The 72,089-nt window shown below is 42.6% G+C and overlaps 1 protein-coding gene across 1 annotated transcript; it reads left to right on the top strand.

The window, feature by feature from the left end:
• The first annotated feature begins 42,625 nt into the window (after positions 1–42,625).
• LOC133561432 (small ribosomal subunit protein eS21) lies at positions 42,626–42,966 on the top strand. The gene has a single exon (XM_061914726.1). The coding sequence runs from the start codon at positions 42,685–42,687 to the stop codon at positions 42,928–42,930; it is 246 nt and encodes an 81-aa protein (XP_061770710.1). The 5' UTR covers positions 42,626–42,684; the 3' UTR covers positions 42,931–42,966.
• Positions 42,967–72,089: the final 29,123 nt, after the last annotated feature.

The raw sequence follows: 72,089 nt of genomic DNA, 5'->3' as shown, positions 1-72,089 counted from the left end.
AGCATGTCGTCCAAAGCCTATTGAAGGAAACCCACAGGGGTCAATATTGACATATCCATATTTCCGACTACCTGCATTATCATTCCATTTTCTACCGCTTGTCCCTTGGGCTTGCAGGGGGTGCTGAAGTCTCTCTCAGCTGCACCCTGGACAAGTTGCCACCTCTTCGCAGGGTCAACACTGATTGACGGACAACAGTCACACTCACATTCACACACTATAGAGCCAAGTTAGTGTTGCCAATCAACCTATCCCCAGGTGCATGTCTTTGGAGCTGGGAGGAACCCGGAGTACCCCGAGGGAACCCACGCAGTCACAGGGAGACCATGCGAACACCACTCAGAAAGACCGTCAGCCCAGGGATCGAACCCAGGACTTTTGGAAAATAACTTTTAAAAAATCCTAATTTAGAGTTACTTGTTACTTTGCTCCCCAAAAACTAATTGAATTACTAATTGAAAAACACATTTTTTTACATGCTTTTTTTTTATTTCTCTTTGCTGTTTGGGCTTATTGGACCCTATTTAAAATAAAAACTAAGAATCATCTTTAGATTTGATGTACTTAGTCCATAAGTACACGTGTACTTCATGTTTGGTGACATGCTAATTCTTGTTAATAGTCTTTTTTTCCAAATTCCATTGTATGTTATACTCTTCTGACACCACCACATGGCAGTATAAGTGTCCACATACACGGCCATAAGACCCCAATTCAGTAATGTACATCCATCCTTTTTCTACCGCTTATTTCCTTTGGGGTCGCGGGGTTCGCTGGTGCCTATCTCAGCTACAATCAGGCAAAAGGCAGGGTCCACCCTGGACAAGTCGCCACATCATCGCAGGGCCAACACAGATAGACAGACAACATTCACACTCACATTTACACACTAGGGCCAATTTTAGTGTTGCCAATCAACCTATCCCCAGGTGCATGTCTTTGGAGGTGGGAGGAAGCCGGAATGCCCGGAGGACTTGCAAACTCCACACAGAAAGATCCTGAGCCCGGGATTGAACCCAGGACTATTCAGGACCTTCGTATTGTGAGGCAGACGCACTAACCCCTCTTCCATCGTGAAGCCCTCAGTAGTGTACACGATTTTGTAAATAAGAGCTAAACGGTGCTGTCCACGCATGTGGCCATGACGCTTTTTGATTAATTATTCCGTTACTTAATCTGGTACAAGCTGTTGAGACCTATTATGAGACCAGGGTGTGTCTATGTCTCTTTAAAAGGCTGTGCCTTTTGCTGAGTGACGTGTCATGTCAGCGGCCAGAGATAGCAGCATGAGCTCAGCTGTGTTTGTTTGCTCAGACTTGCAGTTTCTGGGCAGTTTTTAGAGGATAGTTTTAGCTCTAGTAAAATAAAGATTGAATGTGTTTGATGACTGTAGCTTCCTTGTCCACAAATGAGGCATTGTAGGTTTGCAAGCTTGTCACTTCATTCAATGATTTTGTTGTTCATTATTCCCTCAAAGTAGTAGTGAGTATGCATTTGTACTTACATGTTGTGTGTTGTTTTCTGTGTGACGTTGCCTCCTTTTATTTGATATCAAATTCATTTTAGTGAGGTGCTGGTTGTTGCTTTCATTGGTACAAATATATTTCCTGCATTTTGCTGTGTGTCTGACTATCATGTTGACATAAAACCACATCAAAAGTAACATGACATGTTCAGTGTTTGTAATAACGCCATTACTTTTATATAACGCTGTTAGTAACGAGTAATCTTATTACTTTACGCCGTTAGCGATAGCTAGATGTAACATGGCAAGCTACTTATGATGTGTGTTTATGTTGACAAGAAGACATGAGTGCAGCAACTTCTATGCAATAAATATATTTTTACTTGTGAAAGATTGTAGCTGAGATAGGCGCCAGCGCCCCCCGCGACCCCAAAAGGGAATAAGCGGTAGAAAATGGATGGATGGGATGGATTGTGAAAGCAACAAGCATGACCAAAGCAAAAAGCATCACCACTCTAAAATTAACTTGATATCAAATAGAAGGAGGCCCCATCACAATCATTGAACAACAATTTAATGATTGATTGATTGATTGAAACTTTTATTAGTAGATTGCACAGTACAGTACATATTCTGTACAATTGACCACTAAATGGAAACACCCCAATAAGTTTTTCAACTTGTTTAAGTTGGGGTCCACGTTAATCAATTCATGGTACAATTGAAGTGACAAACTTGCCATCCAAAATATACCCCGTTTGTTGTCAAGAAGATATGACAGCCATAGAAGCACATTCAATCTCTTTATTAAGTAGACGTAACAAAATCTGGTGAAAAGATTCAAAAGACCTGGCGTCAAAACCGACAAAGTGCACTGCTAACGACTAAAGCTAAAAATCACAGCTCCATTGAAACCCTCGATGACGTGTGATGTCATCGACGGTCGGTATGGCTCGGTTGGTAGAGTGCCCCAGCCAGCAACTTCAGGGTTCCAGGTTCGATCCCCGCTTCCGCCATCCAAGGTACTGCCGTTGTGTCCTTGGGCAAGACACTTTACCCACCTGCTCCCAGTGCCCCACACACGGGTTGAAATGTAACTTAGATATTGGGTTTCACTATGTAAAAGCACTTTGAGTCACTCGTGACTCACATCCCTAGTCTGTTTGAGTCCCTTTTGTATTTTCCTATTATGTTTTGATCGTGTTTTGGACTCTGCCGATCCTGTTGCTAACACTTCCTAGTTTGTATTCGTCACCATGGCAACCTCATTTTCTTCACCTGCACTGGCGCCCGACGCACACCGGTTCTCAATCATTATGTCAGTATTTAAGACCGCCTGCTACCTTTGTTCTGCCTGGCCAGTTTGTTTGCTACCCGCAACAGTTACGTGAGTTTCTCTCAGTTTGTTTCCTTGCTAAGTGTAGCTTAGCTTCGCGCGCTCGGCTCGCGCTATTGTTGGACTTTGAACTCTACCCTTGCTAAACGATTAGCATTCTTCTTCCGTGCTGAGGCACATCTTTATTTTACCTTTTGTACCAGTGTTCTTTTGTATTTTTGTATTAAAACCTGTTCCTACCTTCAATCCTGCTTGTTTTGATCCTGTGCATCGAGAGGTGATACTCCACGCGCATCTATGATGCGGCGCTCGCGTAACAGAGAAAAGAGCTATATAAATGTAATTCACTTCACTTCACACGTCACTAGGCAACAGGCCCTTTCTTTTAAAAGCACAGAGTTCACACACTATGCAAGATATTGACAGTTTTTGGATAGGAACATATACATTATTTTCACTTGTAATTAATTACATTTATTAAAAAGTAATTCCATTAATAAATTAATTACTTTTTTAGTAAAGTAACAAGTAACTATAATTAATTACTTTTTAAAAGTAATTTTCAGAACACTGGCCACCACATCAAAAGTCTCGATAATGGCATTGTAACGTACATGAAAATAATTAATTACATTACTTCCATCCATCCATCCATTTTCTACCGCTTATTCCCTTTCGGGGTCGTGGGGGGCGCTGGCACCTATCTCAGCTACAATCGGGCGGAAGGCAGGGTACACCCTGGACAAGTCGCCACCTCATCGCAGGGCCAACACAGATAGACAGACAACATTCACACTCACATTCACACACTAGGGCCAATTTAATGTTGCCAATCAACCTATCCCCAGGTGCATGTCTTTGGAGGTGGGAGGAAGCCGGAGTACCCGGAGGGAACCCACGCATTCAAGGGGAGAACATGCAAACTCCACACAGAAAGTTCCCGAGCCTGGATTTGAACCCAGGACTGCAGGAACTTCGTATTGTGAGGCAGACGCACTAACCCCTCTGCCACCGTGAAGCCAATTACATTACTTGTTACTAGTAAATGTAAAGGCGTCAGTAAAACCATTATTTAAAACACAGATTAAATGTGACTTCATATAATCCACAGTTTAAGTTTACAGTATGCTTACTCATGACAATGGTGTGCTGAAAATTGTAATTTTCCTGAAGGAACTCTCCTGACGGAATGAATAAAGTACTATCTAATCTAATCTAATCTAATCTGGTGTATAATTGTATGATCACCCCTCCCAATAGATAATACAGGACAACCTCCAATTTGCAAAGTTAGGATACAAGATTCAAGATTGTTTATTGTCGTATGAACAGTCAAACAGACAGTTTGCCGTACAATCGAAATCTTGCTTTTCTAGTCCACCCTTCAACAAGTCACATGGTACTTAGCTAAAAAAAAAAAAAAAAAAGTACAGTGGGCAAAAAAAGTATTTAGTCAGCCACCGATTGTGCAAGTTCTCCCACTTAACATGATGACAGAGGTCTGTAATTTTCATCATAGGTACACTTCAACTGTGAGAGACAGGATGTGGAAAAAAAAATCCAGGAATTTACCATTTTAAATAATTTATTTCTAAATCATAGTGGAAAATAAGTATTTGGTCAACCATTCAAAGCTCTCACTGATGGAAGGAGGTTTTGGCTCAAAATCTCCCAACACATGGCCCAATTCATTCTTTCCTTAACACGGATCAATCGTCCTGTCCCCTTAGCAGAAAAACAGCCCCAAAGCATGATGTTTCCACCCCCATGCTCCACAGTAGGTGTGGTGTTCTTTTGATGCAACTCAGTATTCTTCTTCCTCCAAACACGACGAGTCGAGTTTATACCAAAATGGATACAGGGATGATACAGCAGAGGATTGGGAGAATGTCATATGGTCAGAAGAAACCAAAATAGAAATTTTTGGTTTGGTATAAACTCAACTCGTCGTGTTTGGAGAAAGAAGACTACTGAGTTGCATCACAAGAACACCAGACCTACTATGAAGCATGGGGGTGGAAACATCATGCTTTGGGGCTGTTTTTCTGCTAAGGGGACAGGACGATTGATCCGTGTTAAGAAAAGAATTAATGGGGCCATGTATCGTGAGATTTTGAGCCAAAACCTCCTTCCATCAGTGAGAGCTTTGAATGGTTGACCAAACACTTATTTTCCACCATAATTTACAAATAAATTATTTAAAATTCCTACAATGTGAATTCCTGGATTTTTTTTTCACATTCTGTTTCTCACAGTTGAAGTGTACCTATGATGAAAATTACAGACCTCTGTCATCATTTTAAGTGGGAGAACTTGCACAATCGGTGGCTGACTAAATACGTTTTGCCCCACTGTATATACAAGGCACAGTAAGTAACGTAACATTATTGCACATTCTGATTGACAGTCAACAGTATAAATATGGAGGTGACCTTGGGTCACAGCAACAGTTAAAGTGTCTATAGTGATCAAAGGTGAAAAGTGTCTACAGTGATGGTTCACAGTTCGGGGGTGGTCAAGGTAGCTGTCTTTTGTTCAAAAAGACAAAGTAAAAATAGGGGGGGTGGGCGCGGGGGAGCTAGCATTCACAAGTTAGCATTCACAAGCCTGATGGCCTGTGGGTAGAAACTGTTTGTCAGTCTCGTAGTCCTGGATTTCAGGCTACTGTATTGTCTGCCTGATGGTAGGAGGCTGAATAGACTGTGCTGGGGATGTGTACTGTCCTTTATGATGTTGTGTGCTCTCCTGGTGGCCCTGGTAGAGTACATGTCCTGTAGTGAGGGGAAGGCTGCTCCTGATATGTACTGAGCAGTTTTAATCACTCGCTGGAGTGCCTTCCTGTCCTTAGCAGTGCAGTTTCCATACCAGACCATGATTGAGCTGGTAAGGACACTCTCAACCGTACTTCTGTAGAAGTTACTGAGAATTTTGGGTGGCGTACCAAACTTTCTCAGCCTTCTTAGGAAGTACAGTCGCTGCTGGGCTTTCTTTATTGTTTGTTGGGTGTTTTGATCCCAGGTGAGGTCCGCGCTGATGTGGGTCCCGAGGAATTTAAAGGTTTTCACCCTGTCCACCTTTGTCCCCCCTATGTACAAAAGGTGTGTACTGTGCACTCCTTCTCCGTGGGTCAATAATCATCTCCTTGGTCTTGTCTGTTTTCAAAGAGAGATTATTATCCTGACACCAGGCCACCAGTTCTGCTACCTTGCTTCTGTACACTGCGTCAGCTCCCCGGGTGATCAGTCCAACGACCGTAGTATCATCTGCAAACTTGATCATACTGGTGTTGTTATGGAACGCCACACAATCGTGTGTGAAGAGGGTGTACAGTAGGGGGCTCAGCACGCAGCCTTGGGGGATCGCTATGCTTAGAACCTTTGTGCCTGATGTCTGGTTGCCGATTCTAACTGACTGGGGTCGGTTTGTGAGAAAGTTCAGGACCCAGTCACAGAGAGTTGGTGTCAGACCAACAGTGGGGAGTTTAGCAGTGAGTTTTTGTGGGATGACCGTGTTAAAAGCAGAGCTGTAGTCGATGAATAATAGCCTGGCATAGGTGTCCTTGCCCTCTAAGTGGGTGGGGGTGGCGTGGATGACAGTGTTGACTGCATCTTCAGCGGACCGGTTCTGCCAGTAGGCAAACAGTAGAGGGTCCAGTGTGTCTGGGATGGTCTTCTTGATGAGTGACATGACTATCCTCTCGAAGCACTTCATCACTATTGGGGTGAGTGCAACAGGGCGATAGTCATTTAGACAGGTCACAGTATTTTTCTTTGGCAGGGGCACGATGGTGGTGGTCTTGAACCAGGTGGGCACAACAGCTTGTGCTAGTGACAAGTTGTATGTGTGAGCAAGTACGTCAGCCAGATCTGATGAACACACCCTGAGGGCCTGGCCAGGGATGTTGTCTGGGCCGGCTGCCTTCCCTAGGTTTTTTCTCATCAGAACTGTACGTACCTCTGCTGTTGTCACAGTGAGTGGCGGGTCCTGCATGCGCTCCGTGGTCAGAACCCCTCTCTGTTGGTTAGTGTTGAGGACCTCGAAGTGGGCGTAGAACTCATTCAGCTCATCTGGCAGTGATCGTTGGCTGTTCGTGACCCCCCCTGCTCCCCTGCTTGTAGTCTGTGATGTGTTGCAGGCCTTGCCACATGCGCCGGCAATCTGTGGTGGAGTAGAATCCCTCCCGCTTTGGTCTGTATTGTCCCTTGGCCTCGCTGATGGATTTACGCAGGTCAATCTGGCCTTCTTGTAGTCCTCAGCGTTGCCTGAGACAAATGCAGTGGAGCGTGCATGTAGCTTGGACCGAACATCACAGTTAATCCAGGGTTTTTGGTTAGGGTATTTCTTGTATTGTTTTGTGGGAACAATGTTTTCCACACATGTGCTGATGTTGCCAGTTACACTGGAAGCATATTCCTCTATGTCCACAGTATCATCATCCCTCTAAGCAGCAGTTTTGAACATGTCCCAGTCTGTACTCCCATAGCAGTCCTGAAGCACTAATTCAGTGTCTTCATTCCACACTTGTACAGTTTTCCTCACTGGGGGGGCTTGCTAGAGGACCTGTCTGTACGCTGGAAATAGAAAAGCTGAGATGTGATCAGATAGTCCAAAGTGTGGTTTTAGTACAGCTTTGTAGGCTCCACTTACGCATATTTAGATCAAATCTAAATAATCCACAAAATCAGAAAAGTTGAAATAATATAACATTGTTTCATGATTCAATGTGCTAACATGGCAAACCTTGCAATGCTATAAAGCAGTGTGAGTGGCTGGGATACAAAAGATGGAATACTATTCTAGCGGAGTCCAGTGTTTGTACCCTGTAGAATCTATGGCTATGCAGGTCATTTGTGATTGTTTCCCCATTTGTGTATCTGATGTTTTTATGTCAATACAAACAGTACAAGTCAGATTTTGTTTTTGCAAATCTAACCCAGGCCTCTGTAGCAGTACAGTGGGAGAAGGAGAGGGCACGGAGGCAGTTACGTTGTTAGCTTGCAGCGTTTTTATTGAAATATATATGAATTGTTACTTAACCAAATGTATACGGTGAGACTGTGTAGCGGGTATATAGCCAGGGGTGTTACCAGGTGGTGTTGAAAGTGCGTGTTGAGAAAGGACATGGCAGGCTCGGAGGTTTAGGTCAGGTGCTGGAGCGAGGCGTTGTGGTCCAAGGGCAGACATGAGCTCAAGATCCAGGAAGCCAGCAGAGAGTCCACATGGGATCCAGGGAGACCAGACACACTGCTGGAAACCAGGGGATGACGAAGGGTTGCTGGATGACGACACAGGACAAGACACAATGAGCATGATGGAGGGGAAATACAAAGAGCGAGGAAGCACATGAGCAAAAAACTGAGAGACACGTGAGGCTTACTGTACAAGTACAAGTATCTACATTCTGGCACTGGAACACAAGACACGCTGGCCTTTGAGGGCAGGAGACTCATCAGCGTCAGGCGTGGAGTGGAGGCGCGGCTGCAGCAGGAGAGGAACGCCCGTGGTGGTGTCAGGAGGTGCGCTCAGCGTAGTGAGAGGCGGTAGGGGTTTGAACCGTAACAGCCTCTTTGCTATGTGGTCATGAATCTGATATGTGCGCCATGCAACTGCAGTATGAACGCTCTGGTCACGCTCATTCGGCCCACAAGCATCAAAAGCCAAAAAAAACGTCAAAATTCTACGCCAAAATAAAAGGAAACTGTGGAATCCACTTTACATCAAAGCAAATGCCCCACAAACTATGAAAACGCTATCTGCGTGCCAGCCAGATGCACGCATTTCGGTGCTTCTATCGTCACACATGCGAGATTGCAAGGCATGTAGTCAACAGCCATACAGGTTAGACACCAAACAAAAATGACAAACACATTTTGGGAGAACATCCTCACAGTAACACAACATAAACGCAACACAACAAATACCCAGGATTCTTTGCATCCATGACTCTTCCTGACTATATTACACACCCCCGCACCCCCAACCCCGCCCTTCCTCAACCGACCCAACGAGGGTCGTCCCTTTTATTTTGAAAAGTATTGAAACACATAGGTATCTTGGTATCAGGACAACCCTTGTCAGGAAATCGAAGCCATGTTTACTTCCATAAACACACTGCAGTCTGTGTGACGTCATATTTTGAATCTGCATCTGTGTTGTTGAATTTTAAAAGACATTAATGACGTCCTTTACATCCACTTTTATTATTGAGTTTTTTATTGTGTTGACCTGCAGCAGTAAATGGAGTCTAAAGCAATTGCAATGCCTACAATGATGGACACATAGAAGCAAACACACAATAAAGATGTAGACCTCCAAGTTCTATAGATATAAATAGAGACCTTGAGGGAGAGCAGTGAATAGAGTCAGTCCAATCGACATCCATTTGGTTTCTCCCCTCCAATGGTTCAGGTACTGATCTCCCACTAGCTTTACAGAGAAAACCTGGCAGGGTGAGAAACTGATCTCTCTTGGAAAATAGGCCTGTTGACAGACAGCACATTGAGACTTAGTGAGCGCAAACACCCAACATCGTGGTTTTCCAGCCTGATCAGGCACAACAGTCCTCCATGGCAGTGTAAACAAAATCAAGTCACAAAGATGTCAGTGATTCAATGGCTGCAAACCTCTACACATGTTTCTGTGGCAACAATCAATGCTAAAGCCCATCCCAGCTGGACTCAGACGGAAGGCGGGGTGAACCCTGGATCATTTGCCACCTCTTTGCTGGACCACTGCTAGTTTTCTGTACACTACAGTAGATCTTTGCATATTTGCAATTGGCCATTTGCAAGGATTTTGGGGAAAATAACTATATATATATATATATATATATATTTATATATATATATATATATATATATATATATATATATATTGTGACAGACTTCCTGCCGCCATCACCGTGTGGGTTGCCGTGACAATGGATACAGGACGCATGATAACAGGTTTGACTCTTTATTATGTCAATAATCATGTCATTTTCTTGCCATTCGGTCGGGCCACTTTCTGGCTCGCTGGCTCTTCCTGGTTGCCGTCCCTGCACCTTTCGGTGCCCGATGGTTGCGTCTGCTGCGGAGCCTCATCCTCGTCTGGATCTCACTCGTTGTGCTCGTGGTCGGTCGTCTCAGGTGGTTCCTTCTCCTTCCTCTGCCCCCTCCTTCCTCCTTCTCCTCCCTTAAATGCTTTTAGGAGATTGACAGATTAAGACCCGGTGTGTGTGTTACGCACCTGACTTGGATTACGGTGGCGTTGCACCAGGCCCGCCTCGCTTCTCCGTTCCGCCACATCCTCCGCCTCCTGGCCTCCATCTTGAGCAGGGCAAAAGAGCGTCACGTCCCATCGTCTTCGTCTCTCCACAATATATATATATATATATGAATATATATATATATATATATATATATATATATATATATGTATATATATATATATATATATATATATATATATATATACATATATATATATGTATATATATATATATATATATATATAGATATATATATATATATATATAGATATATATATATATATATATATAAATGAAAATAAAAAAATCGATTCCCATTCAGATCATGATTTATTTATTCCAGTTGTAAATTGATTCTTTTTTTTTTCATGAATCCATCCATCCATCCATTTTCTACCGCTTTTTCATGAACCACATTGTATTGATATTATTATTATCATCATTCACATTGTTGCTTTTTTAATTATTTTTTTTTTTTCTCTTTTAGGAATTGTATTTGTATGTCTTCTTAATTACTTTGTAAATGTTTATCTTCCGTTTTGTGGTGCAGAAATTGCTTTATTTAATTTTATTTGGTTGGCATCCTGTGATTTTTGTGAATACAAATTAAAAAAAAGAAATGTTTACTATATTTTTGGGCCAACACTGCTTACCAGCAGCCAAAAAAAGCTTTTGTATCCTGTAACCGGTTCCAAAAAGGTTTTATTATAATTTATATACCAACTAATTTAATACCAGAATCATATTTAATGAAAAGCGATTATTAATTCAATCGTCCCCTCAAGAATCACAATCAAATTGAATCTTAAGGTGCTAAAAGGTTACCACCTGTAATATATATGGGTTACATTTTATTTATTTTTTGGGATGATTTTTCTTACAGTCGTTTGACTCTTTGACATGTCATTTCATTGGCCAAAGTGTCAATACCTCTGCTCAATGTTAAACTTTAGTAAGGCATGTTAGTTCGATCCAGTCAATGTTGTCAATGTTTGCTGGAGAAGTTTCAAATTAGGATGGAGGTTTTTTTCGTTTTTCTTTTCTGAATGATGTAAGTATAAGGGGATTTACTATTTACATTTTATTTTCTATATGTACGGTATGTGTGCAACGAGTTATATGCAAATGTGACCCTCTTGTATATGCAATGCACCTATATATATTCAAGGTCTCCATAGCGATATTTATACCTACAATAAACAGCTATTTATCTGTTGGCGTGTTTGTGTGTGCGGTCGACAGTGTTGTTTTTCCATCGTGTCAGCCTGTGTCGGCTTATCTGAGTTTTCTTTTTGTCTCCTGGCAACAAAGTAGTTTGTGGAGCAGAAATCAGAAGAGTAAGTCAGAAAGTGTGAATAAACAATAGGTTTTTCCGTGCAAACGAACCATGCCCGGTGTTGTTTAGCAGCCACTCCAACTTCTGGGCAGAGCATCTCTCAGCTCAGCGTTTTGTGCCTAAATTGATAATAGAATCTCCGATCGCCATGTAATCAATTAGTGCGTTCATCTGTGGCTCTGTAACTAACAGTTAATTGGCTTGTGCCACCGAGAGGCTGAGAAGGGAGCAGACGGGTGCAGGAGGGACTGTTTGATTACTGCAGATGGGCTTTCCGACAGTTTGTGCTGAGTCTTCCTGCAGCTCCCTGATGCCTGTCTGCTGTAGTGATTGCTTGAGTGCAAAGGGTAAACAGTTTGGTCGCCGGACCTTTTGTGACAAATCTTGCTTGCTGGTGCAGCAAGAACAGGAAAAGCTACCGTGCAGCACACACACACACACACACACACACACACACATGGTGCTTTCATTGCACTCTGAAAGACACATGCAGGTTTCGCCACCATTAACACTTTTTGTTACTTTTCAGCCTATGGTCCATAAAATTCTTCGCCACCTGTGGTTTGCACTGCTTTTGTCTGTGCACACAGTGAGCAAAGCATTTCAAGTCCAAACATCCATCTCGCTGTATTGATTCAGCCCGCACCTTATTCTGTGTTGTCCTTTAAAGCATGCCTTTTCACTCAGTTGACTTCTATTCAAAGTTTTCCGGTGAGACTGAAGTCAATGGGGACGCTTGACTTCATTCCTTAGCTCTGGAAGCCCCACTGAGGGTTGTGCATAGGCTGCTAGACCATGACAGGCAGGGGACTAATAGGCCCGATAGGATTGGATAAAAGATGAGGGGTGCAAAAAGTTTGAGGAGCAGAACAGGGCCATCTGCTTTTGTGGTGATGAGCATCAAAGCCCAAAGGAGCCCTGTTGGGTTTTTCCTTTCAGTTGGCCGTCCTACATATGGGCTCCATATTTCACCAGGAAAGACCCATTGGTCCACCTCTGAGGTCGCTATTCGGTCTCCCTGCATGGTTTCCAGCCTTTTGAAGGGAGCTGCAGGATTACTTTTTTTTTCCCTCCTGAGAAAAGTGGCTAATAAATGATCAGGCTTGACCCAGAGGATTTGGGTTTGCACCCCCCTGCCTCACCAAATAGTTATGTGAGAAGAGGGGTGTTACTGTTGTTGAAGAAATAGGTCAGTGCATGGCTGCAACGACATGCTCCCAGGTTGATTAATTATTGAAGTGACTAATACTACATTTGCCTGGCAGCACTAAAGGCTCCACATCGGTGGCACCATAACAATAATCAGCCCTGCTGCATCTTTTATAACCATCTAACCCCCGTGCTTCTCTTTCTAATATCCAGACTTTTTATTTTTCTCTTACCGCTGTCCTTTACCAAACTCATTATCTGATGATGACCCTTCTTCTTCTAGAAGGGGTAGCATATGGCATTCTGAGACTTGCTGTAGTCCTCGGGCGCCCATCCTCATCCATCTCTCCCCCTCCCTCCACACAGCTCCTTTATGGGCTCTCCAGCAGTTATTTCCTCCACAAGCCCTCTCCCCTGGTACCGCAAGGAGCCCATGACTCCAAATTGTATTTCACACGGCCACACTTCAGCGACATTCACCGTGGGGAAGGTTAAGGTTGCCATTTGGTGAGAGGAGACTAGTGTCTTTTGTTGAACATTAGCCAGACTTTACTCCGAGGGAAGGGTCGCCTTTCCAAAACAAGGCGCCATAAAGGCTTTGTGATCAGTACTACTCGCTCAAACTCTTGCTTTTTATTCCCAAACTCATGCAGATGGTGTTCTCTTTCTTCTCTATTGTACACGCTCGCCTCACCTGAGCTCAGGCTGTCTGTATAACAATATGGTTGGGTCGCGACCACAAGTGGGGGAAAATAAAGTAAGGCAGACCGATGACCAAATGTCGGTTTACAAAAGTCAGTTTGAACAGATGGCTATGCACACTGAATATGACATATGTGCAGGAGCATCATACCAAGAAAGGAAAGTAGGTGGGGAAAACATTATGTCAGGGGGTTAAAGTTACCTATTTTGTTGTCATGTGCAGGGTTCGAGTTACATTAAGGTAACTCTTGTACAACTCAACATGGAAAGTAGTAGGTTGTAGTGTTGTAACGATACCAATATTTTGGTACCGATACTAAAATTATTTCGGTACTTTTCTAAATAAATAAAGTTGCTCGGATCTTGGTGAAAATAATAGGGGTGTGGGAAAAAATCGTTTCAAAATTGAATCGGGATTCCCAAGTTGTGCGATTCAGAATCGATTCTCATTTTTAAAAAATCTATTTTTTTGTTGTTGATTTTTTTCTTATCTTTTTTTTTTCATTTCAATTAATAAATTCCAACAAAACAATACACAGCAATACCATAACAATGTAATCCAATTCCAAAACCAAACCTGACCCAGCAACACTCAGAACTGCAATAAACAGAGCAATTGAGAGGAGACAAACACGACACAGAACAAACCAAAAGTAGTGAAACAAAAATGAATATTTTCAACAACAGTATCAATATTAGTTATAAGATCAGCCTGGCAGTGATTAAAAATCCCTCATTGACATTATCATTAGACATTTATAAAAAATAAAAATAAATCAACAATAGTGTCACAGTGGCTTCACTTACATTGCATCTCATAAGCTTGACAACACACTGTGTCCAATGTTTTCACAAAGATAAAATAAGTCATGTTTTTGGTTCATTTAATTGTTAAAACAAATTTAGATTATTGCAATCAGTTGATAAAACAATATCCTTTACAATTATAAAAGCTTTTAACAAAAATCTACTACTCTGCTTGCATGTCAGCAGACTGGGGTAGATTCTGCTGAAATCCTATGTATTGAATGAATAGAGAATCTTTTTGAATCGGGAAAAATCGTTTTTGAATCGAGAATCGTGTTGAATTGAAAAAAAAAAAAGATTTTTTAATCGAATCGTGCCCCTTAGAATCGATATTGTATCGAATTGTGGGACACCCAAAGATTCACAGCCCTAGAAAAAAGGTATAGCAAGATACGCTTACTAATCGATAATGTATCAAACACACTCATAAACAACTTAACATACTGTAGTGCACCATTTAAATCTGCATTCACTCATCTTTAGTTTTAATAGTTGATGAAACAAACATGCTCATTTACCTTTTCAGAGAACGATGCTGATCTCTTTTTTGGTACATCACAACCCTAGCTCGTTGTGATTACTTCCAGATGTCCAATGTTCTCCAGGAAGCAAAATAAATTCACATGTAGCCCGTAGTTGCATCTTTATGCTCTTGTTTGTGTAGTACAGTTGGTGTATCTTGACCGTAATTGTGCCTCTTCAATGTACCACAGATCAGCTGTGGTGATATGACATCCTCTTGCTTGGTCTTCACAGCTGTTAGATGTCCGACATGCGGTGCCTGTCCTTTTAGCAAAGGCAAATTTTCAACGTAACTGTGACACTTTTGTTGACAACATTGACTCAGTAAACTTTGCCAGCATAGTGTTCTCTCTGCTTGTTGTCGATATCGTAGCATGCCAGTATGTTTGGAGCAATCGGCGAGAACTGTGACTGCTGCTCCTTGCTTTGAACTCACACTCTCCAAGACACAAAAAAGACCCCAATATCAGCAGGAAAAGTCACTAGATTTGTTGCTAGTAGCCGTTTACAAAAAAAGTCGCCAAAATGGTTGGCAACACTGTCCGCGCCATCCTCGAGTACGTGTTTCATTTTAAGATGGTATTTTAAGCTTGATGTGCGCCGATGATAAAAAAACGTTGTCACTGTTATACCAACGAGTTACCTTAGTTTTGTACAAAGTTCTGTTGTGAAGCAAAATTGGCCGCCTCTCATCGCAATCAAAGACTGTGTCAAAAATGTGCGCGTCTTGCGGGTTAAGCCTCAACCCGGAGGGGATTAATAATCATTCATATTTGATAATAGCAACCCCGAGAGGGACAAGCAGTCGAAAATGGATGGATGAATGAATATATATATATATATATATATATATATATATATATATATTTGGGGTGGGCAAATTAATGCGTTAATTATGAGTTAATTCATCAATCTATTAACGCCGACAATTATTTTATCGCACATTTGCTTATTTTGTTTACATGCTTTTATTTTGTTAACGCCTTTTCTTAACAAGATGGCGTCGCCCGGCGTCGAGGGGCTCTTGGTAAAGATGGAACATTTGGCAAAAATACCGGACAATTCTGCAAATTTCATGTCTGGCTTACAGCGTGGTCACTCCGGGATCACTTACGACCGCCAGACAATTCTGAATGTGGATAGATCGGGCCGTTTTGGACTGAATGACGCTTGCTTGCTAGACCGGCTAGCTAGCATGGGAATACTTTGCCGGCTACATCCAGCGGCCTGTGAAGCAGCGGAGTATATGTGTTGTCTGTCTATTTATGAATAATACAGACGAGGCGTGTTGGCTTAGTTCTTAACGTTTACTTTCAGAGCGTGCATATCACAACATACAAGATGCCGTCATGGCGACACAACCTATACCGGGCTACCGCGCATGCTCGTCACTCCTGTTGCATGCTGGGTAGGGTAGTTCTTTTATTCCCTGGCTCATAACATCACAATATAGTACCATGTATATGCGTTCAGTTTATCAAAGCATCAAGCAAACAATATGAAAATTCCCATCATATCAATTCCTAGATATGGTCATAATTATTGTAAGTGCACTACGCAGAATAAACACAACATTATTAATATTGCTACCACGGATAATTTGATCAAAAACTCCCTAAAACAGCCCACTACCTATAATATAGGTTTTTTAAACATAAGATCCCTGATAAAAAAAATGTTCCTGCTGTTACCTCAGAAATTGCCTGTTCAGATGTTATGATTGTGGCTCAGAGATTTGTATGTAGATTATATGTATTTTCCATAACAAACAGGATAACTTAAATACCCTGGCAGTGGTGGTAATAAGCTTAAATGTTTGTATTTAAATTTCTGGAGTTGATTTTCATAAAATATGCTATTTAACTGCTACTGTTTAACAGGGACGGATTTAAATTGTGTTTGCACAACAAATGTTTTGGCGCTTTTGTTCATGTGGGAGAATATTCCAATAAAGGTGCACTACACACTACTTTTGAATTCATTATTGGGCTTTGCGTATACAATGCAGTTAATCGCAATTAATCAGAGAAATAGTGCGATTAACTTAGATTAACATTTCTAATCGTTGCCCAGCCTTAATATATACATATATATATATATACATATATTAAAAAGTTAAAGTTAAGGTACCAATGATTGTCACACACACACACGAGGTGTGGCAAAATTATTCCCTGCATTTGACCCATCACCCTTGATCACCCCCTGGGAGGTGAGGGTAGCAGTGGGCAGCAGCGGTGGCCGCGCCCGGGAATCATTTATGGTGATTTAACCCCCAATTCCAACCCTCGAGGCTGAGTGCCAAGCAAGGAGGTAATGGGTCCCATTTTTATAGTCTTGGGTATGACTCGGCCGGGGTTTGAACTCACAAACTACATATATATTATATTATTATATTATACAGTCGCGATGAAAAGTTTACATACACTTGTAAAGAACATAATGTCATGGCTGTCTTGCGTTTCAAATAAATTCTACAACTCTTATTTTTTTGTGATAGAGTGATTGGATCACATACACTTTTGTCACAAAAAATATTAATGAAGTTTGGTTCTTTTATGAATTTATTATGGTCTACTGAAAATGTGACCAAATCTGCTGGGTCTAAAGTATACATACAGCAATGTTAATGTTTTATTACATGTCTCTTGGCAAGTTTCACTGCAATAAGGTGCTTTTGGTAGCCATCCACAAGTTTTTGGCAAGCTTTTGGTTTAATTTTTGACCACTCCTCTTGGCAAAATTGGTGCAGTTCAGCTAAATGTGTTGGTTTTATGACATTAACTTGTTTCTTCAGCATTGTCCACACGTTTAAGACAGGACTTTGAGAAGGCCATTCTAAAACCTTAATTCTATCCTGATTTAGCCATTCCTTTACCACTTTTGACGTGTGTTTGGGGTCATTGTCCTGTTGGAACACCCAAATGCGCCCAAGACCCAACCTCCGGGCTGCTGATTTTAGGTTGTCCTGAAGAATTTGGAGGTAATCCTCCTTTTTCACTGTCCCATTTAAAACACCAGTTGCATTGGCAGCAAAACAGGCTCAGAGTATTATACTACCACTCTCATGCTTGACGGTGGGCATGGTGTTCCTGGGCTTAATGGCCTCACCTTTTCTCCTCCAAACATATTACTGGGTATTGTGGCCAAACAGCTCAATTTTTGTTTCATCTGACACCGCATGGACAAAGATAAGACAATCTGGAGGAAAGTTATGTGGTTTTATAAAATTATAAAAAAAGTACTGCACTGTAATGCATGGAAAACATAGATAAGACACAATTTTACACTTAATTTATGCCAAAAATATATAGAATTTGGTTTGATGTATTATTATGTTTTTAAAATCTATGACATAGTAAAACTGCAGTATTACAATCGCTATGTGTACTAAGAACTTACAGTGAAGTGAAAAACGTTTTTAAAATTAAAGGATGTTATTGTCATACCAGCACACATGAGAGACATGACATGGTATTTAATACCTGAGGTCCCAGATTTGGCCCAGTGAGTACCACATGAAGGATAATCATTTAGATAGAATATGACATAAATAGAGTGGGCTATAAATATGATAGGCTAATAAGAATTTATTATCAATACAATTGAATAAATAGAATAGATTATGATCATAAAAATGGAATTACAACAAGCAATCAGTGTGGCTTATGTAGACGCTGCTTCGAGAAAACACCTTCTGGGACAGATAGCGTAGCATGATCAAATTAACGGCTCCGATTTAATCTGTTGTATTTACCATATTTCCTTGAATTGCCGCCGGGGTGCTAATTAATTTAAAACCTCTTGTCACTCCTGCGCTTACCAAAGGCATGTGGTAAAAGTAAGCATGCGCTTATTATTATAAAACCTCTTCTCACTCCGGCACTTACCAAAGGTATGCAGTAAAAATTTGAGTGTGATGTAAGCTTGGACCTTAAATCTTACTGAATAGCTCTTAATCTTCTTCCCTTTATGCGATTTCCAATTACCGGTATTGAAATCAGCCTCCTCTATTTTGAAAATGATGACAGGGGAAGTGTCACTCATGACGTGACGAATTTCACCAGGCGGTAATACTAAGCATGCGCTAATTATTTTGGGAAGCGAGTTTGACCCGGCAGTATTTCAAGGTAGGCGCATACTATATGCCCTGCGGCAATTCAAGGAAATACGGTATAATCTTTATTTTTAATTTATTTGTGGTGTGTACATGTTAATTGTATGATTAAAAAAATGTGTCTTACTTTCTTTGTGATCGGACAATGGCTGTCAAGGAGAGACGGGGAGCATTTTAAATCTGAATCCAATGTAATTAAAGTAATCTTTATTGCAAATGTGGATTTTCAATTGGAGTAGTGTCATGGTGGCACATGGTTGCGATTGTTAGTGTGATTCCAGGATGCAGAGAAGGCAGGCAGTATGCAAGTAGAAAGTCCTTTTATAGGTACCAATCAGAGTATTAAAAACAAAGAGCGTTTCCATGGGTGGATCATGCAAATGATCAAGATCTAATTAATCAGTGTCAAAAGGGTGAGTCTCTTAATCACTAAAGTGAGACGTGTGTTAATCAGTCCTCCAGACAGGCTGTGACATGGCAGACGAAGCACACAGGAATTAAAAAAAAACAGGGAAGAAGGAGCGCAGACACAAAGATAAACACATAACACAGGGAAATAATATATTTAGTTTTAACTGTCATGGCAGGTCATGACAAGAAGAATGTAAACGTCAAGCTAGTAGTGTTGTGTCGTTTGCGAACGATTCGTTCGAATGAACAAATCTTTTGATTGAACATACTGAACCGAATCACTTCCTGAACTGATTTGTTCCTTTCTCAGTTCAGTTAAGCTCGGCCGCGACCATGCCGGTATGAGTGGAACTGGCGCGAATCACGTGAATCACGTTCGCGAACGTACTGACGCAGGGAACTGACTGTGTCGCAACGTGAATCACGTGATTCGCGCCAGTTCCACTCATACCGGCATGGTCGCGGCCGAGCTTAACTGAACTGAGAAAGGAACGAATCAGTTCAGGAAGTGATTACTAGTACTACTACTGTGAAAACGATGATGCTGTGTTCCAAATGTAAGTTGTTTAATGAATCTGAATGAGCCTATATGGATTTGCACTTTGTTTATTATATATATATATTTTTGTATTCTATTTTTGTTATTCTGAATTTACAACCCCCTGGCGCTGTTTTGTACTGTTTTCATAATGTTTTATAATGTTTTATATTGTTGTTTGACTTACTGTTTGTAATTGTTGAAATTTATTAATAAACATTTAAAAAAAGAAAAAAAGAATCACGTTCGCTAACGTACTGACGCAGGGAACTGATTGTTGCGACCTGAATCACGTTCGCGAACGTACTGACGCAGGGAACTGACTCTGTTGCGACGTGAATCATGTTCGCGAACGTACTGACGCAGGGAACTGACTCTGTTGCGACGTGAATCATGTTCGCGAACGTACTGACGCAGGGAACTGACTCTGTTGCGACGTGAATCACGTTCGCGAACGTACTGACGCAGGGAACTGACTCTGTTGCGACGTGAATCACGTGAATCACGTTCGCGAACGTACTGACGCAGAGAACTGACTCTGTTGCGACGTGAATCACGTGAATCACGTTCGCGAACGTACTGACGCAGGGAACTGACTCTGTTGCGACGTGAATCACGTGAATCACGTTCGCGAACGTACTGACGCAGAGAACTGACTGTGTCGCGGAGGATGACGTCACATTGAGTGTGCATCGTTCATTGGGTGCTGAGGGCTTGTGTCGTTCGCCAACTGACACACAGCGAGATCTGCCGCTGGGGACGCTGTTACTGACTGACTCATGATTCGCCAAACTGCACACATTTTTTTATTCTATTTTTCATATCGTGTTTATTATATACCGCTTTTACAGTGATCATAATTGTTTAAAAAAAACACAAAAAAAACACCGTGGATGTGATATAAAAGGAAGAGTGATTTTTATTATATTTTTAATACATGTATGTTTTGTTAGAAACATTACATGTTAAAATAATAAAATGTAATGTGAAAAAAGAAAATTTGTAACACATTTTAGAATCATTTTTTCTATCTTGTCAAATCCACTATGAATTCTTCAAATAAATGTAATGTAATAATGTGGAAAATAATTGCATTTCAAACACATTTAAGAATAAATTTCAATTGTGTCGTCGAGTCAAATTTTAAAATGTAAAAATAATAATACCATTTGTAAATTTGTATGTAATTTTTACCACTTTAAAAAACTTTTTTTTAAATTGTATTTTCAGATCCATTTTAAAATGTCGTGGACACTTCACGGAGAGGACACAAAAAAAGAAGAAGAAAAAAAAGAAATTAATATTTGTAGCAAATTTTAAAATAAATTGTTATTATCTTGTCAGATTCACACACACTGAGGTCTGCCGCTGGGGAAGCTGTTACTGACTGACTCATGATTCGCCAACCTGCACACAGAACTGCTGCTGCAGAAGTGATTCGGTGAACGAATCTTTTGAACGAATCAATTTAAGGAACTGATTCTAGTGATTCAGTACAGTCAAAAGAACTGCTGATCCCATCACTACAAGCTAGCAGCAGGGGCAAGCCGCTGTAATACTTTAATACTGTAAAAAAAGGCATTTTATGGGCATCTTAAATACGCACCTCATGTATTTGCTATTTGTGGGTGGTCCTGTAACATAACCCCCACAAAGAGCAGAGAATTATTGTATATCTTAGATTTTGTCTGACATAGCTACCAACTTGAGAGATTGCAACAAGTATTTCTGACGTTTTGTTTTAGGTAGGGATTGTAATTTTTACAGTGCAGAAATTCCTCTTTTTTTTTTTGCGTTGGTGTGACTTCACAGCAAGGACCATTACTTCAATCACAGCACACAAACTGCAACTTGTCACAAAGCGGCAGGATAAAAGTACATACAAACACAATGTTTTCTTTTTAACAGTCCAAAATTGGTGGAAGTGTAATACCCATTGGTTGTTGTTTTATGAGCAATATACGGACGCACTATTGTTCAAGTTTAAATAAGTTTTCCTTCACATTCCTGCTATTTCTAAAGTCAATATCGTGTGATTTTTTTAAGATGTAGAATATGTCAGAAGCAAAGCGCATACAAAAAAAGCATCCTGTCTGACGGCAGTGATGCAGCGCACATTCTTTTCTTCATGCTCTTCTATCTTTCATAACGTGGTTTATATTTCAACGCTTTCTTTTGAATTTCGAAGAAATAAGTAATTTAATTACACTTAGTTACTGTGGAGGTTAATTTGTGTCTTTATTACGAAAGCTTTTTTTTTGACACTGAATTTATGTGAAGTGAAGTGAATTATATTTATATAGCGCTTTTTTCTCTAGTGACTCAAAGCGCATTACATAGTGAAACCCAATATCTAAGTTACATTTAACCACTGTGGGTGGCACTGGGGGCAGGTGGGTAAAGTGTCTTACCCAAGGACACAACGGCAGTGACTAAGATGGCGGAAGCGGGGATCGAACCTGCAACCCTCAAGTTGCTGGCACGGCCGCTCTACCAACCGAGCTATACCGCCCCGTAACTACATTTTTTGAGCATTGTAGATATGTTTGGAGTGCACATGTGTTTGCTGTTTTATTATATAGTTTTCTGACCTTGTTTAGTTGAATACTTGGATAGTGCTACCCTACATGCAAGAGAGCATGGGTTTCCAACCACATAGTCCACGTCTATCATCTAAGGGAGCCGACGGGGTAAAACACAGAGCAAGTCCAAAACACCCAACCGACCCTTAAAACACATGCAGCATAAAACATACAGCAACATCCAAAACTCACAACTCCCTTCAAAAGTGCAACATCTAAAACATACTCAAACACCCAAAACACAAGGGAGATACTATAAAACCGAAAGGCAGCATGGGCCTCGGAAGTAAGCCCCATAGTTATGAGTGCTCAGGGGCCGCTTCGGTAGCTGTTCTTTGCCATGCGTCAACGCAGCCGCCATCTGGAGCAGGGCTACGCCGTGTATATTTACTGCATTGTACAGCTGACACCGAGGTCAGTCAAAGATTAAATTGTTGGTGCCAGTCAAATGTATGACTAGGATATGCACACACATATTTGGGGCGGTATAGCTCGGTTGGTAAAGTGGCCTTGCCAGCAACTTGTGGGTTCCAGGTTGGATTCCTCCTTCCGCCATCCTAGTCTCTGCCGTTGTGTCCTTGGGCAAGACACTTTACCCAATTGCTCCCAGTGCCACCCACACTGGTTTAAAATGTAACTTAGATATTGGGTTTCACTATGTAAAGTGCTTTGAGTCACTAGAGAAAAGCGCTATATAAATATCATTCACTTCACACATGAGTGGGATGCTCAGAAGACAGTTGGCAGAGTGAAAGGGAAATATGTATGGATTTATTAACTTGCATAAACCTTATTCTCCAGCTACCGATTTAATGAGTTGTGTTTTCCCCGTGTTTGGGGGGGTTTCTGAGTGTTTTGAACCCTGTCGGCCACCGTAATAATCATTAAAAAGTCGAAAGCAATCTAATTAAGGTGTTTGCATGTTTTTTTAAACATCTATTTTAATTTGAATTCATGCTTTTATTCTCTTTTTACTGAATTGTGCAAAAAGATGGATGTCACAAGCTTTGTGTATTAGCTATGCCTAGTCCACATCAGGGCAGCACGGTGGAACATAGGGGTTATTGCATCTGCTTCATAATATGGAGGTCCTGAGTAGTCCTGGGTTAAATCCAGGGCTCGGGATCTTTCTGTGTGGAGTTTGCATGTCCTCCCGTGACTGCGTGGGTTCCCTCCGGGTACTCCGGCTTCCTCCCACCTCCAAAGGCATGCACCTGGGGATAGGTTGATTGGCAACACTAAATTGGCCCTAGTCTGTGAATGTGAGTGTGAATGTTGTCTGTCCATCTTTGTTGGCCCTGCGATGAGGTGGTGACTTGTCCAAGGTGCACCCCGCCTTCTGCCTGATTGTAGCTGAGATAGGCACCATCGCCCCCCGCGACCTCAGAGGGAATAAGCGGTAGAAAATGGATGGATGGATAGTCCACATCAGTAAGTCACTAATAGTGGGTCGGGATCATTTGTATCTACACTCAAACATTCATCTTAGTACGACACTCAAGCCTGCAGCTCGGTGGCAACAGTGCTTAATCTATTCCACAGGTTCCCTGTTTTACCCAGTAGAAGTAATAAGTACACAGGTGCGTATGTGCACAGAGCTAACAGGGTGCGAAAAGATGAAGAAATATGAGGCAAGAATGAAAAGAAAAAAAGTAGTCATTGTCAACGGCACGGACGAAAAATGTAACTAACACAGTTGTGTTGTACAGATGAATCTATATCAAGCTCTCAATAGCAATTCAATTCAGGGGGTTGAGGAAATTGGTCCTCCGGGGGGAGGTGGGGGGGGGGGGGGGGGGTACGGTCATGACAGAAAATAATTGAGAAGCCCTGGCCAACATTGATTATTGCTTTTCTCTACAGTTTGCAGTGGTGCTGAACTACATTGCATCATAGCCAGCGGAACTCCTAATGTGTTGATTACTTTATTTTGCTACCTTTAGTCATAATTTTAGAAAAAGCTCAGAATAAGTTGTTCTGCAAACTGCAGTGATGATAATCTTGGGTATTTGCTGGCAGACAAAAGGTTGTGGCCGGTCAGTGTACAGTCCTGGTCAAAAATTCACATACACTTGTAAAGAGCATAATGTCATGGCTGTCTTGAGTTTCCAATAATTTGTACAACTCTTATTTTTTTGTGATGGAGTGATTGGAGCACATACTTGTTGGTCACAAAAAACATTCATGAAGTTTTGTTCTTAGATGAATTTATTATCGGTCTACTGAAAATGTGAAGAAATCTGCTGGGTCAAAAGTATACATACAGCAATATTAATATTTGGTTACATGTCCCTTGGCAAGTTTCACTGCAATAAGGCGCTTTTGGTAGCCATCCACAAGCTTCTGGTTGAATTTTTGACCACTCCTCTTGACAAAATTGGTGCAGTTCAGCTAAAAGTGTTGGTTTACTGCAATGGACTTGTTTATTCAGAATTGTCCACACGTTTAAGTGAGGACTTTTGGAAGGCCATTTTAAAACCTTAATTCTATCCCAATTTAGCCATTCCTTTACCACTTTTGACGTGTGTTTGGGGTCATTGTCCTGTTGGAACACCCAACTGCGCCCAAGACCCAACCTCTGGGCTAATGATTTTAGGTTGTCCTCAAGAATTTGGAGGTAATCCTCCTTTTTCATTGTCCCATTTAAAGCACCAGTTGCATAGGCAGCAAAACAGTCCCAGAGCATTATACTACCACCACCATGCTTGACAGTAGGTGTGATGTTCCTGGGATTAAAGGCCTCCCCTTTTCACCTTCAAACATATTGCTGGGTATTGTGGCCAAATAGTTCAATTTTTGTTTTATCTGACACCACATGGACAAAGATAAGACCTTCTGGAGGAAAAAAAAAAGAGCTGTTTAGCCACACTACTGAGCAATATGTTTGGAGGAGAAAAGGTGAGGCTTTTAATCCCAAGCACACCTATCCTACTGTCAAGCATGGTGGTGGAAGTATTAATGCCATAATATATTCATGAAAGAAATAAACTTTATGAATGTTTTTTGTGACCAACAAGTATGTGCTCCAATCACTCTATCACAAAAAATAAGAGTTGTAGAAATGATTGGAAACTCAAAACAGCCATGACATTATGTTCTTTACAAGTGTATGTAAACGTTTGACCACGACAGTATATAGCAGAAATTAGTGGCATACAAATACAATATCAGAAACCATTGTGGACAGACAGTGGAATGGAATACACAGTGGTTAGTCAACTAAATTAGCACAAAATCTGAGAGTTTGTATATAAAGCTGACAAAGTGACATTCATAACAAGTGAAAAGTGAAAAATTCATAGGACAGGATTAATTTCCCATTTACCTGCAATAATAATGTAAGGGTCTGCAGTAATTGAAAATGGAGCTGCAGCTACTACTTTTTAATTTCGTGAACACAAACATCGAACTGACCAAAAAGTGCATTGGACTGCAGTCTCTCGCTGCCATTTTTTACACTTAACACGTGAAGGATCATTACTTATAAAGACAAAAAGGTGGTAAAACTGAACATTTTTAATTTGCCAGCTTTCAAAACCAAATGTAGCAATGAATATTCCTCTGGAAGTGCAATTTCCACAGTCTACAGGAGCTGCCACATTATCTGCCAGATCAGCAAAACAACGTACAGTATGTCTTTAAGAGCGACAACAACACAATCACAAGCTTCTGCCACACCAGTGTGCTGTGAATCCCCAGCAGAGTCAAGTGGACAGGCACAGGTGTGTGAGCAATTAGTCCGATTCAATAATGTTCTCTCCTACTCTCAATCTTTTTCCCTTTGGAAAACCAGACGGGTCCATTGGGTAGTCAGCAGAGCAATTACTTCAATTTGCTTGTGTTGATTCGTCTAAAAGCAGCCCCGATAGTTCACTCTGTGTGGGTACAATAAAACATAACTCTAACCCTCTCTCTGGAGAACCATGGATTTGAATCCATCTCCACTGTCTAAGATCACTATATTGCCTCTAATAGACTCAACATCCAATTATGTATTGATACAATGTTTAGGACACTTTTTAATAGGTTGCTCTTGAAATGTTTGCTACCTAGCAATTAGAGCGCCACTGGTTGTGTTTCCTGCTCACATCATGTTTGCCCAGCTACTTGTTGCTAGGCAGACTTGATAAGTCAGTCTTAAAGGGGAACTGCACCTTTTTTATAATCATTATGAGGCCATGTCCACACAAACACATATTGGGGGTTAAACCAATCTCCATCCACACAAGTGTTGTTTCAAAACACAAACATACACCTGCTGTCATGTACATTTTGTCCAATCAGAAGCCTGAAAAAAGCAGCAATAGCTAACTTGTTGGCATTAAACCTCCTATTATGTTTATTTTTATCAACATTAGATGTACACTGACATGTACGTTATTTTTAAAACCTGCCTGCACTTACAAACAGTATCCTGGGAACATTATTAAAGAGTGAATGGAACGCCTGTGCTGCTAAAACCCCACACTCATAGAATTATAACATGTTCAGCAACATGGTGACGTTTTACATGTGAAGTGACGTGTACATTATTTCTAAAATCAGCACACACTAATGAGCAATCATGGACATAGTGATATGGTGCATATGAAATGAAGTGTATATTGCATACTTGCCAACCTTGAGAACTCCAAAATCGGGTGGGGGGGTGTCGGGGTTTTGTATTTTAATTCCCCCTCTAGGATTAATAAAGTATGTCTGTTTCTGGTTCTGATTCTGGTAGCGGGTGGTGTATATTTTAGCGTCCCTGAAGAGTTAGCGCTCCAAAGAGTCCTGGGTATTTGTTCTGTTGTGTTTATGTTGTGTTACGCTGCGGATGTTCTCCCAAAATGTGTTTGTCATTCTTGTTTGGTGTGGGTTCTGTCAAGATGGGGAGGTCGCAGCTTGGGTCATTCGTCCAGGAAAGCAGATGGACTACTCGGGACATGGCGTGCAGGTATAAACATGATTTAATCTTGAATCTCAAAAAGGTGAAAAAAAAAAGGCGCACAAGGCGAAAGCACAACGTGACACAGGAAACAAAACTTGGACTGAACTATGGACATGAAACAAAAGTAGCTAACTGTGGCATGAATAAACCAAAAAAAACGGACTTGACATGGCATGAAAAGAACACAAGCATTGCATGAAACAAGCAAGACTTACTGTGGCAAGAATAGAGCATGAAACGAACAATTACCCCAGCGTGACTGACTGGCAAAGACGAGCTTAAATACTGCCTCTGATTAGTTCTCGGGAAGCAGGTGAGCGGGCAAGCACTAATCAGAGACAGGTGAACACAATGAGTAACCAAGGTGACAAAACGAACAAGGAAGTGCAAACGGGAACTAATGGAGTCGTCATGGAAAATAAAACAAACAAGGGTCCACAGAAACAGGAACTAACGGAGTCCAAAACTAGCAGAAAATACAAAAACATGATCCGAACCACGGATCATGACAGGTTCACAGTGTGGCGCATATTTGTAACAGTGTTAAAGTTGTTTATACGGCCACCCTCAGTGTGACCTGTATGGCTGTTGACCAAGTATGGGTTGCATTCTATCATGTGTGTGTTAAAGTTGCATATATTATGTTTGCATGGAGGAAAAGCGGACATGACGACACGTTGTAGAGGGCGCTAAAGGCAGTGCTTTCAAGGCACGCCCCCAATATTGTTGTCCAGGTGGAAATCGGGAGAAAGTTTGCCCCTGGAGATCTTTGGGAGGGGCACCGACATCCGGGAGTCTCCCGGGAAAATCGGTAGGGTTGGCAAGTATGGTATGTCTTTAACATCAGTACACACTACAAAAGGGACACTACATTATGTTTTTTTTTTTGGATCGCACCCGGCTCCATCTACAAAAATGGAAGCAACCACACAAGTTAACTTCATGATTTGTCGTTAAACAAAGATTAAAAGCATAAGATAATGTTGCATCTTTCTTATGACACAGCAAAAAGCCTTGCCTGTCAAAGTTGTCCCATCAAGTTTGATGGCAATCGTATCCAAAACAGCTGACTGCTATTAGCATCAGTAGAAGTGTCGCATAGCCCAATTTGATGTCTTTTTTAATTATTGTTGAGTGAAAAGAGCAGCGTGTTTACGTTCAAACATCCTCTTATAGTGTGTTTAAAGGCAACAAGGCAGTGTTGTTGAGCTTGGAAATGACAGCGTACAATTGTGACATCATCATAAGTCTCCGTTTGTGCCATGTACACGCATACGCTGAGTGGAGAGTTTTGGATCTCTACACTTTGGCCAATGTTTGTAAAAGTATGCTTTTTAAAGACAAAAGTATGCGTCTGCGTGTGGACAAGAGGTCTAAACGCAGAGATAAAAATGTGTTTATTAAGTATCTGGGTTCGTGTGGACATGGCCTGAGAAATATGAAGACAAAAGGTATTCTTTCCTTGTTTAGCCTAACTTGTAAAAATGGTCTTGTCCATTAGCATTGCAGCTAATGGACAAAATCCATTCTGCCTCTGAATCACTCAAAAAATGCATTTAGAAAAACGCTAACTATTTTATTTATGTTCCGTAACATGTATAATAACCATGCTGTCGTGACATTGTTGTTGTAAGAGCAAATTCTGAGGAATTTTTTTTCTTGCGTATTAACACTTTGGCTTGACATGGTTTTAGCCGTGAGCTAGCTATGGCAAGAGATAAGCTAGCTTCTACATCAGCACCCGATTCGCGTTTGGGTTTGTAGTGCACAACAAAATGCGATAGGACACCAATCTATACTGATTTAAAACAAACCCTATCTGTAAAGTGTTAACCCAAATTTCATGTTTGTTTGTACACAGCTAGCTCGACAGCATATGTAGTTGTACTAACACACATGACGTGTTGCGTGTATCAAAATCGATATTAAAGTGACTTACTCAATGGACAGTTAATCGTTTGGTCAAATTGGCTGGGGACATTTTTGTCAATTTGATTTTGGGTAAGTAAACCACCTGTGTCTTAATAGATTGGCTCCAAGTTCCACATTTGCAGCGTCAAAGTGACGCCGGCCGGCCTCACTCTATCGGCTTCCATCTGCTCCAACGTCTCACTCTTCCTTCCGGCTCGCTTCTATATATAACAGTTCATCCTCTGTATGTTCAGCTTGAAAAAGATAAGGTTTTGAATCTTAATTTGTCCAAAAGTAGTCATCGTTGTTGCCTGTTCCAAAGTCTGCCATGATCAAAAAACACATGTGTTTGTATCCGGAAGTAGTTGAGTTTGAGTTTATTTCGAAAATGCATGCATACAACATGATACATCACAATTTTCAGTTTCTCTTTTCAACATGTGCAAAAAGGAGTAGGAAGAAGCAGAGCTTATTTAATCCTACCCATTTTCCTTTACTAAAACTAAACTTTTCTTTTGCTAAAACTTTTGTTCACTTCCTGTTGTCAATTTATTCACAATATACTCTATAAGTAATAACAATAAAAGTAAATAAATTGATAAATAATACTCTGTGAAGTAAGTAACATTTAATGTGGTGAGATGAGTAAGATTATTTAGAAAATAAATGTATGAATGGATTAAACAAATTCAGAATGTTTATAATGGTTCTTCTTCTTTGTACTTTGTAAGCACTTTAAGTTTGAAGAGTTTCTTGAAGTGGATCATATTAGTATATTGTTTGATTGCTTTGCTTAATCCATTCCATAATTTAATTCCACATACTGATATACTGAAGGTCTTAAGTGTTGTTCGTGCATACAAGTAGGAACACACATTTGTTGCCTGGAGTTGGAAGTACAATGCTATGGAAACAGAAATAAAATGCGCCAAGGAGTTAGTTCCAACAATGCTTAAAATGACCAAATATGGTTGTGAGGAGGCGTGGCCTGCGGACCTGCAGCGAGGCGGGGTGTGCCGGGGCCGGCTCCGAGATCGGCGACAGGTGCCTAGATGGCCCACCTGGGCGCGTTTGTCTGATCACCTGTCATTTTATAAAAGGGCAGCAGCCGGGAAGAAAGTGGTTGGAGAAGTTGGAGTTGTTGATAGTGAAGAGAAAACCTGAGAACAAGCGAGACGACGACGGAGACACGAGCGAATGGCTAAAAAGCAATGTGAAGAACGAAACTGCGACAGGAGGCGATTGCTGACAAGCAGAGCAAAAAAAGATTTATTGAAAAATAAAGCAAATCATAAAACCGTCAAGCCTGTCATGTCCGTCCTTGGTGGTCCGAAGAACCCGGCAGTGCAAGACCTCTACAACGGTAAATATTGAACATATTACATATTGTTATGAACGTGTGTGATACTACATTATATGTAGATCAGTACTGTGTATATAAAACATTGATGAAGGGTTTTGAAGTTGTTTTAGAGGGCTTTGATGGCTTTGAACGGTGACCCCCATCAGGCACTAAAAAAATACCTTTTTTTTCTTCTGTGCTACGTATGTGGCCTCGCTGTAGGCTTGGTAAGGTCATGTTACCTCTAAACTAAACAAAATTGATACTAATCCACCTTTTTTTCCCTCTTTCTTTCCAAATAGGAATCAATAAGAGAACCGTTAAAGAACAGAATTGTTAAGCAGAATCAAAAGTGCAATCGTAGCCACAAAAATCTTATCAATTTCCATCCCTAGTCCCATGGTAGATTATTTTGCAGTCATTAACGGGGTCATTCCGTGGAACGAAAAGCTGACAGACAGTACTATTGTACTGTAGTTTGCTATACAAAATGTTTAGCCATATTATAATCAAGTTGGTATATGAAAACCAGGGCAATATTTTGTTGAACATATTGTGTCGAAAACTGAATCAAATTGTTCAACCTCAGGGTTATTCCACTGTAAAGGTCTGCTATATATGCTCTATCAATAGGACTATTAGCATTATGAGACAACTGAATCACTGCTATGTTTTAGAATATAAAATCGTAGAAGAGAAGAACCGCACATGCCGAATAGGTCATGATGTAGGGATATATTGACAAGTAATATGTTACCCTTTTATCTGTTTCACTGTTTGGCTCCCTTGCTTGTTTTTAATCCAGTTGTTCCTATATTTGACATTTGTCAGCTTTAGTGTTAGTGAAAGGTTTGGATTTCATGGTCTGGCTGAATAATGTTTTGTGTATTTAGGCTTAGTTTTACAAACATCTCATGTAGCTTATTTAACAAATACAAACCGGCCTTTGCTAAAAAAAAACAAAAAAACATTGCAGCAAAACTAGCATTGTTACTGGCTTTAGTTGTACTTTTAAAACAAGTTTTTTCTGACTTTATTTTGTTGCATTCACTGTATTATTGTACTCTCAAGGTTAAAATGTGTTCTTGTGTGTAATTTGTATTTTTTTTAGAAGCATAATCAAGAGTCAAACAATAAGAGCAGGGAGTTTATGCATCACAACTCTCTAGACAGTTGAGAATATACTTAACCCAGTTAAATGCAGGATCATCAAATAGCTTATTATTTTCTTATAATGGGTTATTAAAAATCCAAATACCCCCACATTTTAAATCAGTTCGACCGTCTTCATGTTTCATTTTGTATACTGAAGTTTTTGGCAGAATAAGTGTGTCAAATATGCCATATGGCCAAGGGATTGCGCCTCAATTACTATGAATGAGCATCTGAGCCTCATACTCATTCGATTTTAATCAGTTGGATTCCATAAGAATGTCAGCGTGTGTTTCACCCTCCCCATGCATATTGTCTGTGCAATACAGTAATATTGTTTTTGTTGTGATCCGATGGTCGGATCATCACCATATTGTTGCTTTGTTACCATTTCTGTATCACTCTCCGTCGTTTGACTCCTTAGTTCCTGTTTAGTCTGTCCCCATGATTACATTATAGTTCCACCTGCTACTCTCGGTTCCTGCACACCTGTTTTTCTAATCACCATCCTTATATAAGCCAGCCCTTTCTGTTCACTCGTCAGACTCTAGTTTGCTTTTATGAATCTGTTGATGACTTGTTTTCCATATTATTACTCGCTAGCTCTCGCGCTGGGTTTTGTTGATTCCTAGCTCCCATGCTAATTGTGTTGTTTTCCTTTTTGTGCCTTCGTGCCAAGTGTTTGTGTTTCCGTTCGCTTTTCCTAGCTTTCAGTTTGCCTTTCTGATAGCACCAGTGTTTTTGTTCTTAGCCTGTTTTGAGTTAAATTACCTCAAGCTGTGTTTTTGCCCGACGCATCCCTGGAGGAACAAATCCGGCATCGCTATGCCGCACAAGCTTCACAGTAGAGTCCCAGCAACAAAGAAAGGTTCTTCTGCGACAGGCAGCCACGAGGACGTCTTCCACGAAGGCACGTGGATGGTGTTTCGAGCGTTAGAAGCAGAGACTCTCCGCTGCGAGCCAGGTGAGGATATGATGTGGGGCCCGGGTGGTTACCTGGTCCCAATCGAATCCACCTGGCCCGGTGAGTTCCCTTCCCGAAATGCTCGCACTCGTCAGCGTAGGCGGAAGCCTCTGAGAAAGGCTTCGTTTCGCGACAGTGACTCTCCCACTCCACGACTCCCTCCTCCTAAACACAGCAAACAACGGGCAGCACAATATTCCCCTCCACAGTTGTTTGGTGATCCCATTACACACTTTGCTAAGTGTTTCACAGATTGGGCTAACTCTCAGCTAGAGACCGGCGCGGATGACGTCATTTCGTTGACGTAATCCCGCCCACCGTTGATGACATCAGCAACGATGAGTTTTTTTTTAAAGACCCTCTCTCTCAGCCATCCTCTAATGACTTTTACATTAATAATAAGATCAAATACTATCAGGACATTTTTACTAAGTGTAGCTCTGATCAACCACATTCGCCTACATTTTTGACTCCGCCCCTAAGGTCTCAAGCCCCGCCCAAGTCAAAGGGTTTTTCCACTTTTTCTAAAGGACACTTTGGACAGTCTAGAGGGGAGGAGTCTACCCACCTCCTGACCTCCCTCCGCCCACCCTTAGAGACAATCTCACAACACAGGGAGCGCGTCTGGGATCCGCGTCTTGAGGGGGGGGCTAGTGCTGGTAACTGTGCTATGAAGGTAGCACAGCTGCGCTCAGCCAAGCCGCAACCTCCATGTAGGCCACCTTTACCGTTTTTTCGACCTGCCAAGCCGCAACCTCCATGTAGGCCACATTTACCGGTTCTCGACCCGTCAAACTGCAACCTTCTCTGCGGCCACCTTTACCTGTCTTTCGGCCCATCAAACCGCAACTTTCTCGTAGACCTCCTCCACCGGTTTTTCGACCCGTCAAACCACAACCTCCTCCTAGATCTCCTCCACCAATTTTTCAACCCGCTAAGCCACAACCTCCAGCGCGTCCTCCTCCACCGGTGTTCCGGCCTGTCAACCAGCGACCCATTAGGCCGCCTCCACCTGCACCACGGCTAGCACCTGTAGCTAGTCCTAGCTCAAGTCTGGTTCTCGCACCAGCACCTGACTCAAGCCTGGTTCTCACACCAGCATCTGACTCAAGCCTGGTTCTCACACCAGCACCTGACTCAAGCCTGGTTCTCGCACCAGCACCTGACTCAAGCCTGGTTCTCGCACCAGCATCTGACTCTCGCCTGGTTCTCACACCAGCACCTGACGCTCGCCTGGTTCTCACACCAGCACCTGACCCTCGCCTGGTTCTCACACCAGTACTTGACCCTTGCCTGGTTGTCACACCAGCACTTGACCCTTGCCTGGTTCTCTCACCAGGGGTTGATCAAGGGTATTGGGTCAAATGCAGAGAATAATTTCACCACACCTAGTGTGTGTGTGTGACAATCATTGGTACTTTAACTTTAACTTTAACACCAGCATTTGACCCTTGCCTGGTTCTCACACCAGCACTCGACCCTTGCCTGGTTCTCACACCCGCACCTGCTCCTAGGCTGGAGCCCATTCCAGCACTTGCTCCTAGGTTGGAGCCCACTCCAGCACCTGCTCTAAGGCAGGAGCCCACTCCAGCGCCCTCTCCGGGGTTGGAAACCACACCAGTGCCTGCTCTGGGGCTGGGGCCCACACCAGCTTCTGCTACGACGACTACGCATGTCTGCACGTCGACGACTACTACGCCTCCACAACGACGACTAATACGCCTGTATCCACGACGTCGACGACTATTATGCCGGTCTCCATGAGGACGCCGCCTTCTTCGGCTGCAGCACCCGCACCTTCTTCCACGGGGATGACGACGCTTCCGCCTCCTGCTTCCACGGCAACTACAACGCCGCCGCCTGCTTCCTCGGCGATGACGACTCTCCCTTCCTCAACGACGATGACGACTCCGCCTCCTGCTTCTACGGCGATGACGACTTCACCTCCTGCTTCCTCCATGACGACGTCTCAGCGTCCTCGAGCTGGCCTGCAGACGGCCTTCTCTAAGAACTCTAAGACTGCTTTACTTTTGGCGCCATGCACGCCCACCTTCTCGGCGGCCACCGATGTGGCTTTTTCGTGGTCGCCCGCCAAGACTCTCGCGGCGTTCCTTCCGCCGCCGCCACATGACTTGTCCTCGGTGGATTCGGGGACACACGACTTGGCGACCCTCCACCATGGCCTCCCTCCGCTTGTGGACTTTCTTGTTGTGAGGGGGGGGTTCAAGTATTTTTGTTTTTGGGACATCTGGGATCTGTCCTTTTGGGGAGAGATCCTGTTGGGATCCGATGGTCGGATTATCACCATATTGTTGCTTTGTTTCCATTTTTGTATCGCTCTCCGACGTTTGACTCCTTAGTTCCTGTTTAGTCTGTCACCATGGTTACATATTAGTTCAACCTGCTACTCTCGGTTCCCACCACTGTTTTTCTAATCACCATACTTATATAAACCAGCCCTTTCTGTTCACTCATCGTCGGACTCTAGTTTGCTTTCATGCAACTGTTGATGACTTGTTTTCCATATTATTACTCGCTAGCTCTCGCGCTGCGTTTTGTTGATTCCTAGCTCTCATGCTAAATGTTTGTTTTCCTTTTTGTGCCTTCGTGCCAAGTGTTTGTGTTTCCGTTCATTTTTTCCTAGCTTTCAATGCTAGCGCTTTTTGTTTGCACCAGTGTTTTTGTTCTTAGCCTGTTTTGAGTTAAATAAATCTTTATTTGATACCTCAAGCTGTGTTTTCGCCCGACGCATCCCTGGAGGAACAAATCCGGCATCGCTATGCCGCACAAGCTTCATAGTTTTGTGTCAAAATCTGCATATTCCGTGTTTTGTCGGGTTCTACGGCGTCTTCTCTTTGCAATGGTGTAAATCAGAGATATTTAACTAAATTGTTTAGAGGGCCTTGTTTCTAGAATTTAAGGACCGGAGGGGTCGAACTTCTCCCTTCACTATTAGCCTTGTTTTGTATATTTTGGAGATCCAGTGTCTTCTACAGTAGACATTTTACTTTGTTTGTGGTGTTTGTTTTGGTTAGGAGCGTTTTTTTTACGGACCTTCTGCAAAAAAGCAAGTCAAAGACTATAATGGAACCAGGGGCGTCACCAGGCTTGAAGAACACGGTGCCCTTGTAAAATATTTTCGCTCACAACATTTTGACACTCTATTAAAATTGCACAACAAACACTGAATACATCTAAATGGTTGAATGTGGACAAGTAAGAAAGTTTGAGATGGCCCTAACCCATTAGGACAGTGTTGTTGCATGGAAACTTGCAAACAGGGAAACGTTGCACAAATGATAACAGTGTAAACGAACCTGCACAGCACTACAGAGCTGACCTGAAAACAATGTAGTTTGTGGTGGAAAGAAAACGTCACGAAAACAAACACCCAAATATTTGGTGTCTGTGCACACCCTCCTTGATTCAGAATATTTTGCACTTGAAACTTGACATTACTGTATTAGACTTACACAGCAAATACTGAAGACTGGTTTTGGTTGAAAAATTGGTTGAAAAGCAATTTGTTAGTTTCCTGTTTTACTGTAATGGTAAATTAAGGGATTTAGACCACAGGTGTCAAATTCAAGGCCCCTTAAGCCACATCTGGCCAGAAGGGGATGGGCAATAAGGACTATCACAATAACCTGCCATTTACGGTGAAAACGTAAAAAAGTGAAGAAAAACACCCATAGAACTCCACCTTCTTGACGATGAGTCTGTCAGTGCATACAGTCTTCAGAGCCCCGAAACACTATTCTAAAATAACACAAAGGCTATTAAATCACATTAATTGTTGTATTGTTGTTAATTAGCTGGCGTTTTAAATACTGAACAGATGTTTACCTTATCCCAATAAACATCTGTCAATTTATATATCCCTTAATCACCCAGCGTTTGTGGGTCTGATGGACCGGTTGCATTTTGTGGCTTTTAATGCCTCACAATCAAACACTTTAATGTTGAAATACTGAACAGATATTTATTGGGATAAGGTAAACATCTGTTCAGTATTTTAACATAAAAGTGTTTTGTGGGTCTGATGGACCCGTTGCATTTTGTGGCTTTTAATGCCTCACAAACAAACACTTTTTATGTTAAAATACTGAACATATGTTTACCTTATCCCAATAAATATCTGTTCAGTATTTCAACATTAAAGTGTTTGATTGTGAGGCATTAAAAGCCACAAAATGCAACCGTTCCATCAGACCCACAAACGCTGGCTGAGTAACAACAATATGAACGTTGCACGGAAATTTTCTATGCCAGTTTCTGCATCCCACAGGGATTCTTCTTTTGTGTTTCTGCACCTGCGGTTCCCACACAACGTTGCAACATTGTTTGTCAACACTGTCTGCTCTCTTTTTCTCACATATTTGACCCTCTGATGTTCTGTGTACCTACACTCTGTCCTCCTCCTGTCTAGGCCTGCTGTGTGTGTGTATGTGTGTGTGTGTGTGTGTGTGTGTGTGTGTGTGTGCGTGTGGTACACAGAACAACAATTTCCACACTTCTATCAGCCCTGGATCCAGTGGTCCCGGACATCTTATATGTAATAGAAATGTGTAGGGGGGTGTATGGTGTGTGGTCATTAAATATGTATTCCGATACACAGAAAATGAGCCAAAGTCAGTGAGTCTCAGTTTGAAAAATTAGCAGAAACAGGCGAAAAAATGTTTAAGGAACTCACGTCAATAAATGTTCCACCACTGATCGCCAACCCGCTTTTCAGAGCTGACATGGAGGAAAATATCCCCAAAAGTACGGGAGGCATCTTCTTTCATAATCTTCTCCACAGAATCCCTAAAATTTGCCACAAATGCAGCAGTACTGAGACGACTAGAATTGAAGCATGTCTACTTTCAGGTTTACTTTTGTAAACACTGCAGGATGTGCGACATCATGTCGTCAGGTCTGTATTCAGGTCAGTTTGCATTCACATTTGTGATGATCTGTCACTTTATTTCTGTTTGTGTTTCCTTTTTTTTTTCCTATCGATGCTCTTATTTTGGTTCTATTTCCTGCTTGTCCCGCTGAGCGCTTTTTATCTCCTCACCTGCTGTTGATTGGCAGCCGGACCACACCGGCTGTCAATCAACATGTTTCTATTTATGCATGTCTCGCACGCTCCTCATTGCACGAGACAGGCATGTTTGGACCTTAAAAGCACGACTGCTTTATTTCCTGTGTTAATTCCATTAAAATCCTCTTACCTGATCTTTGTCCTCCTGGTTCCTGCATCTTGGGGTTACTACTACTGAGCCCGGACACATTTCTTTGTAATGTTAACGACTACATGAAAAGCTCAGAATTGAAAAAAAAATAATTCTGAATTGGACATCCTACCCTGCAGTGCTGTGAACGCACTGATGTAGCCTTAATGCTGCTGAGATCTGGCTCGACCTTGCTGAAGTAACAGTGAAAACGTGGAATGGATTATCAGTACAGTAATATGGGCGTTACTGCAGGAACGGATTGGTTTGAATAATAAGCGCTGACAAATCCATCAATTAATCAAAGTTTATTTACATAGCCCTTAATCAAAAGTGGCTCAAAGGGCTGCACAAGCCACAAAGACATCCTCGGCTCACATCCCTCGGCACACCTCATCACTCCAATTCGAGATCCTGAATGCGTCACCACTTTGAAGCAGTCCTCCTCTTTGCCTTGTTTATGCAGCCTGCTCACTAATTAAAATCATTTTGATTACTTTATTTCTATTTAAGTGAGTAGGCGGACGTGTGTGAGGGATAAAAATATTATCAATGGAGGAGGTAATGTAGTTCCTCTTTTGTACTTTTTTTCCTCTCCTTTTATGTTGATTATGAAGCTATACACAGCCTGGCTCATTTGTTATGTCATTAAGCCTGTGTTTATTTAAATATGGGTTATAATGGATGGTGCCATTAGAGGGCTGAGTTCATGAATGTCAGACAGGAAGTGCAGCTCTGATTGCCCTTTCTGGCGTCCCACTTTGTTTTCTTAAAAAGCTTCCTGCAGGTAAATGGCACTACTGATTGATCTGCTAGTAGAGGAGGACTTGCAATGCTGCAAATACAGTATGTGTTGCACATACTTTAAGTATGTGTAGCCTCACATGTTATCATGCAAGTGGACGATGGCAGCTCGAGCTCGTCCAAACATATTTTAATATGGTTACATCTTTTAGCAACAGGCTTTGCAAGTCACCAATTGTACTCAATGCAAACTGAGCTCCAAAGGGCTTGATTGTTCTCCCAAGTGTCGAGATGGATTGCATGGCTAAGAAAAGCTGTATTCAATGCTACCATGGGAAATATGTAGATTTGCTATTTAAATAGTGTGGTGAGGTGTCATGGGGCAGTGAGAAGCATGAGGATTTTCAGCATTTGCATCTTTGCTCGTGATTGAACGATACACAAACCTACAGTTTGGTGGAACCGGTATGGCGTCAAAACAGTGGTGAGATTCTCGCACTTAAAAACCAAATCGCGTGCGATAGGTCTCTCTTTACGCACGCAGGTTAATTTTACGTGTCTTTGTGTTTGTCTACGATCTGGATGTGTCTTTCTGTTTTCTCTATGCGTGCGACATTCCAACCTTTTAACACTTACTCAAGGGCATTGAATTTTTTAATGCCGTTAATACGTACACTGGTCACTTTAAACGCCTACTTTCTACTGATCAGAGCAAATCCGGGGGAACCTGTTGTGTGTCCCTTCTAAATAAGATTAGTCTTTCGACAAAATAATATATTGTTTTTTAATTTATTCCGATTCTGAATTATTTTTTATTTTTTTAAATCAATTTCAACATTTTTTTATAAAAAATGTTCCATATTTTTAAGAATCAATACTTTGTTTAAAAAAATAAACAACTATTATTGATTAAATCATTCATCCATCCATTTTCTAACGCTTATTCCCTTTGGGGTCGCAGGGGGGGGAGCTGGTGCCTATCTCAGCTACAATCGGGCCGAAGGCGGGGTACACCGTGAACAAGTCTCCACCTCATCGCAGTGCCAACGGGCCAATTTAAGTGTTGCCAATCAACCTGTCCGTGCGTCTGCCTCACAATACAAAGGTCCCGAGTAGTCTTGGTTTCAATCCCGGGCTCGGGATCTTTCTGTGTGGAGTGTGCATGTTCTCCCCGTTACTGCAAGGGTTCCCTCCAGGTACTCCGGCTTCCTCCCACTGCCAAAGACAATATTATTATTAGTATTATTATTATTGACACTGTTGCTTTTATTAATTTGTGGTTTCCCTTTTTTTAGTATTGTATTTGGTTGTATTTAAAGACCTACTGAAACCCACTACTACCCACCACGCAGTGTGATAGTTTATAAATCAATGATGAAATATTAACATTGCAACACATGCTAATACGGCCGGTTTTGTTTACTATATCACAATTTTAAATTTCCCGGGAGTTTCGTCTTCGAAACGTCGTGTAATGATGACGTGTACGCAAGATGTCACAGGTTTTTAGGAAGTATGAGCGCTGCGCACACACACACAGCTAAATGTCGTCTGCTTTAACGGCATAATTACACAGTTTTTTGGACATCTGTGTTGCTGAATCTTTTGCAATTTGTTCAATTAATATTGGAGAAGTCACAGTAGAAAGATGGAGTTGGGAAGCTTTAGCCTTTAGCCACTCAAACACACGGTGATTCCTTGTTTAAAATTCCTGGAGGTGAAACTTTCCTATGGATCAGAGCGCGGTCAAGAGAACATGGATCCCGACCACATATCAACCAGCAGGTTTCGGTGAGAAAATTGTGGTTAAAAAGTCAGTTCTTCCTGGAGAAAAGCTGCGCTTGTGCCGTCCATAGCTGCCGTCGACTCCCCTGAGACCCGTGGACACACATCTTCCGACTATCAGGTAATATTAAACTCACTGAAACACTAGAAACACAATAGAAAGATAAGGGATTTCCCAGAATTAACCTAGTACATGTGTCTAAAAACATCGGAATCTGTCCCAAAACAATCGCGTTTTTTTTTAAATATAATTTTTTTTATTTTTTCTAGTCCATCGCTATCAATATCCTCAAACACGAATCTTTCATCCTCGCTCAAATTAATGGGGAAATTGTCGTTTTCTCGGTCCGAATAGCACTTTTTGTTGGAGGCTCCCATTAAAAATAATGTGAATATGTGAGGAGCCCTTAAACATGTGACGTCATCGTCTGCGACTTCCGGTAGAGGCAGGGCATTTCTCTTAGCACCGAAAGTTGCGAACTTTATCGTGGATGTTCTCTACTAAATCCTTTCAGCAAAAATATGGCAATATCGCAAAATGATCAAGTATGACACATAGAATGGACCTGCTATCCCCGTTTAAATAAGAAAATCTAATTTCAGTAGGCCTTTAAAGTATTTGTATGTCTTCTTAATTGCTTTGTAAATTTCTCTCTGGAGTTGGGTTGGAGTTGCTCTTTTTAATGTTACTAGGTAGATTAACATTGTCTCATTTTTAAATTTGTATTTTAACATTTTTACACAGATTTTTTTTAAGTTAACGCTGCGCGTAGGAGCTTTTGTAACATGTAACCTCTTTTAAAAGGGTTTTATTATCATTTCTATGCCAAATAATATATCACGAGAATTGATTTGGAATCAAATCGAATCATGAGCTGGCCAAAAAGTCCCATCTTTAGTGGATAATATCATAGAACAGACATGTTTTACTATTACTATACTATTTTTAATTTTCCTGAAGGAACTCTCCTGAAGGAATCAATAAAGTACTATCTATCTATCTATCTATCTATCTATCTATCTATCTATCTATCTATCTATCTATCTATCTATCTATCTATCTACCCATCTATCTATCTATTAAACAATGACATTAGAGTGATGTCTGTGGGTAGCCGTCCTGCGTTCCCGACACGTTTAAATTTGAAAGGATGCTGTCAACCCTCTGAGTTCCAGGGACACATCACATTTTTCCTATAAAAAACTAAAAAACATTGTGGGGGGAGGTGTAGTCAGCGCTGCTTGCAGGAGGAAAGTTACTGCCGCTGTCCATGGACTGAGGACGAGCACCATCGGGCAGGGGCGGGGCATGTGTTGACGGTGAGACACAGCTGGCAGGTAATTAGATTTCACAGGTAGTACGTGGTACTTTAATCGTCTGTTGTCTTTAACAGTCAGCGGCCGGGAGCAGAGGAAGGAGGAAGATTGGTGAAACTGAAAAGTCTGGGGAAAATAAAGTGATTGGAGAGCCTGGAAACATTAAACCTTTGTCAACCCTGCACAACTGGCTTCCAGCATGTGTATCTGGGAGTCCGCAAGTACGAAGCTTACAAACATTGTGACAACTTGTGTTTGAAATCACAGTAACTCATAGGATGCAACTATATGTTGACGTATAAATGAAAATAAAAAAAATTGTCACGGACAGATTCTTTTTGCCGATATTAGTCTGTGATGTCATCGCTCATGTTTTTCGGGACAGAAACAAATAGTATGTCCTTGTCAGCCGGCACGACTGGTGACTGCCGAGCAACAGAAGGGGCAAATGGCAGCAGCCACTTTAAAAACACAACTAAACACTTCAGATACATGAATAACTTGCTCAATTTGCAAAACAACCCTTGTTTTTCACGCTAGTACGTCGGCGACGCAGGGGCATGATAGACATCTGGAAGATGTGGTATGCAAAACCCCTTAGTAAGATAATTAGCTATAGCTCAAAACAGAAAGGTGAAGTTGTGTGGAAAACAGATTTAAGTATCATTTTAGCCAAAGTCCTCCTGTTAAGCTTTATCTAAATACCTGTGTGACATCTGTCTAAACACAGCATGAAAAAAACAGTAAACAATAGATTGTTGCCTTTTGTATTAGTTTCTCCTCCATTAATTAGTTCCAGCGAGGCACACCTGCAACTAATCGCTACCCGGCACTATATAAGGTCATCACAGTTAGCTGCTCCTTGCCAGTTATTGACACCTGTGCTCTCCATGTGCTCATGCCTGACTCGCATCCTCAAACTTGGTACATGCTCTCTCTTTTTATCATCATTCTTTACCTCTTGTTTTTTGCACCCTAGTTCCTCAGTAATTGAGAGAAGTTTTTTCGTTGGAACCTTTTGCTGACCACCGAGAGTCCTCCTTCTGTTTAGTGCTTTCCTGTCGTCCATCTGTCGGATACGTTTGTAGACGACCTGCTCACCTTTGACCATGCAGAACGACGCTGGTGAATATGTGGACCTTTACGTCCCACGTAAATGCTCTGCTAGCAACAGAATCATTGGAGCCAAGGATCACGCTTCTGTCCAGATCAACATAGCTGAGGTGGACAAGGTCACAGGACGTTTCAACGGTCAGTTCAAGACCTACGCCATCTGTGGCGCTATCCGCAGGATGGGCGAGGCTGATGACTCCATCCTCAGGCTGGCCAAGGCTGACGGTGTTGTCGCCAAGTAAGAAACACATCATGGTGATTCAGCCTTACTTAAACATCACATCATTAGGCACTTGTTGACCCCTCTTGTCATGTTGATCACTTACAATGCACTTTGCTGGCTGCCTCATGAAAACATGCTTTGTTGGCTTCTACACGTCTGCGATACAAAGTACCGTATTTTCTGCACTATAAGGCGCACTGGATTATAAGGCGCACCTTCAATGAATGGCTTTTTTTAAAACGTTGTTCATATATAAGGCGCACCGCATTATAAGGCTTACAGAATAGATGCTACAGTGAGGCACGTGCGCACATAGGGCCCTAAGAGTGTTTGAGCTCCTGCTCTTTTTTGCCTAGTCTTAAAAAGTACCCTCTGCCTGTGTGTTTTTTTGTTTTTGTTTTTTTCTTTTTCTTTAAACATTAATAAATTATTGTCAGGATGTAAAAAAAAAAAAACAGTTGTACAAAAACTCCGTTTGCTTGTAATGCCGGGTTGTTTGAGCCTGCCGCTTCCGCCAGAGAGAGAGAGGGCGAGTAAGTGAGAGGAGAGAGAGCCAACTGCGCCCCTGAGGAGATGTGACAGTGGAGCAACTTGAACCTGTGAGTTATGGTCTAGTCGCCGTCCACTTATTCAGCATCTAATATGGGTCATATTTCAGAAAAACGCTGGATTATTCAATGTGTCAGCTTCTGTTTTTGCCGGACATCGGAGCACGGCGCATCAATTCCACACAGAGCAGAGCGGATCGTGCGGGACAGGAAGTAGTGTACAAAATACAAAATAAAACACCGGGTTAATTTTCAAAATAAAATGCACCGTGTTTACGGCTGATCACATTTCTCTCACAATAGAGGTTTAGATATAAAGTTTATTGTGACTTTGCTATTACTGTGTGGGTTAACAAAATAATAACAATAATAATAAGAAGAATAATGATAATAAATATTATTATTGATGATAATAATAATAATTTCAGCATTCTGGGGACATAAGATGTAGGTTACCTGTTAGGAATATTACCATCTGTATTTAAACTTGATTCATGTTGATTATTCCTGCAGCACAAAGCCAAAAAAAGAAAGGATACAGAAAAGGAAGGAGAAGGAGCGCCAGGAAGCAGCTAAGGGTAGCAGACCTCTTAATGCATGGCTAAAACCAAGTACTAGCACCAGAATTCAAGAAAGACCACAGACCTCAGAAAGTGTCACACCTGAGAGAGAGGGGGAGACCTTAGAAGCAACACCTGAGAGAGAGGAGGAGGAGAGTGTAGAAGCAATACCTGAGAGAAAAGAGGCTTTAGATGCAACTCCTGACACAGAGAAAGCCTTAGAAATCCCGGTAAATGTTGGGGAGGAAGAATCCACAGGAAGGGAGGCAGATGATACTGCAGAGGAAGCCATACATGGGGGGGATGTTGAAGGAGCTACAAGTGATGTAGGAGAAGAGATGTTATCAAATATTGCACTGTTAAAGTATCTTACAGATCCTGCCCACCAACAAACTTTTGATCTAAAATGTAATGCCAGCTACGTCAAAATGTGTGTTGATAGAGGACCATGTCAACCGGTACTTAGATGTCCCAAAAATGCAGATGGACGATCATTTCAAAGAAACTGGTATAACACTAGACCGTGGTTGGAATACTCACCAGACAAGGATGGTATGTTCTGCTTCAGCTGTCGTCTTTTTCTTAATGTAGAAAAGTACAGCAAGTCTGCTTGGAGAGTGGCTGGGATAAACAACTGGAGAAAAGGGCTTGAAAGAATGCAAGAGCATGCAAACTCAGAGGCCCACTTGACAAGTATGGTGCGATGGAACACTTTCAAAACGACTGCATTACAAGCAGCTCTTGATGTAGCAGACATTCAAGGCGATGAGCGAGCGAGAGAAACAAAGAAACAGGGACATTTTGACCAGATTGATTGACATAATTTTATTTCTCGCACGAGATGGTGATGAGTCTTCTGCAAGCTCAAACCAGGGCAACTTCCTTGAACTTGTGAAAATGTTCAGCCAATACGATAGTGTTCTCAAGCTTAGAAGAAGAGTTGGGTTTCATTACTCTCAAACAGAACACAAAATCCGCCTCCGCTTGGGATCTTTTCCTGCTGGCTCCGCTGTGAACGGGACTCTCGCTGCTGTGTTGGATCCGCTTTGGACTGGACTCTTGCGACTGTGTTGAATCCATTATGGATTGAACTTTCACAGTATCATGTTAGACCCGCCTGACACTGACATCCATTGCTTTCCTCCTCTCCAAGGTTCTCATAGTCATCATTGTCACCGACGTCCCACTGGGTGTGAGTTTTCCTTGCCCTTATGTGGGCCTACCGAGGATGTCGTAGTGGTTTGTGCAGCCCTTTGAGACACTAGTGATTTAGGGCTATATAAGTAAACATTGATTGATTGATTGATTGATAGTATCTTAATGGTATGCACTTCTGCCCCCATCGCCTTTAGTTAATCCCTTTTTGTACTTATTAAAGACAATCTATTTTTGTGATTCGACCTTGCCTCCCGTCTCTGCATCCTGGGGTCAAGTCCTTGCTCATAACTCAACAGTTTTGGTGTTTATTTGCATTATGCTGCTATTTTTGTCACGACTGTTTACACCAGGTTGTGTGGTCTTTTTTTGTGACTTTGTTAGTGTACTCCTGTATTTAGTGTTTTAGTTCCTGTCCTACACACTTATTTTGGTGGCACTTCCTGTTGTGTTTTTGTTTTTCCGTAGCCGCTTCACATCTTTCTCTGACCGCTGATCCACGCACCTACATTCTGTTAGCAATTAGGTCTATTTAATATGTTAAAGAGGTTCATTTAGCCTACTGATGTGTATTTATAAATGGTTTGGACAAGTTCCATCGGTGGGTCAGAGAGGCGGTTGAAATCAGGAAGCGGGCCCCAAAGACTGTCAACAGGGACGAAGGAGCCTACCAACTATCCCACAGCGGGGACACAGTCCTGCAAGGCCGCCCCCGGCCGTTTGGTAGAAATCCAAACGGCAGGGGGCGCCCCACCCTACCCCCGGCGAACGCCAGGGGACACCGCCATCCCACCACTTCAGGTGGGATGGAAAAAATCCATATAACACGTCACAGACGACGTCACGCTAACATCACATGACACCTCTGATCAAGGCTGCAGAAGCAAGGTAGCCGAAACTTGTCAGGTAAAAAACTTAACCTTTCTAGCCTATATAAATCAACCATTTATAAATAGGTCTATTTAAGATGAGTCTGAGCCACCATTCTTTGTTCGGACACTGTTGAGCATATTTCTTTCCATGCTGTAGTCAAGAACGGATGTACTTTGTGGACGCCATCTGCTCCACATTGGTGAGTTTTTTTGCTGATGTCCAACATTCCGTTTGTGTTTACTTTATAGTCTGTCAAGTTTAGTCGTTTTGGGTGCATAGCTTTCCCTATGCTTTTGGAAAAATTCCCCACTCTCGCCTTTTTTTTTTCACGTATTAAATCCCTGTTTACTTGCGCGTTGCCCCGTCGGGTTTTCTGCATTTTAGAAATCATAACAACCTTCGCTGTCTCACACAATGTGCCGCCTGTCAGAATGCCCCGACTACGTGATTTCGCAGACAAGGACCGAGATGTTTTTTTGGTTGGAAACGAGGCGGAGGCTCAGCAGTACACCCCTGAGGTACTAGGGACATGGATGTGAGGGCCAGTTGGCGGTTTGGTCCCTAAAGTGCTGAGCCTGTGCGTAGGCGACGAAGGCGGAAGGTGGCATCGTCACGACGCGCAGCCCTTGTCAAGGACTACGGGTGAATATGGCAACCTAAACGGCAATGTGGCAGAACTTGTCATGTCCTGAGCTGCGAGTCAGTGCAGTCCAGGCACATCAGGGCCAGCCGAACCTGAGTCATAGACACTTTGAGCATGTCAGCGGTGGTAACGCTTGGACATGCCCCCACAAGTTGATGTGCTTTGTACAGACTTCTTCTCCCCCTGCCTTCCCAGAGACCACCCACCCTGGGCTTCTTCTCCCGCTAAGGTCAAGAGTCAAACGCTCCTCCCTCAAACCAGTGACAGCGTCTGTTATCTGCTTCCTGAGAAGGGCCTAGGGCAGGTAGCTGTGTGACTGTGGAGGCACAGCTACGTCCACCAAGACCCCAACTTCCTGTCCTTTGTCCAGTGAGGCCACCGCCTCCAGCGCTCTGCCCATACCGGCCGCCGCCTACAGCGCTCCGTCCATGCCCAGCCACCTTTCTCCAACGCTTTGCCCAGCCCGGCCGCCGCTTCCAAAACTCCGCCCATCTGCTCCAGTGGGTTTTCCGCATGCACCGCCATCCGCTCCAGTGGGTCTGCCGCAAGTGCCGCCAGTTACACAGTCAGCTCAAGCGTCGTCGCATTCTGTCCCGCTGTCAGTTCCAGCTTCGCCTCCATGATCTCTTGTCCTGCAGTCGCCGTCACAACCTCCAGGTTGCCTGCCACACAAGCAGCCATTAGACGCCCGCACGCGAGTGTCACAGTTGACTTTGTATAAAAAATATACTGTAAGTTTTTACCAGCACTTTGCTTGTCCTTGCTTTTAAATGGACAAAAGCTTGATAGTTATTTTTGTAACAACCTAATAAGCATCACACTTACAGTATAAATATTTCTTAATGAAGTAGTCAACCTTGTTAGTTCGCACATGCATAACAATATCAAGTATTTAAAATGTGATTAGAGCCACTGAATATGTGCATGCCACATAATCAGATTAATCAGCTAATCATTAAGATAGTCGATGAGGAGTCGACTAATAGAATTAATTGCAGCCCTACTAATTAGTAAAACAAACTCTGTTGTCAGCAGACTAGACATTCGCTGTTCAACCCTCTTTGCATCTGCTCAGCACAGCAAAAAATGCTAGTTTAGCCATTCCAACGACTAAAAAAGACCTAGTCTTTTTTAGTTGTCCCTTGGATCATAGTAGTGTTGATGTTGAGTTTAGGTGCTTGTTTTCTGTCAGAGACCATTGTCATCGTTGTTGTGGAAGCTGTGTAAACTTTAAAAATTGTCCAGGTCCTTGCTTCTGGACCTCCATTCAGCTTGATGTAGGTTTTGTAGTTGGCACTCCAAGTTCCCTGGATGTTTCCCTGTTTTCTCAAGTCGTGTGCTTTTTTGGCGATTCCAGCATTACGTTTTGTGAGATGCTCATTCACGTACACATTTGTTCCCTTAAGCTTCTTTCCCTGTCTTGGCAATGCCATTTTAGATTTTCTGTTTACGAGTTTCACAAGCACGACTGGGCTGGCGTTGTTATTTCTTCTGTTCAGTGGGATGCATGTTTCGATGGTATTAATGTCGATTTCAATTTCCTTTGATTGCAAAAAGTTGACCACTTGCTGTTCTGCTGAGACAAGATCCATTTCATCCGGTTCACCTTCATTATTCACAGCTTTCGCATAGGATCTTGGTTTAATTCGGTGCCCTGTCACAATGATATCATTCATTCGTTTATCCTGCTCCATTTCATCTATGATGTTCCATAGCATGTAGTTGTCGGCGCATATCTTCTTGAAGGGTCTTCATTTGTTGGCAGATATCTTCTTGAAAGGTTTGCATTTGTTGGCGCATATCTTCTTGAAGGGTCTTTATTTGTTGGAACATCTCAGTGGCTTCATTTTTCCTGGTGTTGTTCTGAGTTTGCAGACTTTCTATATTTTGCTGCCGACTTTTCACATCTTGTTTGTGTTCTGTTGTTGCTTTTCTCAGATCTTTTTTCATTTGTTTAACTTCTTCTTTCATATTTTTTTTCCATCCACCCATCATTTCTTGAATTTATTCTTTCAATTCTTCTTTCATTTCTTTCCATTCTTCCTTCATTTCTTTCTTAAATTCATGGAGTATTTTTTGTAGTACCCCTTCTTGATTCCCATCATGTCCCGTGTCCAGTCTCAAATCTGGTTTCCAGTTGCTGCCACAACGACAACCATTGCTGACCTACTGCCCTCCGTAATGGCACCATTCCCAAAGTATATGGGCTGTATTGGTAACCTCACTAGCAACTTTAACGAGGCCCTGCGCGAAACCATTGATAGTATAGCACTGCTGAGTTAAAAAAGGCTCCAAAAAGGTGTACGCCATGGTGTACAGAAGAAACTAGAGCTCAGAAATTATTATGTAGAAAGCTGGAACGCAAATGGCGCACGACTAAACTTGAGGCGCACCATCAAGCATGGAGTGATAGTTTAATAACTAATAAACGCATGCTTACCAAAGCTAAAACTAGATATTACTAAAAAAAAATCTCCAGATGATTTTATGAAGTTCTTTAATAAGAAAATTGAACTTATTAGAAAGGAGATTAAAGACAATGCGTCCCAGCTACAACTGTGTTATATTAACACAGATACGACTGTATATACGGAGGATACTGCAAATAACCAAAATAGTTTCTCTCGTTTTGATGAAATAGCATTAGAAGAATTGTTACAATGTGTACATGGAATAAAACAAACATGTTTACTTGACCCACTTCCTGGGAAACTTATCAAGGAGCTCTTTGTATTATTAGGTCCATCAGTGCTAAATATTATAAACTTATCACTTTCCTCGGGCACTGTTCCCCTAGCATTAAAAAAAGCGGTTATTCATCCTCTCCTTAAAAGACCTAACCTCGATCCTGACCTCATGGTAAACTACCGACCGGTGTCTCACCTTCCCTTTATTTCGAAAATCCTCGAAAAAATTGTTGCAGAGCAGCTAAATGAACACTTAGCGTCTAACAATCTATGTGAAACCTTTCAATCCGGTTTTAGGGCAAATCACTCTACTGAGACAGCCCTCGCAAAAATGACTAATGATCTATTGCTTACGATGGATTCTGATGCGTCATCTATGTTGCTGCTCCTCGATCTTAGCGCTGCTTTCGATACCGTTGATCATAATATTTTATTAGAGCGTATCAAAACACAAAATGGTATGTCAGACTTAGCCCTGTCTTGGTTTGACTCTTATCCTACTGACAGGATGCAGTGCGTCTCCCATAACAGTGTGACCCCGGACTATGTTAAGGTAACGTGTGGAGTTCCCCAGGGTTCTGTCCTTGGCCCTGCACTCTTCAGCATTTACATGCTGCCGCTGGGTGACGTCATACGCAAATACAGTGTTAGCTTTCATTGATATGTTGACGACACCCAACTCTACATGCCCCTAAAGCTGACCAACACGCCGGACTGTAGTCAGCTGGAGGCGTGTCTTAATGAAATTAAACAATAAATGTCCGCTAATTTTTTGCAACTCAACGCCAAAAAAACGGAAATGCTGATTATCGGTCCTGCTAGACACCGACCTCTATTTAATAATACAACTTTAACATTTGACAACCAAATAATTAAACAAGGCGATTCGGTAAAGAATCTGGGTATAATCTTCGACCCAACTCTCTCCTTTGAGTCACATATTAAAAGCGTTACTAAAACGACTTTCTTTCATCTCCGTAATATCGCTAAAATTCGCTCCATTTTGTCCACTAACGACGCTGAGATCATCATCCATGCGTTTGTTACATCTCGTCTCAATTACTGTAACGTATTATTTTCGGGTCTCCCCATGTCTAGCATTAAAAGATTACATTTTGTACAAAATGCAGCTGCTAAACTTTTGACAAGAACAAGAAAGTTTGATCATATTACGCCTATACTGGCTCACCTGCACTGGCTTCCTGTGCACTTAAAATGTGACTTTAAGGTTTTACTACTTACGTATAAAATACTACACGGTCTAGCTCCATCCTATCTTGCCGATTGTATTGTACCATATGTCCCGGCAAGAAATCTGCGTTCAAAGGACTCCGGCTTATTAGCGATTCTTAAAGCCCCAAAAAAGTCTGCGGGCTATAGAGCATTTTCTGTTCGGGCTCCAGTACTGTGGAATGCCCTCCCGGTAACAGTTCGAAATGCTACCTCAGTAGAAGCATTTAAGTCTCACCTTAAAACTCATTTGTATACTCTCGCCTTTGAATAGACCTCCTTTTTAGACCAGTTGATCTGCCGCTTCTTTTCTTTTTCTCCTCTGCCCCCCTACCTTGTGGAGGGGGTCCGGTCTGATGAACACTGATGAAGTACTGGCTGTCGAGAGTCGGGATGCAGGGTAGACCGCTCCTCGGGACCCAGGATGGACCGCTCGCCTGTGTATCGGTTGGGGACATCTCTACGATGCTGATCCGACTCCGCTTGGGATGGTTTCCTGTGGACGGGACTCTGGCTGCTGTCTTGGATCCGCTTTGAACTGAACTCTCGTGGCTGAACTGAACTCTCGTGGCTGTGTTGGAGCCACTATGGATTGAACTTTCACAGTATCATGTTAGACCCGCTCGACAGCCATTGCTTTCGGTCCCCTAGAGAGGGGGGTTGCCACATTTGAGGTCCTCTCCAAGGTTCTCATAGTCATCATTGTCACTGGCATCCCACTGGGTGTGAGTTATCCTTGCCCACTGGGTGTGAGTTTTCCTTGCCCTTATGTGGGTTCTTCCAAAGATGTCGTAGTCGTAGTGGATTGTACAGTCCTTTGATATATTTGTGATTTAGGGCTATATAAATAAGTATTGATTGATTGATTGATTGAGTTGTGTCCTGTGTCAGCTGACACCGAATGTTTCGGGATTTCAGTCTTTCCTTTAACTTTTGGCATCACGGCAGGTCCATGACGTCAGTGCCTCTTGTGTCTTAACGACAGTTGCTTTAGCGACTTGCGGCACTTATAACTTGTCTGTTTCAACAAATTGGTACCTTGCGCTGTTTAGAGATCAATTTGAGGTATCAGCCAGTCAACTTGTATCACTGCGACGTTGGAAGCACTTTAAAACAGCTGTAAACTCGCCGTAGCTTTCGGTTGCTTGGCAACCGCTTTGAATTGCTGTAAGACGCTGATGGCTTGCGTCTAACGGCTCTTCCAACTTGTCTTATTTCAGCATATCAGTGCCTCTCCACTGACCAAAATCAGGTCGAAGATGCCAGGTGACTCCTGTGGCTGTGATTGCAAAACAATGGTCAAAATCTTCAGACTTTAGAAAACCTCCAGTAGCAAAAGCGGAGCCATTTTCTTTGCGTCCTTTCTCAATGACCGGAAGTGACGTGTACTGAGTTGATTTTTTTTGGAAAACCTTGTTACATTATGTAATGCATCCAGCGGGGCATCACAACAAAATTAGGCTAATTTTAATTCCATGACTGTATATATTGGTATCGGTTGATATCGGAATCGGTAATTAAAGGGGAACATTATCACCAGACCTATGTAAGCATCAATATATACCTTAAAGTTGCAGAAAAAAGACCATATATTTTTTTAACCGATTTACAAACTCTAAATGGGTGAATTTTGGCGAATTAAATGCCTTTCTATTATTCGCTCTCAGACCGATGACGTCACGTTGTGACGTCACCTAGGTAGTCAGTCCGCCATTTTCTCAAACACATTACAAACTTGGAGTCTAATCAGCTCTGTTATTTTCCGTTTTTTCGACGGTTTTCCGTACCTTGGAGACATCATGCCTCGTCGGTGTGTTGTCGGAGGGTGTAACAACACGATCAGGGACGGTTTCAAGTTGACTTACGTGGAGTGTGCTTCGATTAGCATGACATGCTAATCGATGCTAACTTGCTATTTAGGCTAGTTGTATGTACATTTGTAGCTATATTTGCATCCAGCCTTTCCCTGCACCCACAGTTAATGCCAAACAAACACTTACCAATCGACGGATTTAAATTGCTCCGGTGTCACAAGATGTGAAATTCCCGATCGTTTGGTCTGCACATTTTACCCGCGATGCTAAGGCAGACATGGCACGGCGATGTATGGACATCCTGCGACATTCAATCGAAGGCGATCGCTATTCGCTCAATAGCTTCAGTTCCTTCTTCAATTTCGTTTTCGCTATGTGCCTCTGTACTCCAACCATCCGTTTCAATACATGCGTAATCTGTTGATCGCTTAAACCACTGAAATCTGAGTCTGAATCCGAGCTAATGTCGCTATATCTTGCTGTGCTATCCGCCATGTTGGCATCACTAAAGGACGTCACAGGAAAATGGACGATAGATTTAAAGATAGCGAAAATCAGGCACTTTAAAGCCTTTTTTCGGGATATTCCATGATGGGTAAAATTTTGAAAAGAACTTCGAAAAATGAAATAAGCCACTGGTAACTGATTTTTATTGGTTTTAACCCTTCTGAAATTGTGATAATGTTCCCCTTTAAGAGTTGGAAAATATCGGAATATCGGCAAAAAAGCCATTATCGGACATCTCCAGTGGGAAGCCTTTTAATATTTGTGTCATTTGGGTGTTATTGGTTTTCTTGCCCAACGTTGTTGAAATGTTTTGCATTTTGCAGCTTTTTTAATTGAATTTCAATGGAGTAATATTAGGTATGGGTCACTGAAAATACCTGCAAAAACACTGAAATGACGCAGGCACCGAATTATATTAGGCGCTTAGTTTTACAGTGTTAATTCCGACATAGTGTATTTATAACTAATTTCAACCTTGCCGAATGTTATTTTAGATATGTCCATTTCATTACTTCACTCTCCTCCCTCTGCTATTAGCAAAATAAGTCTGATTTATATTTTTTTAGTTGGCCCCTTGTTTGTCTTTGCTCTTGCCTGTAGGTGTTTAAATGAGAGAATAGCAACCTAGCATAGTGTGCCCGCTAAGCTAACAGCACTGTTGTAGAACATAAACAAAGACTGTTTAATTAGAGGCGCCTTGCACTTTATTAATCCTGAATTCATACTTAACACATGCACATGCCAGAAGGATACGCTTTGAATAACATCACATTGAATAATAAGACAATGGGAATGTATGTGTGCGTGTGTTTGTCTGTGTGTGTGTGTGTGTGTGTGTGTGTGTGTGTGTGTGTGTGTGTGTGTGTGTGTGTGTGCATGGGTACTAATAAGGGCCAAAGCTTATTAAAAAAACCTTTTGGGGCGGAATGAAGCAACACTTCCTTTTGTTTTAGCAACTTGCACAAACTCTGCATGTCCTTTTTTGTCTCTACACATAACTTTTCGCCTGTCGAGTCCCTCAGCCGGTCACCATGGAGACTGTCTTTCAAGCGACATATAGTGGCAAGGGTCATGACTGAGGCTGTTTTGGTAAAAGGAGCACGCCTCACTCGGCTTTTTGAATCCGGGAGGTTCATTAAAGCTTCAGGAGGGGGACATTCCAGGGGGCTCTATTAACCAAGCAGATTTGAACCATCTTGTGTTAAACCATCTTCGGTCACTCCCTGCACACACAAAACATACATGCACATTCCCTTTATAATCCCCCCATCTTGGCACAAATGGGCTCCATCTGTTGGCCCCTTCAACTTTCCCTGACGGTCCTCAGGGGGTGTGCAAGTAGAGGGGGACAGCCCAGACACACGTTACTTTAGTGACACCCTCATATCAAAAATCCTCGGACAAAGGGTCCGCGCGGAGGAATGTATAACGAGTAAAGTTAAAAGAAAAAATGTTTTGTGACGGATGGAGTGTTGCGAGTGAGGCAGAGGCCCCCATGGGGATGGGGGGAACATGTTGTATGGCTGGGAAATTAAGTGATGAAAGCCTCTTGGGAGGGAAAAAAGACGGGCCCTCACAGACCTTGATATTTAATCTCGTCGTTCCAGGTGGAGGAGGCGGCAGCGTGTGGCTAAACTGCAGTTTGTCGCTCAAGCCACAGTCCATCAAAACAACCGCTTTTGGTTAGATGAAACCGTTTGGCAAGCTTCTTTCCCGTCTGGTAGAGTGTCAGCGCAGTGCTTTTATAAGCAGGTATAACTGGATTATCCTTGTGTTTCGCTTGGCAGGCCTTGTCGTGTCAGCTCTGCGGTTGATCACTTCAAACTGGGCAGATTACAGTTTGCAGAGAAGGGCTTTAGCCCCTCGTTTGGGCCTCTGATATGTTAATTAAAGTAGGTTTAAAAAAAAAAAATGGGATGGGGGCAAAGCTCATGGGTTGGCAGAGGTGTGTTTGGCTGTGATGTACTTCATGCTTGTTCTACGCTTGTGAGAACACATGGCAGCCCTTGAGAATGAGGGCATATGTTTGATAAGGCATTTGCAATCGGGTCATTTTCACAAGCCGACACCCACAAACCCCCCGTCTTTATTCCCTATTTTTTAATAATACGTGCATATGTATTTTGGCATGAAAAAATATGAACGATAAGCATCAGCATCATGATATTACCAGGCTGCTGAATAATTCTTCATAAAACCTCCAGATCTATTCATCTCATGTTATGAAAGTAGATAGGAATATTTTAATCCACTCATATAGACCCCCCCCCCCCCCCCCCTTTCCTTCTTCCCCCTGAAGTCCTCCGACAGCCATGCTGAAATAAATGGTTTTGATGGTCACTGAAGAAAGGGCTTTTTTGCTACCCAGCGCCACAGTAGATCAGTCATTCATAGTTGAAAGCCTATGCAGATAAAATAAGCTCATAAGTAACAAGCTGCAAGTCTGCAAGAACAAACATCTCACCTTCTTGCATGTCTCTGGATCCTTAAAGGTCCCTAATTATGCAAAATTGACTTTTTAATGATGTTCCAGCAGTAATTTGTATCCCGAGAGAGTGTTTATGCCCACCAAACATGAGCGAAATCCATCATTTCCCTCACTTGTAGGAAAGAGGCGTTTTTTTTTCCCGTCGTTTTGAAGTTCTGATTGTATGTTAAGTTTCTTAAATATTATAGAAACATATGGATATAATTAGAACTACTACATATTATAGTTAAAACTTGTCTGAATATAGGAAACTAAAAAATACTCAACATACTGAACATATTCAATAGGAACACATTAGGAACCTACTGTCAGGACTGTGACATGGCTTTAATTAGCTTCTTCTACGCAAAGGATGATTCGAACGGGCGAGACGTGAATTTAAGTACATGTTTTTTATTTATACACTATAATACAAAAAGGCAAAACAAAAAGCACACTCGATGGCAGATAATCTATGCTAAAACTTAGAACAAAAACAGCACAATGGCAATACTATATACAAAACAAACAGAAGATACTATAAAAGGCACATGGCAAACCAAAAACTAGCACTGAGGCATATAAACAAAGAAGTCTTACGTGGCGTGGTCAAACAAACAGCGTGGCAAAGTATGAGGGTCCGGCAAGGAAAGGTAGGTGCGTGGTCATGAGTATTCAATACAGTCCAGTAGGTAAAGAAGCCAGCCCGAGGAAAGGAAAGCAAATGACTTAAATACTGCTGTGGTAATTAGGAACAGGTGCGGGACTGAGGGCAGGGGCGTGACTAGGAGGACAAGGTGAAAACTAATAGGTTGGCATGGAAAAAACAAAACCAGGAAGTGCAAAACGTGACTGATTGTCCAAAATCAAAACAAAACATGATCCGTAGGTGTGACAGAGCCCCCTCCCCCGTTAAGGACAGCTCCCAGGTGTCCAAAAACAAAACAAACCACGTGTCCCCGTATCCATCGGGGCAGAGTCAGGTGGCGGCGACGCGTGGAGGACCGAGGTGGCCGACCCCCTTGGCGTGGCGGACGACCACGTAGTGGCCACCACTGTGGCCGACGAGGAGGTCGACATCCTTGGCGTGGTGGACGCCCACGTAGCAGCCACATCCGTGGCCAACAAGGAGGCGGGCGCGTCATCATCGTGGCAGGCGTTGGCGGTCGGCGTTGACTTGGGCTTGGCGGTCGACTTGGACTTGGGCTTGGCGGTTGACTTGGACTTAGGCTTGGCGGTCGACTTGGACTTGGGCTTGGCGGTCGACTTGGACTTGGGCTTGGTGGTCGACGTGGAGCTGCCACTGGCGGCGCTTGGCGACGTGGAGCTGCCACTGGCGGCGCTTGGCAACGTGGAGCTGCCACTGGCGGCGCTTGGCGATGTGGAGCTGCCACTAGGGGCACTTGGCGACTTGGACTTGGACGTGGAGGTTGACGTGGAGGTGGACTTTGACGTCGACTTTGACGTCGACTTTGACGTGGAGCAGGTTGTGGTGTTAGCCTTGGACTTGGCCTCGGTGCTAGCCGTGGACTTGGTTGTGGCACTAGCCATGGAGCAGGTCGTGGTGCTAGCCTTGGACTTGGACTTGAACTTGGTGCTAGCATCAGACCTGAACTTGGAGCTAGCCTTGGACCTGGACTTGGTGCTAGCATCGGACTTGGTCTTGGACTTGGACTTTGGCGTGGACTTGGACTTTGGCGTGGACTTGGTCTTGGAGCTGGAAGCCGCGGCTTAATTGGCCGAAAAACTGGAGGTGGGGGACGTGCTGGTCGCTGTGGCTTGGAACCGCACCGGGCAGAACCAACCCACAAGCTCCCAGCCCCAACCCCCCCCTCAAGGAGTGGCTGCCAGACACTTTCATCATGACATGAAACAGTCTCTTGGGTTGGGTGGAGGGCGGGGAGGAGGAGGGTAGAATCCTCCCCTCCAAATTGTCCATCTTGTATTTTCTTTTTATTTGTCTTGGTTTGATTATTTGAAAAAAAAATTGTGGCTTGGGGGGGGCTTGAGTCTTCGGGGGCGTGGCATGAACCTTGGATGGCTGTGATTGCTGTGATCTGTTGTGCAACATTTTTTGATAATAATTTATCATGGTGATGGGGTTTGAATCTTCTGATGGAGGTGGGTGATTAACTGAGAAAGATTTGAAAAAAAAATCCTGGTCTGTGATGTCTGTTGACGTTGGCGTGACGTTGTCCTGGCAAGTCTGAGGAACATGCGGTCCACTTCCGCCTTGAGTGGGAGGAGCTTGCTGGCGCAGCGCTTCCTGTCTGCACCTGGAAGCCTTCCCTGCAGTCCTCCGTCGAGAGCGGCGCTTCCGGCAAGCCAACATGGCGTCATCTTCGGGCCAGGCGAATTCTATGGGTACTTCTTCACCCTTTGGCCCCAACGTCAAACCTCTTTGCGCGAGGGAAGAGTAGCGCCGTGTTTCCTCCTCCATCGTGCTCAGCACCGCCAAAGACGCCTCGTCGAAATCTCCTGCGAAGAAGGTAATATGCTGGCTTCTTTTGTCAGGACTGTGACATGGCTTTATTTCGCTTCTTCTACGCAAAGGATGTTTCGAACGGGCGAGATGTGAATGTAAGTACATGGTTTTTATTTATACACTATAATACAAAAAGGCAAAACAAAAAGCACGCTCGATGGCGGATAATAATCTATGCTAAAACTTAGAACAAAAACAGCACAATGGCAATACTATATATAAAACAAACAGAAGATACTATAAAAGGCACATGGCAAACCAAAAACTAGCACTGAGGCATATAAACAAAGAAGTCTTACGTGGTGTGGTCAAACAAACGGCGTGGCAAAGCATGAGGGTCCGGCAAGGAAAGGTAGGTGCGTGGTCATGAGTATTCAATACAGTCCAGTAGGTAAAGAAGCCAGTCCGAGGAAAGGAAAACAAATGACTTAAATACTGCTGTGGTAATTAGGAATAGGTGCGGGACTGAGGGCAGGGGCGTGACTAGGAGGACAAGGTGAAAACTAATAGGTTGGCATGGAAAAAACAAAACCAGGAAGTGCAAAATGTGACTGATTGTCCAAAATCAAAACAAAACATGATCCATAGGTGTGACACCTACTAGTTATTATAGGAGGAACATTTGAAAGTCTGCGTTTTTAAGATGTACCAATTTTTTAGGGGCAGTAGAGCGCACCCGTATTCAAATTGCACCCACCATATTTTAGAAGAAAATCATTTTTACATTTAATACCAGCACCTGACTATAAGCCGCGGATACATACTGGTTGGAAATCAGCTAGACAGACTGAATTCATGAAAGTGAAACAATATAAATAAAATGCCATTGTAAGTTAATAATAGTGAAGTGAATTATATTTAAATAGCATTTTTTCTCTGGTGACTCAAAGCGCTTTACATAGCGAAACCCAATATCTAAGTTACATTTGAACCAGTGTGGGTGGCACTGGGAGCAGGTGGGTAAAGTGTCTTGCCCAAGGACACAACGGCAGTGACTAGGATGGCAGAAGCTGGGATCCAACCTGGAACCCTCAAGTTGCTGCTACGGCCACTCTACCAACCGAGCTATACCGCCCCAACACAAAGACATACACTTGTGAATTAAAAACACTAAGATATACACTTGTAAAATAATTGGCATAATTGCTAATGCTTACAGTACATGATTACATTTCGAGAGCACGTACAAATATGCATCAAAACATCCCTCCTGTACAGACGTTTGAGTGAATATGAATTGTTTAGTTGTATTATAAAACTTACAAATGTTGCTTGGAGTGACGAAGGAAGAATCCTTCCAAACAGAAAGGCTATGGACGTATACTTCCAGCACAAAACAGGAAGTACAAAGTGACCCATAGACACTTTGTATTGATATTTTCTATTACATTCTTCCCGTAAACGATCATGTTTACAGTGATTGTTTTCTATGTATTTTTAATGCATGTTGCTTTGGATAAAAGTGTCTGCCAAATACATATGTAAACACCTGAAAGTGTTTCTAATCTGCTAAAACCACCAATCTGTTTCACTGGACTCAGAATAAAACCAAAGTCTGTCTTACCCAACAAAGTTAGTATTTGTATATTGTTACTTGAAGACTTATTCCTGTCACGCTTGGTAAAAGGATTGGACTCAGATGCAGAGTTGGGACTTTAGAGAGGCTTTTATTTTGACAACTTCCTTTTACCTCCAAAGTCAAGAAATAACAATATCTATAATCACAAAAAAACTACTCGGCGAAAAGGTTCCAGAAAAAGAAGAAACAACCGAAAATCCCTCCGAACGGAGGAAAACACAAAAGGAAAGACGAACTATAATTGACGCCATATATGCTATAAAAAGTATTTAACAAAAAAAGCTCCAACGGGAGGACCAAAACAACAGCTATGAAAATTTCTACACTACCTAATCTAATAAAGTTTTAACAAAAATAGTCACTCAAAAAGTTGAGGAATGAATGAAAACATTTTAACTGAAACTTACCACTGCGGCTGAATAACGAAATAATCAAAATCACTCTGCTGAGGAGGAAGAAAGGAAACCTCAAAATATTCACAAAGGGGTTCAGGATCAAGGGACATAAGCACGAGACAAGGCAAGGCATGGACAAGGACATGGATGCTAGAGAGCCCGAATAAACGAGACAATTTGGCACAGAACAAAGAAAGGAGTGAGTTTATAAAACACATGAAGGTAATAGGGAACAGCTGGAAACAATCAGAGAACAGGGATGACGTCAGACTGATGACACAAAAGGAAGGGCAAGTGACCTGAAACGAGAGGAGAGTTACTTTTCAAATTAAAACATGCAAACCATAAGACAGAAAAATCCAAGACAAGACATCCCTCACCGCGGTGTGACAATTCCTGGTTACAGTTATACTGTTAAGAGAGTATTGTCTTATGTTTTGCCTAAAATGAGAATGTATCATAATCAGTGGTGGCTGGTGAATTTTGTTGTAGGTGGGGCTGAAAGTTTGTAAACCAAATACCTGTAGGGGCGTCATCCTCCCCCAGAAGATTTCTTTGTGATTTTCACATACAAATATTGAAGCTCTTTGCTCCTTCTCTAACTCTGTGGTAATATTCTTTTCACAAAATACAACCAATAGTACGTTAATGTTAAATCTTACTTGAGAAAAGTAACCCCCCGATTCCTGTTTTCAACACTCCGCTCATTTCAGCAGGAAAACGCTAAACGCCAGCCCGGCATCTTTGTTTTCTACCTCTCCACTGTCAGTTTAGGCTGCTCGCCAGCTTCTCATCACCACTTCAAGATGGCGGCCAAATTGCTCGCGTCACAGCAGCCAATGCTGGGTCTACTTATAAGATGTCTATGGTTATAACGTCATTGCAAACACTAAAATCTGTTGCGTCCACTGCAGTTTGCTACCTTATTCATACTTTTTGTCAAGTGATTTTTTTTTTAAGCAGGGTTGCATGAGGTACCTACACATAATGTTACGTTAGTGACTGTATTGTACACAGTAACATAATGTTAGACGACAGTCAGCCGCAACGCATAATTTAGCCACCTACAAAGAGACAAACATAGTCAAATAAAGGTCAATTAAAATGTATACTATATTAAGAATATATGTACAAATTCTATAGGGCCCTGACATCTAAAAAGTACAACTGTGTTTTTTGTTATGTTCATGAATTTATGTTTTTCATGCGTACACACACAAACACATACAGTATGAGATGAGATCAATGAGAAAAGGTAAGAACAGAATAGAAACTGCTGTGGAAGTAGTTATAATGCAATATGCCATGGACATACAATGATAACACTTTTGTGCAAATAAGTACAGTTGCACTTGTTTTTTCAAATGTGTTTACTCTATAAAGGAATGAGTTACATGTTTAAAATAATTGGTTAATAGTGCTATTATGAAGTGCAATGTCAGCACTATTTTTGTATAATAAATACATACAGTATTTTAAAAGCATACACAATCTGTGTAAATATATTAGTCTGTGGTTAAAAAGACTTGAAATGACTTGAAACTCAAAATGTAGGACTTGTGACTTGACTTGAGACTTTTCAGTTTTGACTTTGGACTTGACTCGGGACTTGCCTGTCTTGACTCGGGACTTCACTCGAGATTTGAGGGCAAAGACTTGAGACTTACTTGTGACTTGCAAAACAATGACTTGGTCCCACCTCTGACTGCTTGTAGTAAAATATATTAGCTCCACTTTACACCAGTTCTGTGTTTGACAAATAAAAACCTGTCTAGCACACTATAGACAACCTCTGTTGTTGTTTTGCTACTTAGTTAGCCTGAAATGCATCTTGAAGGTCCTGGTTATTTATAAAGTTAAATGTGCACTCTTTTTTACCATTTGCTATCTTTGGGGTTACTTTCTTCTGGAGCATCAGCTGTGTTTCTCACTTGACACATGAAGGAGAAATAATAGCTGAGCTCATTCACGTTTGATAATAATATTCACTCCACAACCCCTATTGACCTGTAGGAGTCAGGGCAGAGGAGCACAGAAAGTGAGAGGGGAGAGGCCTCTACTGGAAAGGTGAGTAGAAGAATAATCATGCATATAAATAAATATATAAAAAAATATTTTAAATGGCTTATCAATAAGCCATTTTTTGTATTTATTTCTGGGTGGATCATGTTGACTATTGGTCCTCTTAATCGTCAGTCATTCTGGGGATGTTACGTAAGGACATACTATATATATATATATATATATATATATATATTTATATATTTATATATATATATATATATATATATATATATATATATATACACATACTGGCGGCATGGCGTAGTGGGTAGAGCGGCCGTGCCAGAAACCTGAGGGTTGCAGGTCCGCTTCCCACCTATTGATATCCAAATCGCTGCCGTTGTGTCCTTGTGCAGGACACTTCACCCTTGCCCCCGGTGCCACTCACACTGGTGAATGAATGATGAATGAATGATAGGTGGTGGTCGGAGGGGCCGTAGGCGCAAACTGGCAGCCACGCTTCCGTCAGTCTACCCCAGGGCAGCTGTGGCTACAGATGTAGCTTACCACCACCAGGTGTGAATGAATGATGGGTTCCCACTTCTCTGTGAGCGCTTTGAGTATCTAACAATAGAAAAGCGCTATATAAATCTAATCCATTATTATTATTATCTCAAATTCTTTTTTTTTTTTTTCCTCAGCTAATAAACATGTATCCCACTTTATCATGCTATACAAATCAACTCGTATTATAAATATTAATCTAGGTTTTTATTTGTTCCATTATTTAAAAATAAAATATATATATTTGCATATATAACAGCGCTATTTATATACACAAACATACATGTATATCTTCAGTCTACATTTTCTTCATATCTTATTTCAATACCCCCACATTATCTCTTTTGTACGCATTAGTTTATTCCATTTTACATTATATCTTCTTGATTTCTTGTAATTTCTTCATCTATTTTTAATTTTATCTCACTTTAGCACTTTGAGATTTTTTCCTATTTTAATTTTATTTTAACCTATTTTGATTTTTAACCTATTTTTATTTTTATTTGAACCTTTGGGGTTTTTACACAATTTGTACCTGGAAAGATACACACTTAAACACACATTAACAAACAAACAAACAAACAAACAAGTTTGCAGCAATTTTACCCCCAGTGACATACGCTGACAACATGGCCAATTGGTGTCATCTTTTAACAGTCATGCTGAATTGCTCTGAATGTTTCTTGTTTTTTTTCTCAGGACAGTCTCTTGCAAAATGTCCTTTTTTGCCACAATGCCAACACGCAGTAGGGTGTAACCGCTGTTGTTGTTGTTGCTGTCTTCTATTTTGTTTTTCTTTTTTCACTACTTTTTCCGCATGGAGTGCATGGTTTATATATTCTTCTAATGTGCACTTTTTAACCATCTTATATCTACTTTTGACCTTATTTTTGCCTTCTGTTACCTTCTTTTTACCTTTTTATAACCATCTAATATCTACTTTTTCCTCTGTCTCTCTCTTCTGCCTGTTGCATTGCCCTGTCTCATCATCTTCCTTTCTGCAATATAACACCTTCTCACCCCCCTGACTCTCTCACTCTCTCCCTTCTCTCTGGCTTTGGCCACTTTTATCCAAAATTCTACATCATCATCTCCTTTTTCCTTCATCTTTTTAAGATTGCCTTTCGTGTTTACTTTTATGGCGCCTCTAAGTTCTACTAATTTGGTTGTTTTTAATTGTCCCTCAAATTTGTAATCTTTTATCCATTTATTTGAACATTTGATTCTATCAGGATCCTGTTTTTCGATTACTTTCCAATCTTTTTAGTTCATCTTACGGTTTATTTTTACTCTGTCTTTTTCCCATTTTAATCAATTTGGAATAATCTGTCGTCCCCTAAAGGGCCGCACTTATAAGGATGACTGTTGTCACAATTAAGATAGTGGTAAAAATGTATTTTTGTGGTACACGTCGCTTCTACTGGAGATGATTCTCCAGTAGAGGTGTCTTGCATAATGGTTCCACAATAACCCACTATTTACTTCTCACAACTTTAATATGGAGTAATAAACCAAGTGGTAATAACCCCAATCACTCTCACATTCACACCATTCACACGCAGAAATTTCAGTTTTCGCGGTTTCTGTCGACCGGAATTTTCTTGACACAACAAAGTGCACTTAAATCTACAAGTACATTCTGCAGACCGAATTCCAGTACCTTCAGAATTTTCTGCGCGGACTCCATTGTCCTTCTATTTTACCTAGGTTTTACGGGTCTAACGACCCCTCGGTCACACCGTTTTTTTTAAAAGAAAAATATTATTTTACCCACTGGCTGTCTTCACCTCTTCTTCAGAATACCGTCAACCTTTAGATTCCAACTGACGGGCTGACAACCAGCCTTTGAAAAGCGTTACTTAGGAATCCTCCTGAAGAGGTCCTGCCGTGGCCACGGTCTTTCTGGATCTCCGCTGACGCCTGCTGGAATCCTCAGGTATATTGGCATCCGGCTCAAAGGACTAAGGTAATGTCAGGGTCAAATACTATGAGACATTATAAAAGTTAAAGTTAAAGTACCAATGATTGTCACACACACAGTAGGTGTGGTGAAATTATTCTCTGCATTTGACCCTTGATCACCCCTTAGGAGGTGAGGGGAGCAGTGGGCAGCAGTGGGCAGCAGCGGTGCCGCGCCCGTAAAGCATTTTTGGTGATTTAACCTCCAATTCCTACCCTTGATGCTGAGTGCCAAGCAGGGAGGTAATAAATACACAGAAACAGAGACTACAAGACTAACCAGTGATTGCTTTTTTCGTACGAGGAGAGTAACTGGAGCAAGTTGTCAGTTACAGGCTCCTAATTCAACTCTCCTCGCCTTTTAATTAATTTGGGAAAGCCCTACATTACAAACACACACACAGCTGCACTAAGGGAGGAAGGGGGTATTTGCAGCTATGTTGGAAACCTAACCCCTGTGGTGAGAACTTAACACATGCAAATACTTCCTGCGTTGCTCTGTGCCATCTGCCAATTCCACTTTGAAGTTGGTATCCATCCATCCATCTTCTTCCACTTATCCGAGGTCGGGTCGCGGGGGAAACAGCCTAAGCAGGGAAACCCAGACTTCCCTCTCCCCAGCCACTTCGTCTAGCTCTTCCCGGGGGATCCCGAGGTGTTCACAGGCCAGCCGGGAGACATAGTCTTCCCAACGTGTCCTGGGTCTTCCCCGTGGCCTCCTACCGGTTGGATGTTCCCTAAACACCTCCCTAGGGAGGCGTTCGGGTGGCATCCTGACCAGATGCCCAAACCACCTCATCTGAGTCCTCTCGCTGTGAAGGAGCAGCAGCTTTACTTTGAGTTCCTCCCAGATGGCAGAGCTTCTCACCCTATCTCTAAGGGAGAGCCCCGCCACCCGGCGGAGGAAACTCATTTCAGCCGCTTGAACCCGTGATCTTATCCTCAAGCATGACCCAAAGCTCATGACCATAGGTGAGGATGGGAACGTAGATCGACCGGTAAATTGAAGGCTTTGCCTTCCGGCTCAGCTCCTTCTTCACCACAACGGATCGGTACAACGTCCGCATTATTGAAGATGCCGCACCAATCCGCCTGTCGATCTCACGATCCACTCCTCCCCCACTTGTGAACAAGACTCCTAGGTATTTGAACTCCTCCACTTGGGGCAGGGTCTCCTCCCCAACCCAGAGATGGCATTCCACCCTTTTCCGGGCGAGAAACATGGACTCGGACTTGGAGGTGCTGATTCTCATTCCGGTCGCTTCACACTCGGCTGCGAACCGATCCAGTGAGAGCTGAAGATCCCAGTCAGATGAAGCCATCAGGACCACATAATCTGCAAAAAGCAGAGACATAATCCTGCGGTCACCAAACCGGAACCCATCAACGCCTTGACTGCGCCTAGAAATTCTGTCCATAAAAGTTATGAACAGAATCGGTGACAAAGGACAGCCTTGGAGTAGTCCAACCCTCACTGGAAATGTGTTCGACTTACTGCCGGCAATGCTCGTACAGGGAGCGGACCGCCACAATAAGACAGTCCGATACCCCATACTCTCTGAGCACTCCCCACAGAACTTCCCGAGGGACACGGTCGAATGCCTTCTCCAAGTCCACAAAGCACATGTAGACTGGTTGGGCAAACTCCCATGCACCCTCAAGAATGCTGCCGAGAGCACAGAGCTAGTCCACAGCTCCACGACCAGGACGAAAACCACACTGCTCCTCCCGAATCCGAGGTTCGACTATCCGGCGCAGCCTCCTCTCCAGTACACCCGAACAAACCCCACCGGGAAGGCCGAGGAGTGTGATCCCACGATAGTTGGAACACACCCTCCGGTCCCCCTTCTTAAAGACAGGAACCACCAACCCGGTCTGCCAATCCAGAGGTACCGCCCCCGATGTCCATGCGATGCTGCAGAGTCTTGTCAACCAAGACAGCCCCACAGCATCCAGAGCCTTAAGGAACTCCGGGCGGATCTCATTCACCTCACCTTTCCACCGAGGAGCTTTTTAACTACCTCAGCGACCTCAGCCCCAGAAATAGGAGAGTCCACCACAGATTCCCCAGGCACTGCTTCCTCATAGGAAGACGTGTTGGTGGGATTGAGGAGGTCTTCGAAGTATTCCTTCCACCTATCCACAACATCCGTAGTTGAGGTCAGCAGAACACCATCCGCACCATACACGGTGTTGATAGTGCACAGCTTCCCCTTCCTCAGGCGGCGGACGGTGGTCCACAACGGCTTCGAAGCCGTCCGGAAGTCGTTTTCCATGGCTTCCCCGAACTCCTCGCATGTCCGAGTTTTTGCCTCCGCGACCGCCGAAGCTGCACACCGTTCTGCCTGTCGGTACCTGTCCACTGCCTCCGGAGTCTTATGAGCCAAAAGAACCCGATAGGACTCCTTCTTCATCTTGACGGCATCCCTCACTGCTGGTGTCCACCAACGGGTTTTGGGTTTACCGCCACGACAGGCACCAACAACCTTGCAGCCACAGCTCCAATCAGCTGCCTCGACAATAGAGGTTTGGAACATGGTCCACTCAGACTCAATGTCCAGCACCTCCCTCGTGACATGTTCAAAGTTCTTCCGGAGGTGGGAATTGAAACTTTCTCTGACAGGAGACTCTGCCAGACGTTCCCAGCAGACCCTCACAATGAGTTTGGGCCTGCCAAGTCTGTCCGGCATCCTCCCCCACCATCGCAGCCAACTCGCCCTTCTCTTCACCCGAGTGTCCAAAACATAAAGCCGCAAATCCGATGACACAACTACAAAGACGCTCATGGAACTGCGGCCTAGGTTGTCGTGGTGCCAAGTGCACATATGGACACCCTTATGTTTAAACATGGTGTTTGTTATGGACAAACTGTGACGAGCACAAAAGTCCAATAACAAAACACCACTCAGGTTCAGATCCGGACGGCCATTCTTCCCAATCACGCCTCTCCAGGTTTCACTGTCGTTGCCAACATGAGCGTTGAAGTCACCCAGTAGGACAAGGGAATCACCCGGGGGAGCACTTTCCAGTACTCCCCGAGTGTACCCAAAAAGGGTGGGTAATCTGAACTGCTGTTTGGTGTGTAAGCACAAACAGCAGTCAGGACCCATCCCCCCATCCGAAGGAGGAGGGAGGCTACCCTTTCGTCCACCGGGTTGAACTCCAACGTACAGGCCTTGAGCCGGGGGCAACAATAATTGCCACCCCAGCCAGTTGCCTCTCACTGCCGGCAACGCCAGAGTGGAAGAGGGTCAATTCCCTCTCGAGAGAAGTGGTTCCAGAGCCCTTACTTTGCGTCGAAGTGAGTCAGACTATATCCAGCCGGAACTTCTCCACTTCGCGCACTAGCTCAGGCCAGTGAGGTGACGTTCCACGTCCCAAGAGCTAGCTTCTGTATGCGAGGATCGGACCGCCAAGTGCCCTGCCTTCGGCTGCCGCCCAGCTCACATTACACCCGACCTCTATGGCCCCTGCTATGGGTGGTGAGCCCATTGGAGGGGTGACCCACGTTGCCTCTTCGGGCTGTGCCCGGCCGGGCCCCATGGGGGCGCCACAAGGCGCTCGCCATCATGCCCCAACTCCAGGCCTGGCTCCAGAGGGGGGCCCCGCTGACCCACGTCCGGGCGAGGGAAATCTGGGTCCATGCTTTGTCTTTTTCATAAAGGTCTTCGAGCTGCTCTTTGTCTGATCCCTCACCTAGAACCTGTTTGCCTTGGGAGACCCTACCAGGGGGCATAAAGCCCCCGGACAAAATAGCTCCTAGGATCATTAGGACACGCAAACTCCTCTACCACGATAAGGTGGCAGCTCAGAGAGGAGAAGTTGGTAGGTCACCCTAATTTCAATCTATCGCCAAGTTTCATTTCTCTTCAGCTTGTCTACGCAATGAATGAACAAACAATCATATTTGAATAAAATGAGATAACTTATTTACAATTAATCCAACAAAAGATAAATAAAAATTCACTCAATCTTTGAGGAAGAAAGGGTATTTAGAAAAATACAAAACTCTTCACATTGGTTGGACAAAGGCTAGATTAACAAAGGTCGCTCCAAGGAGGAGAAAAAGTGAAATTCAAAAGCATAGCATGGGATTCTTTGTTTCAAGGAAGTAGACGTGGGAAGAAGCAAGGCGTGGATACTCTCAGGACTATCACTTGGGCGTGGATTGTTTTCCCGAGGTAAAAGAACGTTGGCACGAGCAAGGCGTGAATGAAGGTACATCTTTTTATTTTAACACTATAACTACAAAAAAGGCAAACAAAAGGCGCGCACAAGGGTTGAAGTACAAAACTGACTAAGGAAACAAAACTTGCACAATGGCAGGAACTATGAACAATAAACAAAAACTTACTTGGCATGAATAACAAAAAACTTACATTGAACGGAACGAGAACGGGACATGGATCATTGGCATGGAGCGTAGCAGGTGGTAGACGTGGGATGGAGGTGATGTTGCCAGGATGAACAACAGAAACAGACAGGCTTAAATAATACAGTGGTGATTAGTGAAAACAGGTGTGAGACATGAGGACAGGGTCGTGACATGAGGACAACGTGAAAACTGAGTTGTCATGGTAACAAAACAAACCAGGAAGTGCAAAAACCGAAAAACAAAACATAATCACACAGACATGACGGATACAAACATGAACATGGACTTGGACGCTAGACTGACACGAAAGCTCAAGACAATCTGGCACAGAACAAGGGGAGGCATGAGTTTAAATGGAACATGATGGTAATGGGAAACAGGTGGAAGCAATCAAGGGTCAGGGATGACGTCAGACTGGTGACACAAGAGGAAGGGCCTATGATCTGAAACAAGAGGAGTTGCTTTTCAAAATAAAACAATGCAAATCACAAGACAGAAAAAACCAAGACAAGACTTCAATCTCCGCGGTGGGACAGACTGATTGTGCTTCTTGGTTTCGATGACCCACCTTATCTTGCCTTTGATATGCCAGTCCTTGATAACACCAACCAATCATCATGGATTTTCTCTGTATGTATGGATGTTCTCATTTATTAAGGTCATTGGATTTTGTCCATATTTATTTTAGGCCTGGATTCACAGCTCTTCGTAGCTTGTAGCTATGATGTAAGCTACCTAGCTACATGTGTCTAAAAGCAGCTAAGCTGCAGGAAAAGTTACTCGTTAAAAAAGTAGCTAAGCTACCACCGAGCTACTGGAAAACGTAGTTAAGTCAAGCTACATAGCTTAGCTACATGTAGCTTGTTTTTAATTGATTGTGTTTGATTGAAACTTGTAATAGTAAATTGCACAGTACAGTACAAATTCCGTACAATTGACCACTACATGGTAACACCCAAATAAGTTTTTCAACTTGTTTAAGTCGGGGTCCACGTTAATCAATTCATGTTACTTCCCATCACCGCCTGCGGGTACTTCACCTTCTTCGAAATACATGCTCCAGGAAAAAGGTTGCTTGGCGACACTAAATGGTTTACAAATGTGAATTTGAGTGTGAATGTTGGCCCTGCAATAAGCTAGCGACTTGTCCAGGGTGTACGCCGCCTTCCTCCCGGAATCAACTGAGATAGGCTCCAGCACCCCCGCGACCCTAAGAGGGACAAGTTGTAGAAAATGTTTGGATTATTATAATCATTTCATAGCCCTGGTTAAAAGTAAATCAAGAGAACAATATTTTTTTATTGGAGACATACTCTGTTGGACATAGACATGGTCAAACCGAGATAATTAGCACTAAAGATAAAGACACACAAAACCTTGTGTTCCCAGTAAGACTTACTAAAAGTACTTTAAAACTGTTTAAATTCCAGCATCATGACTATAGTTTGGCAAACACACTTCCCATACACAATTGTGGGACCTATTCTAAATAGTAAAATATTATTATATGGTAGCTTTAAGAAGTGTTCTGATTTAAAAAAAAAAAAAATCCCCACGGGAAATAACAGAAATCTAAAGAGCCCCTAAAGGGTCAAGGGGGGAACAAAATGTTTTGAGAGATCTCGCAAAAGGTTTTTTTCCTATGTCAGTGAACCGGAAGTAAAACAGACACAGCGATGGTGAACCGGAAATGAAACAGATAAAGCAATGGAGGAGCCTACCCATCATCCGTGGGAGAAGTTTATTGATTTCTATTTTAGTATTGGCCCAACATATAAAGACATTCAATCACAGTATGGTCCCACAACAGAGCACAGATGATGGGTAGGCTCCCGCATGTTCCTGCTCTTCCATCGCTGTGTCTGTTTTACTTCCGGTTCACTGACATAGGAAATAAACCTTTTGCGAGATCTTGCAAAAAAAGTTTTGCGAGATCTCGAAAAACATCCATGTCCCTTTAAGGCAGGGGTAGGGAACCTATGGCTCTAGAGCCAGATTTGGCTCTTTTGATGACTGCACCTGGCTCTCGGATAAATCTTAGCTGACATTGCTTAACATGATAAGTAAAGAATAATTCCACTGGTAATCACATTATCAAAAATAACTTTCAAAATATAAAACATTCTCATGCATTTTAATCCATCCATCCGGTTTCTACTGCACCCGTTCAAGAAGTCGCATGAAAGGTAAGAAGTATTTTATTTATTGTTAGTATTAAAGAACCATATGGATGTTATGATGTTGTTGTTGTGCTGGGACTCTTCACCCGTGAGCGTACTCCGGTAAATGGGTTGTACTTGTATAGCGCTTTTCTACCTTCAAGGTACTCAAAGCGCTTTGACACTACTTCCACATTTACCCATTCACACACACATTCACACACTGATGGAGGGAGCTGCCATGCAAGGCGCCAACCAGAACCCATCAGGAGCAAGGGTGAAGTGTCTTGCTCAGGACACAACGGACGTGACGAGGTTGGTACTAGGTGGGAATTGAACCAGGGACGCTCGGGTTGCGCACGGCCACTCTCCCCACTGCGCCACGCCGGTAAGGGAATAAGGACACCGTTTTTACGTTTCAACTTCTTTATATAACTTTTTAGCAGCAGCAGCTAAGTACACTCTCAAAATACACACACACTTCTACACTCCGACTCAAGGACCCCGATAAGTAAACATAGCTGCCCGGTAAACTGCCTGACTTAAAACAGATTCAACTTAAAGGTGCATGACTATATTAATAGCTTGTTACGTCAACAATAATAGTCAATTATATTCAACAATTAACATATTAAATAAGGAACTTTATCTTCTCTCTTAATCTCTGACAAAGGGAATTTATAACAGCCACCCCCTAAATAGCATGGCTATTTTGAAACAAACATATCGTCAGGAAGAGCTGACAGCTGTACCAGCCGAGCAACTGGTCTCAGGTAAGTCTTCTCGCCAACTTTGATTTCAGCAGTCCGTATACATCCATCATCACTCGCATTTAGCTTCACCACCCTCCCCATTTGCCAGTGAGCACGTGGAAGCTGAGGATCAACAATCATCACAACTGTGTCCAGGGGGAGATGATCTGTGTGTTGGCGCCACCTCTGGCGGGTTTGAAGAGAGGGCAAGTAGTTCCTGATGAACTGTGTCCAGAAGTGGTCGGCCATCATCTGGCAATGACGCCAGCGCCTCCTGGTGAGGGTGTCAGGAGCATAGGCAACTTGTGGGAGAGAGGCATCCTGCCGCCCCATCAACATGTTGGGAGTCACTGGGTCTGGATCGGCCACATCAGAGGATACATATCCTAAAGGTTTGGCATTGAGGATGCCTTCCTCCTCGA

This window comes from Nerophis ophidion, linkage group LG11, assembly GCF_033978795.1.
Source record: "Nerophis ophidion isolate RoL-2023_Sa linkage group LG11, RoL_Noph_v1.0, whole genome shotgun sequence".
Lineage (NCBI taxonomy): Eukaryota > Metazoa > Chordata > Actinopteri > Syngnathiformes > Syngnathidae > Nerophis > Nerophis ophidion.
Note: the sequence above shows the minus strand (reverse complement) of the source record. Positions and strands in the feature narration are given on the sequence as shown.

Bases quoted from the DNA above. Each gene is read 5' to 3' on its own strand.
- LOC133561432 (XM_061914726.1), top strand. From the start codon at position 42,685: ATGCAGAACGACGCTGGTGAATATGTGGACCTTTACGTCCCACGTAAA.